The sequence below is a fragment of the Ammospiza nelsoni genome, chromosome 9, assembly GCF_027579445.1.
Source record: "Ammospiza nelsoni isolate bAmmNel1 chromosome 9, bAmmNel1.pri, whole genome shotgun sequence".
Classification (NCBI taxonomy): domain Eukaryota; kingdom Metazoa; phylum Chordata; class Aves; order Passeriformes; family Passerellidae; genus Ammospiza; species Ammospiza nelsoni.
In genome coordinates, this window is record NC_080641.1 from 16,286,542 (window position 1) to 16,358,630 (window position 72,089).

Below are 72,089 nucleotides of genomic sequence, written 5' to 3' on the forward strand. Positions count from 1 at the left end.
AATCATTTAACCTTTTCTTGTTTAAAGTTAACTTTGAACTTAGGACTGTATATTTTGTGTTCTGTAATACAGAAAATGCTGCTACAGGTAACCTATCAATCTGCAATGGTGCCTGTGCCAAGAAAAGAGACCTTGCAGCACAGAACACTCCAGTTAATGGTTACCAGGCCATAGAGTAATTGTTGTGAAGGAGACTTTCAGGTTTAAATACCAACATTCTTTTGCTTGTAAATCAACTGGAAGTGAGGGTCTTATGGGTCATTTGGATATTGGAAATCTGCCCTTTGAATTCAGCTGATAAACTTAGATGTTGCAAGTGTAAAGTACATAATTTGGTATAAGGAACTTGTAAATACTGTGTGTCTAAAATCATGATGTGCATCCCAAAGGCTTTTGGTTCCTGTAGAAATTTCTTAATCACCTCAGAAAGGAAGGTAAACTGTACCTTAGGTACAGTTGGCAAGGAAACTGCTCTAAAAGCTTCTCTCATTCTCCAAAGTTTCCCAGCTAGACTTGAACTTCAAAATTTAAGTGGTTGTAAATGAAGATTTTACTTCCAAATAGCTTATGAAACACACATGGAGGTGATGAGCTGATATGTTTGTCACACTTGTGTACTTAGGTAGCCATGTGTTTATAAAGGGTTGTGTCACATCTGTGGGAGACACTGCAGCTGTTCATAACTTTGACTGTAAAAATCTGCTGACCTGCTGGATTCCTTAACAGTTTCAAGTTATTGCTTAACCTTTCTGAAAGATTTTTTTTTTAAGTTTATAAAGTATATTTTTTCAGCAAACCTGAGTGTGTGATGTTAGAAAAGAAAGTGAAGAGATTGAAAGAATAAAACTGCTGAATGTCAAACTCACAAGGACCTACTGAAATTCAGGACAAAATCCAAATTCAGGTAATTTCTTAAGTTACCATCTGTTCTGTTCACAAGTATCTTTTATATACTATAAATATACCATACTGTAACAGCTTCCCAGCTGTGAAGAACCCATTTGCCTGACTATTCTTGTAATTCCCCCATAAAACTTTGGTTTTGAAGTTGGCCATCTGCCTAGATGCCAGTGGAATAGGCATTAATAAAATATAGTATAAAGGATAAATTAAAGCATCTGCAAAAATTAATATGAAAATGTTCTATTTGCATAGCAGGAAGTACAATAGCATGGAGAAACGGAGCAGTCTGAACTGGAAGTCATAATTTTGAGATATGGAGATAATGAAGGAGGCACTTGGGAGCTGGTCCAGCAAGTGCTTGCATTCATACAGTGTTCAACCATAAGCCTGTGAGTAACCCCTTTCTTGGCTTACTTGCACATAAACCCAACACTAAGTGTGTTATGTGACAGAAACCATTTTTACATCCTGCTACAGCTATAGAGTTATGGGAGATTGATTTTACTGCTGAGGATAAGCCCTAGCAGGTGCAGCTGGATTGGAAAGGTAAGGCTGTTTCCCTCTTTGTCAACACCATGCTCTGTGTGTGCTGGGGTGCAGCTCAGAGCTGTAACCATGCTGCCCCCAAAGCTCAGCCTGGGCTGCATCAGCTCCTCCTGGCAGAGAGGCCGAAGGGCAGGGTTCTGTAAGCACTGACCCAAGGGATGGATTTCCTGCAGGCTGAGAGGCTGCACAACATGAGTGTTCTATGCCTTTAGTACAGGCCGCAGGCAGGCTCCACTTGTTGCTGATGCTGATCCAGCAACAGGAGCCTGGCTTGGGCTAAGCATGCAGAACATTAGGGAGGTGATCTGTGCAAGTGCAAATTTTTTCATTAGAGAAAGGCTTCTTTGTAAGGAAGATGTACAGCACAAAGAGAGATTGTGGTGTATTTCTTCACCCTTAGAAGTTTTTTAGTCAACACTGGGGCTGGAAACTTCTAGAAATGTGTTCCAACTTTGAGACAATGCTTTTTCAGAACAAATCTCTCTCTCTAGCAGAGATCAGGACCAGGCACTTAGGAAAAAGCAAAACATGAGACATACATATTTGTTCTCAGTATTCTACTATAATCTGGCAACAATGGGATGGGCATTTCCCAAACAGAAGGTGTTGTCTTTGTATTTATTTAATAAGTGTGAAAAAGTTTGGTTGATGCACTTTTAGGTTTTCATTTTAACCTAGTAATTTTTTGAATTCTGAGATATAAGAGAATTGATCTTGTTTTAGGAAGGGTTTTGGTATTAAATGATAGGGTATTTTTAGGAGAAAAATCTGAAGAATTTAATTACATTTTTCTGGTGTACTCTATCAGCTCTGCCTTCCTGCTACTTTGTGGGTAGACAGGAAAAGGTGTTCAAATTCCTGTTTATTAGTCAGTCGCTTGAATTCTTCTACAGTGTCTTGGACCTGTGTGCTCAATCCCTTAAATTGTCTGGCTCAGGAAAAACAATCTTCACTTGATCAGCTACATGGTCTTTGCCTCAGTAACTGAAATAAAGCCAGGTTGGTTTTATATAATTTCTAGCATTAGAAATGAACAGCTCTGATTCAGCTTTTTCTGAGGCTTAGCTGGGGTTTTAAGGTTTGTAGCACGTTCCCTGAGCAGTGTTGCCAGCCCTGTATTGTTCATGTCCCCTCTGCTGTACTGTGTGCTTTTTAAACTGGGCACTGGTTCTAGGTTTGTCTCCAGCATGTCTGTTTCATTACATAATTTTAGAAATGTTCTGTGATTATTGCCTAATCACTTTGCACTCATTTCTTGATCTTCTGGAGGCAGGAATTAACCTTCTGTGGCATTTTTGATCTAGCTAGCCATGGAATCAGAATGGTTTCTGCTGCTGGTAACAGGCTTTGAATTTTGTGAAGTTTGCCTTCCTGGGGCAGCCCCCAGTCTGTGCCATAGCCAGCTTGGTGTCACTGTCTCCAGCAGGGATTTCCATGGGACAAACGGCGTGTCCCGTGCAGCAGCAGAGGCTCTGTGACAAGCACTGCAGTGCCTTGGGTGCACTTGGCTGGTGGCACCTTGCCAGGTCAGTGCCTGGGCAGCTGCACACCCCTCAGCACAGAGCTGGGGCCGGGCAGGGCACAGCAGCCCCTCTGCTGGGCTCTGCCAGCAGCTCATTTCACGTGGGGGCTGCTGCCAGGCCAGCCCCTGAAGCATCCTGCCCCAGAGCAGCACTGTGACACTGGGGGACAGGGCCCCGCTCATGCTTTGCTTTACTTGCTGGCTGCTCATCCTCAGACCTCTGGCTGTTCTTCTTATGAAGCTGTATGGGAAAAGTATCTCAAGGGTTTCTCGGTGTGTATCAAATCTAAAAAGAATACATCATGCCTCTAATTATGAGCTGAAAGTGTCTTTTCATTTGCTTTTATCTGTGCATTTTCTTACTGGCTCCTCATCCCTTGATAACAAACTAGGTCCCTCTGAGATGAACAGAATATTTCATGTAGAAAACATCAGTTGTGTATATTTAGTTCTAATTCTAAATATTCAGAACTTAATCAGTTCTTTACAAAAGGCATCTGGGAACCTGGTGAATACTCTGCTTACACATTCAGAATTAGAAGCCTGCCTTAGGTGCTATCACATATGTAGGTACATGTGTATATACGTATACACACACACACATTTATATTTTTAATCCTTCCCTTTTCAGCAGCCTGCTTATGTACTTGATATCATCATGGTGAAAGGTTCGTAGAGAAATCTTGATAAAGAGCAAGGGTGGGGACAGACAGTGGAAAAAAAGAAGAAAAACAACCCAAAACATTTAAAAAAACTGATCAAAGAAGCTGAAGACACATATGTAAACCAGAAAAGACCACTGTGAAAATAAGCTGGTTTCTATAATTTTTTATGCTATACCTTTAAAAATTATTAGGAGAGTACTCAGGTGTGTGCAGAGAGTCTTTTACCTCAGATAGCATAACTTTTACTATCATTGTATATTGCAGTGGCACTCGATTCCACTGCATTAGTTAAGGGTCTGTGAGGAGTATTTCTGTTATAAATCTGGAAGATAATATCTCTGTCTTCTCATATTGCATCATCCTGAAACCTGACAAGTTGTCAGTGGAGAGGCAATTATTTCTACCATAACATAGAGAATATAATATAAATTTTGAAGGTATGTAGAAAATATGAAATCCATGAAAATATATGGATTTAGGAGAAAGTGATGAGGTTGTTGGGATTCTTTGTTTTAGTTTACCCCAACTATAAAATTTGCATGTTGAAACTTTAAAAGTGATCCTTTCCTTGCTGATAGTTGACTAGGATGGTTAACTATGTTTTTCAGTTTTCAAGGGTGAGGGAGAGGGAATGACACATTAAGTTGAAACATTAAGAAAAATGTGAGAAAAAAACCCCAAACAAGCCAGTGGGGCTGGCCATAAGATACTGTTCTACCCTGTGAAAGAGAGCTAATATTATTTCCAGTTTGTTGTTGGGTTTGAGAGCAGCTGGTGCTGGAGGAAGAGGCTGTGTTTCCCAGCAGTGACTCAGTGGATCTCGGGAGCAGCAGGGAGAGCAGAACGGGTGTGAGCAGAGCCAGGAGCGGCTGGCAGGGCTGGGACACCAAGACTCCTTACAGGATGTAGCTCATTATTTTTGCCTTGCAAACTCCCCAAAAATGAACGTTTTGGAAGGGTAAGACAAAGACTAGGGAGCCAGGGGAGCAGAGATAATGTTTGGAGGGGCAAAAGGAAGCTGTGAACAAGAGTGAAGGTGCCCTTCAGCTTACCTGATAATATGCCAGCTTAGAGAAGCACAATGCATCATCAGTGAAATGTATAGAAGTGGTTGTATGAACAGCATAACCAACTGAGAGTAAGTGAACTGCAAATTCAAAATTCAGATTACCCTGTATTTTAGGATGCTTGTTTGTGTGAAGAAAGCCAAGTGGCCTTGGGAAAGGTAGTAACTTATAGTTCCTTATTGTGAATTAGCTTCAGCAATGCTGATTATTGAAAATGGATGAAACAGTTTTCATATTAAAAATCTTCAAGGTAAAAAAATTCTTTCTCTCTGCCTTGCTGTGAAATTGAATTTTAACCTTTCCTATCTGCTTCCATGAAAAATGGAGGAAATGAACCTGTATTATGGCCCAGCAGTGCACTTATTTGGAAAGATGTGGGAGTTTGATTCACATTACCATAGTGGAGGTATCTCATTTACTGGCTTGGAGCTACAGTGCTTTCTTCACAGACCTCTGCTGAGTGACTACACCTAATTCTTAGGAGATGGAAGAGCCAAGTTCCATTCTCTGCTCTATTATTCTTTTGTCTCTTCTATGGCCGTATACACCTTGCCTTAACTTTTGACTTGGTCTCAGAAGTCCTGTTGTAATGTTTTTGCTTAATGTTGGTCAATAAAACAGAAATTTGGATGAGAGTTGGAGACAGCAACTAAATTGTTCATGTCTTGTAAAACTGCAGAGGGTCCCACAGCTACTGACCAACATGGCAAGTAATTCCTAGTGTTCTAGTATTCTGGTTTTAATCAGAAATATTCTGTATACTTGCCCAATATATATTGCCATTTTTATAGTTTTCAGAGATACATTTACAATAGGTCAATCAGTATTTTTTTAGGACCCTAAATTGAAATTACAACTATAAACATACAATTTAGAGAATTATCAAAGGAATTTGTAAAATTTGTTTTCTTTCTTAAATCTGAAGAATTAAACAGAAACAAGAATTAGTAAGGAAAAAAGTCTTCATTATTTATGGATAGAACCTTTATTTCTCACAGTCAGATATGACCTACAATTTGCATCATTATACTGCTGAGATGAGTGAGCAGTGACAGCAGACACCACACGGTCTGTGCTGAGTGGAGGGGAAGCAGAAGCAGTTTTGGGCTGACAGATTGCAGAGATGATGTGGTGAGGTCAGGATCATCCCTGCTGCACTCGCTTTTCTATCTGTACTCATCTTGAAATCATGAAACCATTTTCTGTGGTTCCTCTACCTTGTTCCATCAGCATTATTTCCCCAAAGAAGGGTGGTCAGCTGCTGAACAGAATGAGGGGACAAAGTGTGCAGTCATGAAGTCACGTCTCAGAGAGGCCTCTGGGGTTTGGGGCACCTGGGGAAGATGCACAAGGATGTTCATCCAAGGAGGTGCAGACACATTCAGGGGGTGATGAATATGACAGCTGATACTTGTTTGCTTAACAGCTGGGACCTTCTTTGCTAGCTTCAGCACCAGTGGAGAAGTGTTTCATACATGTGCCATGTAGTATAAACACCAGATTGCCTCCCTGCCTGCCAAATTCCCAGGACATGGGTGCCTGAGAAGTTGTTCTGAGTGCACTGAGCAATCATGATGGCATTTGCCATGTTAGCATTTGTTCATGGGGCGTGAACACGCTGAAACAGGAGTCGTGCATTAACAGCTCAGGGTCACAGTGAGGTGGCCACTGTTAGCGTGATCTCACACCCTGCAGAAACTTACACTGATCTCAATAGCACTTAAAAGAGTGCCCCTCATAATTAATGAGGCTGTTAACCTCCTCCTTGGAGGATGGCTGAGGGCCTCAGACTCCTCCTCCTGACCCCAGCTAATAGGAAGGAAAGAGAAATAATTGCTAAAATTTGAATTTTATGGCTATTAAGAGTTTTTGTAGACTTGGCAGTTAAGCAGCTCATATCATGGTTTTGCTTCATGCTTCCCATTGATTAATTTCCTCCAATTCCCAGGTCAGTAGACTATGGCCACTGAGATCTTGTGCTGCATAAACTGTTTTTGATTGACATTCTTTGTAATTAGCTCTTTAACCCCAGCGGCCTTCCAAGATTACCTCTTGCCATTCCTGTATTAGTTCCCAAAAGCTTTGCTTTTGCACATCTTTTATGCCCTTTTCTCCAAGGTTAGTATTTGTCAGCATTTCCTAGTTTTGTAGAGAATTATTATGTATTATAGGCATTTACACTCTTAAAGGTAGAATTACCTCCCCTTTCACTTCAACATTGCTTTATACTCCTGGGCTACCTGGCAGTCCAAAAGAAGTCATTATCAGAATTAAGAGCTCATCCACAAATCCTTTTGTGTTTTCTCTTTTGTGAAACGCCTCTTGACAATAAAGTTGAGTTCATATCATAACTTGAGTTTAAAATTCAGCAGCCAAGTAGATGTTCCTAAAATTGAAATGGCTGTTGGAAAACATATCCTCTTCCTATAATTCTCAGCAGTGAAAATCTGAAAGTGAGAAAAGAGAAGAAGTGGGAAAGCTGGAACTCTATAGCAGTAGAAACAAAGGATGCACAGCAGAAGTTTGAACTCGTTCCATTTTGGTGTGCCAACACTTTTGATTTGAACAGTTAATTGCTCTTGTACCTTTAACTCTTTTTCAACTGTTGCTTTTAGGTGTCTATTACAATGGGGAAAATCCATTGCTTAGTATAAAAGGAGTGAGGGAAGTACTTTATGGCCTTTTATTACTGGTCTCTATACATCAACTGGTTCTATACATAAAAAAGTTATACCCGTTTCCTTGCTTAAAAACCTCTCTCACAGGGGTTTTTCAGTTAGGTTGAGCAGCAACTTCTAAAAAGTGACGATGTCCCTATAATATCTGCTTTCTAAACAAGACTCCTGCAGTATAGACATCAAGTTATTGACTTTGAGGGGAAGCTGGTAAGATGGGAAAATTTTCATTCTCTTGTTCTTGTATAGCTAAGAAACAAACAGAACAAAAACTAGATGTTGGTCAGAGATGTTATGTAAAAAATAAATCAGTAGTGCTCTAACTTACACCCAGTGAAATCATACAGTCTTGTCTTGAGATGCACAAAGTATTTCCACAGATTATTTTAGGTCCAGGAATCTTAATATATTTTCAGGCCAGATTTAAAGGTTTTGCACTGGGATGGTGATGGTGTATGAAAATGTGGCCCCAGGTATCAGACTTTATCCTATATTTATAATAACCTGGAGAAAAAAAAGTTACAGTAAAAATAAATCCCCTTATTTTTATGATATCAAACAGAAAAATCAGCAAACCCCCCCCCACCTGTTTAATATTGCCTTTTCCTGGATTTCTGTTTTATTGTAAGTAGCTTTTTGTAAATAGGCAGTATATCTAACAGTTTTCCATGGAGATGTCAGTGGCTGCATGTGTGACTGATCTGTAAGAGAAATCCATGTTTAGTGTTTGGTTGAACTCTTAGAGCTTGGTAAGTTGTCTTCAATTTGTGAACTTGTCTTCCATCTGTGTAGTGCATGGAGACAGACAGCAGCCTACGGAGCCAAATGGGAATTTCACTGCTGTGAGGAGTCCCTGACATGCTGGTTCTTGTGCTGCCTTGTTGGCAAGACTGTGAAGAAGATACATGACCAATGCAAGAAAAAACAGATTATGACATGCATTAGGCTTGAAGTGACATACTTTGCGTAAGTTCTGAGTGAGTTTAAAAAAAAAATCCCAAAATAGGAAGACATAACTGGCTGTTACATAGCTTCTTATGCTTTATGATGTACATTTAGCTCAGCTGAGGAGCAGGCATATAGCAGTGAAACTTCTCACTGTAGACCTAGTTTATCATCTCAGACTCTCCACAAAGGACAGCTTGGAAGTAGAGAAACATTTGTGCATATGTTTACAGGTCGCAGACTGCTTTCTGCTCAGGTATGTTTTACAGGAATGACGGCACAATTAACAGAATTGGTATGTTTTCCTTTTGGACATTTTCTGTTCTTAATTAAATGTGCTTCTTCAGCATATTTGTGATGTTTAGGGGTAGGCTTATAGAGGTTCTGAAGGCAGAAATACCCATTTTGTTGACTGTTTTTCTTTTACTAGTGTAATGGGTTGGTTTTGACATTATGGGAGAGAAGATATTACACAATTTGGTCCAAAAACTGATGCCAAATCTGAGGTTTGTGAAAGTTCTTTTCTGTGCATGCTTAGGAAAGCAGTGGGGAAAGAGGGCATGATGGGGGGATTACAAACCTGTGTGCACCCATTTTTATACCTTTTTAAAACAAGAAAAAGTCTTCTACTGCCTTGGAAAATCAAATTATTATACTGGGTTTGAACACATAAAGTGTCCGTTGCAGCATATAGAGGGATTACTTGTGAGCAGGGCACACCAGGTGACTAAGGAAAGCAAACCTGTGTAAGCTGACATAGATTCAGTTAACAATGGTTCATATTTTGAATGAAAAAATTTCAGAGGTCTACAGACTCCCTGGACTAGTGTGTTGCCTGGGAAACTGCACATCATAAATTAGGGTAAAGGGAAAAGGTGGTTATTAGATATGTATTTTTTATAATTATTGCTATGTTTTTTACAATAAACATCCAAGCCGGGCTGTGCAATGGAATTGATCAGCCTTTTAATGTTTGTACAGCACTGATAATAAGGTTGGGACATTTTTTTGTAAGCAGTGCATGGTTACAGAGGAGGCTAAATATTAAGCAAAAATAGTTCTTTTCCAAATCTATCAGCATATGTTTTGTAGATATAAAATCTCTTCCTCTTGTTATTGATGACTTGCTGTGCCTGCCTTCGATGCAGAATAGACTGCTGGAGGAATGGATGAATCCCTTCCTCTCAAACCTGGCATAATTGAAAAAGCCCAGAGAGAACAAGGATTGCTTGAACTCTTATGGCTCTAATAATTTTTTTATCCTGTAGATGTCCCCTCTTTTCTTAGCACTTGTACGTTTCAAGAGCATGAGCTTAAATTTTTATAAGGGGTATATAGAAAGATTTACTTAATATGTGAGAAAGCACAGAGCATCAACTTTTGAAATGGATAAAATAGAACACTTGGACTGGCCACTCCAGACTCTGAAGCTTGATTTGCATATATTTTCAAATGGGAGTATGAAATATTCCAAGAGCATAAGAACGCATAATTTTTTAACCTCATCTGAAAAGAAGAAGAAACTAAGATCATGCTAAAATGCTAAACAGCACCTCTGGCTTTGGTGAACTAATTCAACAAAACCAAATTGTTTTTGCAACCTCCATCTCCTTGAGAGACACCAAGAGGGACACAGTTTGCGTTGGGGAGAATGAAGAAAATTAAGATAAATGTTCATTTTACTTGAAACCAGATACTCGTAGAGACATGTTGAAAGCTCAAGTCAAAATGAGTTTCAGACAACTTCTTCCTTCTGCAAGTGCCTCATGAGGTAGTTCTTCCAAAATCTAAAGAACTGTAAGAATGTCTTTTACAAGAGCATCCATGCTGCTGTCTGGACAACAACTGGAGCAGGTGCTGCCAGTCTGGAAAGTGCTGAGCCTGGTCAGACCAGCTTTTCCTGTCTGCTCTCCCTTTCTTGGCTTTGGCACTCCGAGTTTCCTTGCATCAGGGGTAGATCCCTTAGTGGCCACACCTGCCTGCTTGGTTGTGATGTCCTGACTCCTGCTGAGCACTGACTTTGCTCTCTGCCCTCACAAGAGAGCTGCAGGTTGCCCAAAAGCTACTCTTTGGGTCTGATCTCTCCACATTTCTTTTTGCTGCGCTTTTGCTTTTAGAGGCAAAACAAACTCCTTAGCTCAAAAGGAATTGTCTTTAAAATTGAGTCTTGACATTTGGGTTGGAATGGCAGGGAGAGAAACTGCAATTTTTATATTACTGCATATGCAGCAGGAGTCCTAGACTCTTACTTCAACAAGAAGAAACTCACTGAAAAACGAATCCTTTCCTGGTAGTAAATTCATTATTTTCCTGAGGTTAAGCCATTCAGTAACTGTGGGCACTGATCTCTCTGTCAGGGTTTTCCAGATGTGGTCTTTCTCTAAGTGTCAAGCTACAATTGGAGAATGAATGCTTCAGTCCATAGTAAAGATTATTTTCCAAGTCAAATGAAATTGTGGAATTGTGGAGTTGACATTGGCATAGTCTCCAAACTGTCACACTTGTGTACAAAAATTAATAAAACAGGACACACTGCAGTCTTCTGGACTGGTAGAGTTTATTTTTAACTCTGTAACTGAGGTAAGGTATGGAAATTTGGAATTCATTGCCACTCAGCTTCCTCCTCAACTCTCTGGTGGTAAAGATCTACTTCTTTTGGTTGTCATTGTGCTATATTTACTTACATTCTCTATAGATCCTCTTTATTCATTATTTTTTTCTAAAACAAATTTTTTTCTTTTCCATTCAGGAAAATTATGTTGTAAAAATCACAAGACTCTATTTTGTTAGATAAGTGTTGAACCTGGACTGTTCCTTCTAGTTCTACCAGTGGCTTAGAGTGTTCTACCTGAGAACATTTAGTAATGTGACTAATCTGTTACATATAGTTTGTTCTGTCATGTTTTCTCTATGGACAAATTGTATAAACATTGAAGTGCTTTTCTGTGACAAGATGTTGCTTATGTTTGTGAAGGTTTGTTATTTAGGGGTGTGTTAGGAAAGGTGTCTTGGAGAAGAGAGCTGGCTTGCTTCCTTTGTTTTTCTGGAATTTCATTTCATTCCAGGGCTGCTATTATCCCCTGAGTAACTCATTGCTACCCCAGTAATTTTTATTACTGAGCATAGTTACTGACATGACCGAATACAGTTTTTTCTTATAGGGGTACTTTCAAAATGTGTTTAAAGATGATGGTCTAATGGGTATATTTATCATAAAATATGACAATTGGACAACTTTTGGATAGCTTGATATTTCTGTAGATCTTTGCTGTAACCACATCCACAATAGCTTTGGGACAATTGTAAGTTAAGTTACTTCATAGAAGTGACTTCAGCAAACTTGAGGTAGATCAGTGTAATCCTCTGAATATGTCAAAGCCATTAGTGAGAAGTTTCTTATGAAATTTGACTTCAGGTGCCATGTTTGGTTTTGAAATCTGGATTCTTCCTTTTGAGACAGTTATGTTACAAATTTTCCTCATTGATGATAACATATAAAACAAAACTGTTTCTTGCTTTTACAAAAAAAAAGTGCTTTAGAGATAAATGTGACTCAAGTATTGACAGTTTCATAAACCACAGGTTGTAGGCAGCCTTCTTGTTCACAGTATTATTACTTTTAAACATAAACTCGATTTATGATGAAGAAGCTTTAAAGCTTTGTTTTCTAATACCATGCTTTCTCTTAAGCCCTTGTTACTCTGCATCTCTGGGCTGGAATAGACATTATTCCAGCTTGTTTAATCTCTTTATATTGAACTACTAATTCTATCTAATGTTTATGATGGGGAAGACATCTCTAGGAAATTTTTTTCTCTGAAAAAACACAATATATTGTGTTTCTAAAGAATAAGATTCAAAGGCCTGAGGAAAAACACACCTCATAAATGATTACTAGAAGCGCAGGTAGAGCAGCCACAGTGCTGTGAGTTGGCCATGCTTTTGGGGAAATGAAAAATTTAACACGAAAATATGCTGAAGAACAATACAGGAATATCTTGTGCCTCCTAAATTCTGAATGAAAAAGGTAAACACCTTATTAAAAAATCCAGTATATCTATCAGCTAACTGAATTGCTTTCTGGAAACACATTAGTTCTAGGCTATGTAAGCAGCAGTTATTAGTGTTTGTAGTCAGTTTTATCCAAGAGATGTGTCCTCCAGCAGGTCTATACCAATAAAACTCTGCCTTAACTAGGTTTTACATTTTGCTTATACATGTCCTATCTGCTTGGAGTGTCTCAGCCCTTGTTCCTAAAATGATTATCAGAATGCCCTGTTTTTCACCTCTATTTTTTTGGAGTATCATGATTTATTCCTCACAGAAGCACGAGTTGAATCTACCTCAGTCTCAATCAGGGTCAAACATTGGCATGTACTTAACTGAAAGTATATTGTTATCTTGATTTAATTGTAGAAATAGAACAATGGAATAATGCATTCTATTCACTATTCTAAATAATTCAAGTGACTTTATTCAGATTCCTAAGAAGTGACTGTCAGTGTGGGATTTGGAATAGCAAGTATTGCTTTATGCTTAACAAAACATGGATAACTGACAGCCCTTTCAAATGGGGAATGGTTCATTTTGTGATGCAAAACAGATAGCTTGGGTGGGAATAATATTGTGTATCTATATGCAGGATTAAATCCCAGGCAGAAAGCACAGGCAGATGTAAAAAATCGTATTGCTAGTCTCCTTTTTTCCTGCAGTAAAACTGAATATTTCACAGCCCTCAGGAGAGTAAGGCAAGTGGCTGGTTAATGCATTGGCTGTGTTTGACGTACCTTATAACTATTTTTGAACTTTCAGCTCCCATTTTAAAACATAAGCAGATTGTTGCTGTGATTGAATAGCTTTCTCCAGTAAGAATCTTGTGATAGGAGATTTACATGTTAGAGAACAGTGTACCTTCAACATAGGTAAGCAATATTTTTGACATCATTGACAAGTAAAATGCTCAAGAGCTAGGTACTCTTCTTCAGCAAAGGCTGTCTTCATCCCTTTCATCATTCTAGGAAAGCCTTGGTTTCAGGGAGTTTGTTTTTTAATTAATTTATTTAAAGTAGTGTGTCACACACATTTTGAGTAGCTGAAATTTGCATTCTTAGAACTTGTGGTCCATGGAGCTAACTCTGGTAGCCAAAGCAATCAGATGGTGTTTAGGACCCTATTAGTCCAGCTTTTTGCTACTGCACTGTGTCACAGTGGTGAGTCCTTCACTATCTGTCACTTGCAAACCTGCCAGTATCTCAGTGCATGAAATGTCAGGAAAACATTTCTGGGGATGCTGCCAAAGGGAAGGGCTCTGTGTGCTTGGCCCTTTTCCCCCTGTCTGGATGGTGCTGTGTGGGATGGCTGCTGGAGATCAGCCCCAGGGACACACAAGCTCTGTGAGCTTGGCCCTTTCCCCCCTCTGCATGGTGTTGTCTGGGATTGTTGCTGGAGATCAGCCCCAGAGACACACAGGGCTTGGTGCCAGCCAGGATGGAGGCACACATTGAGGGCAGATGGGTGTGTAGCAGCTTTTGTCTGTCTTCCTTCTGGGCTGCCACGCTCATTACCCAACTGATCCAGCAACCACTTCACATATGAACCCTCAAAAGGACCTGTTAGACTGATAGCTTCAGTGAGCTCCCACTGACACTATACAGAAAATGCTTTTAAAAACATTTCAGAGCCCCAATGAGTTAAAAAGCAATTTATGCATTTCAAAACTTGCACTGAAGGGGAATATAATATTTTTATATTGTTCTGGTGAAAACGTATGCTTAAAGAAATGTTTCAACCTGAAACAGGCAGGAGGAGAGCAGGTGGCAGCTTTGGGTGTCTGGGCACAGCTCCTCTTGGTGGTGGGAGCTCTTTTGCTGGCAGGTGAAGGGGCTGCTGCCTTGAGCTGCCCCAGAGGTGCTCCTGGTTCACTGTGGTTGGTCACAGTCAGGTTTGCTTGGTTTAAAACGTAGTTGTTCAAAGCTACAGTCAAATAGAAACCCTTCAATCAACTGTTTTATTAGATTGCAAAAACCCAAAGTTCATAGAACCACAGAATAATTTATGATGGAAGGGTCTCTGGAGGTCACCTGATTCATTTTCCAGTCAAATTCGGAATACCGCCAAAGATGGATATTTCACAGTGCCTCAGGTCTTTTCCATTGCTTATCTTATTGTGAAATTTTATTTAAACCACAGCTGCATAACCACAAAAGTGCAACATTTCCCGTATTTACCCATTCTAGTGCCCTTCTTTGTCAGGCAGAGCAGGAAAGCTAATAGGGAGTAAAAAGGAGCCTTGAAATGCAACTGTAACCTGGACTCAGGAGGATATTAGAGTTTATATCAGTACAGATTATTTCTTATTTCATATAGCTCCCCAATAGGCTTTTGTATTTTCCTGTTTAAATCTCTGAAATTGAATCTCTAATATCTGCAGCAAGATTCCTAAATACTCCATGAAAAAAAAATAAAAATCCACTCTTTATTGGAAGGGAAAAAAGCAAGAATATTTTTGGGGAGGTCATATCTTGTACAAGAAAATATACAAAATCCTTTGAGGCTCTTGCTTGTGGGTGACTTTTTTTCTGTTTTGGCAGGTGGTCTTAACTTATTTTCCTATTTTTCTATTTAGTCCATAAGGAAAGCTCACGGTCACTGTGATCCTGGACATTCTGTGCTTAATAGGTAGTGTAAAAAATCCTGATGAGAATGTAGAGTAACACCTCTGTAATCACTCATACAAAGGATACCCTTGTGAACTGCATTTCTGTGAGGACACAAAATTCAAAGGGGAGTTTGAACTTGCTTTTTGTGTTCAGAGGAGGAAAACCGTGCTTCTTGCAAGTATCGAATCCTGTCCTCTCACTGAGCTGCTCCTCAACACTTTCTTGTTCAAGGGTTCTTCCTTCTTGCCCTGTCCACATTGTCTGGTCTGCCTCCTGTCCCTGCCTGCCTGCTTTGGGCAGCAGCAAGGAGCAGTCCCAGGCTGTGCCTGCGTTCCCCTGATGAAGCGCCGTGCTCAGAAGCCGGCATTTGTGCCGCAGGTTTACGATCACTGCATCGACCGGTGTCTCCATTTAAATGATTTATCTTTGCTCTTGGCTTGCTGTGAGCTTTTCCACGAACTGCAAGGAAAACTGATTTTATATATGTGTTTTTTTAGCAAGTTACTCAGCTTGTTACTCATGTTATCTGAAGGAAATGGTTTAAGAACTGGGAAGTAGCGTGGTGGGTACCAGGGTATGTGCAGGGCCTGGAGCTGTCCGAAAGGATTGTGTGGTGGGTGTGGCTGAAGACCTCACTCCCTCTGCCCTGTGGCACCAAAACCACACCTGGCTCTGAGATCTGTGAGCAGGCTGCTGAGAACTATTCTGTTGGGAAGGATCAGTTGCCGTAGGTTTTAGAAAGCATAGAGTTTGGAGTATTTAGAAGTCTGTCATTGAAACAAACCCCCAGGGAACAATCCATTTTTGGTATATCAAAATAAGTATATTTTGCTTATGTAATCAATCCAAGGATGATAAATACTTTGTCATCCATTCCAGGCAATTTACTTCATTGATTGGCATCAAATAGACATTGTATGGTCAATATAATTTTCATACCTCACCTTTAGCTGCAGTTTTGCCTACTTTTTTTAAATTTATCAAAAGCTATGGTTCAGTTTTCCTTTTTATTTGAACTCAGAAGCCTGATTTTGTTTTCTTCTCCTGATTAAAAAGTATGTTGTCAAGACTAACCTGGAGTTACGTAAATCAATAATGCTACACAGAAAAGGAGAACAAATTGTACCTCTCATTTGCATAATGGACAAGATCTAAAATGAATTCCTCAGGTTAATGAGTGTCCTCAGGGTTGTTTGTGAGAGTGTACAGCCTTCTGTGACACCAGTGTGTTACTGATTGAAAAGTACTGCTCAGAGTCAAAGAAAAGAAGTGAAAAAAATCAGGAGCAATCAGGTTGGGGGACTCCATACTAAGCTTTTAGCTTTAGTGCATTGATTTTTGGATGCCTGCATTGAGCTTCACTATAAGCTAAGGATACAAATTCAGATTTACCCTTCCTTTGAGGTTCAAACTCAGCCTAATCTCACCTGGGGTTTTGGCTAAAATGCAGCTGAGTCCCCAGGTTTCTGTCACACTGACATAAGGTTATCTTTGTCTTTCTCAGAAAGAGAACAGTGCTCCCCAGAGGGACAGGAACACGAACACCTTGTGCAGGGCTATACAGCTTGGTTAACTCAGAAAAGTCTGAATCTTAGATGAGACAATCACAGGGCCAAAAATTGCTAGAAGCAGGCAGTTACAACAGCATTAAAATGTCTCATATTTCCTATTCTGTTTCTGCTCCATTACCTTTATCCTCTTATTCCAGGCAGTTAGCCTCCTCTTGCTCCTATTAGCTTGCTGTGAAATGGTACCATGGCTGGAGGAGCACAGGATGCTGCCACAGGTGGCCATTCCTGCATGGAGAGGAAAAAGGATAGGAGGAACCTTGCTTTGGCTGGAGTGCTCTGCAAATGGAATTGCTTTTGGAAGCTTGCAGTGTGACTGCAGTTGGATGTACATTTACATAGATGGCAAGAAGGGATTCAAGGCAGAAGGGAGGGCCTATTACCTCCCCACCCAGTGTAACATTTTTATTTCAAACAGGAGGAAGCTGGTGCTACTCAAAGTTCAATTGAGGATAACCAAAACAAGTGTTTTGTTGTTGAGTGTTGTATTCTTACTGATAATGAACTGTAGTAAATGAATTTTACCTTAACTATGCACCATGGAAAGGTCATAAACTACTGGAGAAGGGCTTCTACAAAAATTAAATTACACATTAGTACAGTACATGTAATGTGAGAGAATTGACTGTACAGATCAACCACCGCACAATAACTCTTGCTTTTTTCCCTGTTTAATGTGTACCTTGAATATTGCACTATACGAGATGATCTCATTTAGAGGGTTGTTCTGAAGAAGGGAGAGTTCAATGGTCAAGTGAAGAAGGTGTTTTCCAATTTACAGTACAGTGACTTGTGGAGATTGGGGCCACTCTGGCTTCTTCGTGCTTTAGGACTCGAGCTGGAAAGGCACCTGTTTGCAGGAGGACTGCTGCAGCCTGGTCCCTGTCACTGGTGCCCTGACAGCACATCTCACCCATGCAGCAAGTCCCTGGGGGTTCAGAACCACACTGGCTTTTTCATCTGCTGAAACATTTCCTTGTTGGGAAATAGGACTTGCTGTACTGGGAGTCAGCAGGTGCATCGTGCTGGTTTATGGGGTCTACTCTGTTTTTCCGTACAGGCAGAATATTAGGAAAACGTGTTTTTTTCATATGTAAAGAATATTTGTTTATTGAATTTACTGAACACACACACCCAGAATTACATCTTTAGGTTTCTTTTATGATTTTTATATGGCCTTTTTTGCTGTGTAACACTTTTCTTCCAATTCTGTTGCATCTTGCATATACATATATGATGTATAAAGCTAAAAATTATGAAAAAATTCCCAGGGATTTGTAGATGTCTGAAAACTGAATCCTACTGTAGAAACTTAGTGAATTAAATTGCCCCAATGCCTGTGGTTTTGAGAATTTTGCCTTCTACATAGAGGAAAAAAAAAAGAAGACATTAAGTAAGGAGAATTGTGCAAGCTGAATCCAGCAGAGCTGCTGTGCTTTACCTATCATTCTTCAAAAGGTGTTTGATCCTTAGATAAAACATTTTTTAATACTTTCAAGATTTCAGCATAACATCTTTAAAGATTTTCTCTTTTTCTACAGTAAAAACCTAATAATAAGTCATAATTTTACTTAAGTGTTAAACTTCTTTCAATATCTGGAACTATTCACCCTAGGCATTCAATAACAACAGTGTAACACAGGAATCCTGAATCAGTAAGTAAGAGGATGAAATAAGGCTGGGGTAAATGAGTTGAAGGTTTAGAATAATTTCAGATTGATTTAACTCTCTGACTCTCTGCTAGCAACATGAAAAAGATAATCTTTTTATGTCATTGATAGGCAAATTTTGGGAAATGCTGAATGCAGGGCACAGAAAGTAATTAGAAAAAGAATTAAAAGATGAAAATGTTCTTTCAGATATAAAATCATGTTATTGGATAAACTAAGGTTCTGGAAGCCTTATTCTCTCTCTCTTTTAATCAGTTTGCAGGAAATGGAGCAAAGCAAAGCAAACAGAAAAGAGTGGCAGGGTGTTAATTGCAACCTGATAATTAAAGTGAAGCATAGTCAAGGAACAGATATCCTCCCAGCTTTCAGCATGAAAATGATGATGGGCAGCATCTCTGGACGCTCAGCACTGTTTAGATAACCCTGGGAAGCTGCAGCAGGGAGAGCCTCAGTGACACACAAGTCTGTGTCTGAGAGCACACATTATCAGGTGGGGAGTTTCATAAAACTGATTTTTTTAATTGATCTTTTTTTTTTCCATCTCTGCCTTGGTGTCTGGGCTGTTGATGGGTAGGAAATGGAAAGGATGAGCTCCTTTGGTGATAAAAAGTGTGGGCGAGCAGGCGGCGGTTGCAGGGTAATGGCAACAGGGCCTTGTGTCAGTCACAGATGAGTACTGAGAGATCAAATAGATTAAATGAAAATAAATGTAAGCTAATTGAATTCAGTGATATAGGAGAAGAAATCAGAGGAGTATAAAATTAGGCCTAAGATGGGCATTATTATTTCACTTTTTGTCAGCTCTCTTTTTGGCTTTCCAGAGTCAGTAGCTTTTTGAGTCAGAAGTGAAAACAAAACAACAATACACTCTGAAAGAAAATGAACTGTTTACCTGTTTTACAGGTTTTAGTTTTTTTCTTACAACAAAACAGTTTTGCAGAATATTTGCATTGTTTCAAAAAGATTATACTTTGACACCATCTTAGATTGAAGTTACTTGGATTTTCTCCATGTTTTTAGGTAAGATGACCTACAATTTGAGTTAAAAGTGTCTCTTTTTGAGTTAAAATGTTCAGAAGTGTGATGAACTGTGACAAAATAATTGTGATTCATTTTCTAGATTTCGTTGTGACTCACAGAGGTAGTGGTTAAACTCCTCTTCTCCTGGCACGACCTCCCCACTTCAAGCATGTTTTTTTATGGAAGAATATAAATTTGTGAACTCATGAGTTTATATCCAGTCAGCAAGATGGACCACTAAACTTGAGAACACTACAGAAAATACAATAGACATGAAAGCCTGAAGAGCATAATGGGGAGAAGGAAAGTTTTAAAATAATCAGAGCAAATTGAAAGCCAAGCAGTAAGTATGTGTTTTGTTTTTCTGGGCCTTATATTTGAGAGAAGAACTGTGAACTGGAAACAAAGGATGAAGGGTTTGATTTGAATATGAATGTCTGTCAGGGTCTTAGCAGCATGAAAAGGATAATTTTAGCTGCAGCTTTTGAATAAGGTGGTTGGGTACAAGCTGAGATGTAAGTAGGCTACACAGGCTATAGCTAAGATCAAGGATGAGGTAAGGAAAAACCACGAAAAACAGATAAAATTCACCTGTGTGCAAAAAAAGTCTTGCAGAAGCATGCATGACTTTCACTGATACCTGGTTTGTAAATTTTATTGGAATACCAAGGGTTTGGTTGGCAAACAGAGATTTCCCTCAGGCAGGCAGGCTATATTTTATGGTATCCATTTACAGGCACAGTACCTGAGGGGGTTTTTTGAGCATCTGAAACATAGGAGGGGTTATTAGGGTTGGGGTTCAGTTGAGACCTCGCACCAGATGAGGGAATTTGTGGTAAAGATGAACTTTACTATGTGGAGTCAGAGGTTATGGCAGGGTACCCAAGAGAAGGGGAAGATAGAGGCAACATTGTCTAGATTCAATGACAGGCTTAAAAGATTTTTTCACGCCTGAAAGCTTGTGCTGTAGAAGTAAAATATCAAAACAAATGCAATGATTAAAGAGCAAACCAAAACAATATGAATTGTCTAGCACTTTTTCCTCTTTTCTAACAAATTCTTTTTCAATTCCTTAGTGATGAATTTTTTTCAGAGGAAAATACCATACAATTAAAGTTTACTAGGCATAGATGAACATTGAAAAAGGCATGCACTGCAAAAGAATTCAATAATGTTTACAGCCAGCCCATTTGTCAGATAAAATACTTTTCTCTACTGCTTCAAAATTTTCTGTGAGAGGCACTTCACTTTTCTTGGTACATAGAAATGTTTATTATCTTTGATTTGAAAACAATCAAACAAAAGCCTTTTTCTTATTCGCATTCAGGTCTCACTTTCATCACAGGATATTTGAAAATCTGGCATTGGCTTTAGCAGAGGAAGGAATGAGCTCTTTTCAACTTCAGTTGGATCACTTGCAAGTTTCATGGTTGATATAGCTATTTCCAGGACCTGAGGCCTTGCTTTACAGGTAATGGAATACATAAGCTCCCACCATATGTCATAGAATGATTTTCATATTATTAATGAAGTAACCATGGATAATTGAGGTTTTTTTTGACTGATTAGACTCAGGTATTAAGCTGATCCAAAATGAGAGAGGCTAGGTTCATTTATACTGTAATGAAGTGAAATTAACATTTTTGATTTAGGACTGTATGCTGTGTATTTGAGAACATTCCCTGTAAATATCAGTGACCGTAAAGGGTTCTTTTTCTCACCTCTTCATTATTCCAGCCAATGTTGCTTATTTTTTCCATGCTCTTAGAAGCTGAATATATTCAGTGTTCCTCTACCTTGTAATATTACTTAATTGTCTATGATGCCATTCATTTATCACATGTTTATGATCTCATAAAATGGTTTAGGTTGGAAGGGACCATAAAGATCATCTGGTTTCAGTCTCCCTGCCATGGGCAGGGACATCTTCCACTAGACCAGGTTGTTCAGACCTACGTCCAACCTGGCCTTGAACACTGCCAGGGCTGGGAAAGCCACAGCTTCTCTGGGCAACTTGTTCCTGCCTCAACACCCTCACAATAAAGAATTTCTTCCTAATATCTACTATAAATCTGCCCTCTTTCAGTTTAAACCCATTTCCCCTGGTTCTATTAATACACATCCTTGTAAAAAGTCCCTGTATTCGGCACCCTCCAGGTACTGGAAGGTGATCTAAGGTCCCTTCTCTTCCCCAGACTGTTTTTGTAGGAGAGGTGCTCCAGCCCTCAGATCATCCCTGTGTTCTCCTCTGCACTTGCCTCAACAGGTCCATGTTCTTCTCTACCCTGGGGACACCAGAGCTGCCCACAGCACTGCAGGCTGGGTCTCACCAGAGCAGAGGGGCAGAGACCCCTCCCTGCCCTGCTTTGGGTGCAGCCCAAGGTGTGCAGTTGGCTCTCTGGGCTGCAAGCTCACATTGCTGGGTCATGCTCAGCATCTCAGCCCCAGGTTGTCCTCCCCAGGGAGAAATGTGAAATGTCCACTAATTCAAATACACCGAGGCAACAGATTGCATTCTTCAAGTTAGATGTACTAAGTGTAAAGTAAAATAGATGGGAAGATAATTTAGAATCAGCAGTCATAGTAGAATGTACTGCCAATGAATATGCTTGAAACTCAGTAGAACAGTGTTACATTTTCCCCCACTAAAAATAATGAGATCTGCTTTGAAATTTCTGGCTCAAATTAAATTTCAGTAAATAACCATGGAACAGAAAATGAGTCTAGCTTGCAACTTTCCTCCCCCATTGTTTTTCAAATGGCACAAATAAATTTTTCATTCAGAATTTTGGTAATTTTTAGGATCAGAAATTTGGAGAGCTTTCACTGATGAACAAATATGTGAACTATTTCAAAACCTGAAAATGTGTTTGTAAGTTCTGTAAATAGGAACAATTGAATGCTGAGCTCTAAGAAAAATCTGGCCAGGATTTTATGTGCCAATTATTCAAGAATCTTTCCCTTAAAGTGTAAAAATATAGCCTTATCAAAGCCAAAAAATTTGAAAATTATTGAGAATATTCTCCCCTCTCCTTCATATTTCTATCTTCCAGTCTGAGGCATCCAAAACCACAAGCAAGGCTAATCACCATTTCTTGAAATATTTTTACGTGGCATGTTGTGATGGGGCTACTGTCATGTCCTACAATCAACTAGCTGTGGAACTTCCAAAATCTCACCTCAACTCAAATGGTTATTAAAATATATTAAAAATTTTAAATTTAATATCAAAGCCTTGGAGAACCAGAGCTATCACATACAGATGCAGGTTAGAGGTTTCTTTATCCTTGAGGTGGCTACTAATTCCTGGTTTGCACTAGGAAGCAATTTATTTTTTTCTATTATTCTTATTAGAAGTCATTTAGCTAGGCAAAATATATTCATTCTTGTTCCTTAATATGGTCCTTCAGAAAGAGAAAATATGTCTGTTTTTTCATGATATTTTCAGTAGGAAGCATATTATGACTTTTATGCTGTGCATCAGGTATTGGTGGAGGAGAGATGGAGCTGAGGTGATGCTTGCTGTATGTCAGTAGCAGAAGTTCAGATTTCACTGATAAAGGAACTGTAGTGTCAGCTAAATGGGCTTAGAGCAAGTTGGTTCAGGTCAAATGCACTGTAACCATCAGCAGTCTGAATCCCAAAGAAAGGGGAAAGTAAAGCCTTAAAGTATCAGTAGTCTGTGGCTGAAGCACCTTTTCTCTAGTTTTAGTCTTTAACTGTAAGCACATGTATAGGAAACTGATGGATACAGAGGCTTCCCTGAACTTTATTATGGAATAGTGCAGGCTGAAGGAAAGCTTCTTCAAGTAGAAGAGAGGATTCTTCAAGTAGAACATGGCTCCTTTTTACTAGAAATTTTGCTGATTGAACACTGTTATTAGTTATACATGAATGAAACCTGAGAGTTAGTTTAATTTGGGGTTTTTCTAGATTTACATCATCACAGATAAAGAACAAACTGCATCCATTGTCCAACTTGTCCTTTAAACCTTTTTTTGCAAAGTTCAATAGACAGCTTTCTGTGTACATTAATTTTTGACTCTTGGAGAAAGTCTTGAACACTTGAAATTTCATTGGAAGAGTGTCTGTGTTTCTGATTCTGATGAAAGAACCAAACTCCTCCCATCCCTAAGGTTAAACAAGGATAGCTGAAAATAACTGCAAGGGCGTTAATTGTCCTTTGAGGATATACAGGGAGAGAGACTGAAAAAGAGCATTGAGAAATGGGAAGAATTAAGTTAGTTTCTGGAGTTGAACATATATTAAATATACTTGTATTTTGTTTTATTTCTTAAAACTTTTGGATTATCTATTTAATATGTTGGAACTACTGTATAACCACTTCTAGATTTTTTGGATAAAATGTGGTGAGGAAGAAATAATAAATACAAGGATTAAGGGATCTTTTAGGCAGAGGGAAGAGGTGAAATTAGAGCCACTTGCTTGATGTTAATTTGTTTCTATTGTTCTTCCTTTCAGAAAGTGCTTGTATGCAGACATCAGGACAGTAAGTCCCATATAAGTCAGATCTGGTTACAGTTCCTCATACTTGGCTTCAGTCTGTCAAATGTCCTTGACAGCTTTTAAAAACTTTAAATAATTGTGAAGGAAAATTGAACCATCAGCCATCAGTATGAAACAAGAATGCTTCATTTTTGCTGCCTCTTTGCCTATAGGTTTTGGAACCATGTTTTTTATGTGTGCTTTGTTTGACTTATGCAGATATTCAACTGACTAAGGAAAATCCATACCACAACCTAGAAAAAAGTTTTCCTATGACACTTTATTTTGCAATTGGCTTTCGTAGATTTTTGTTGCAGGAAGCTCCTCCATGCAGCCTAGTTTAGATATCACATGCTTGCCATGTTTAGACAGCAAGGTTTAAGTTATTACAGAGATGGGCAGTAGTGTAAATCTTCTGGCAGTGACCTGCTCTAGTATATTCTATATATACTATGTATATACACATTTGCATTGTAATAACTCCTTTATTAATATCTGGTGAAATAAAAATTAAATCAGCATGAGATCTGTTTAAAAAAAGAGTAAGATTACTTCCTTGAAGGATCTTTGATCACTATTTTAACAGCTAGAGATACTATGCAAGATGTGGCTAGTATGTGTGGGAACAAAGGATATATCATATCTTACTGAAATCTTCTCAGCTTTGGTAACTCCAAAACTGAACAGGAGCTTTGTGGCTGCATTGTTTGATGATATTTCCATAACATTTGTGGCTGTCCAACTTTGTTGTGAAATGAAAGCCAGGAAATCTGACTGAATGCATTGTTAACTTTCAAGAGCCTACATTTTACTTCTGCAAAAGCCCTGTGACATTTTGATCTGTAAAGGTCCTTGTCCTTAAACTGGGGCAGAAAGAGAGGGTCAGGAAAGAAACCTAAAATGATGACTGTAATTTAATGGAGAAGATGAGCAAGGTACTATTTGGTCTGCCAGAAGCTGAAATCAAACAAATTACTGTTTTAACATGTTGGGCATGATTTCATTCCATCATCATCAGCCAGATGGAAAACATGCTTACAAGCTTTGAGTGGCCAGTGACAGGATCAAAGGACACCGTGGTCACAGTATGGTTAGCTGGCAGAACAAGGGCACCTTAGATAACTAGTCATGCTACTAGTGCAGTGCATTAATTTGTGAAGAATTACATTGGAATTAATTATTATATTTTTAATTTTTTTTTTTTATATCTGGCATTTCTAGAATGCTGGTTTTAGTATTGTATATTGGGTTTGCTCTTTTCATTTCTGTATTTTAGAGTCACATTCTGCTGTGTAACTATTCAGATGGGTGGAACTACAGGCAGAGTTATTTGGCTTTTAATGCATAAAAAAAAGACTACCAGAAAACTTACTGAATTTATGGTGTGTTTCTCAACAATTAAATATTGAAGTAAAGAAGGAAATCATATGTTAAAATTATTGTAGTCTTTGTACTTATACATTTTTATGAAGAAGATGATTTGGTTTTTGATAGTATTTCAGAGATTCTGGTAATTATTTTGTGGTCTTTTCCAGCTGCTCTAATACCAAGCTCCTTTGCATTTTCCTCATTTCATAGGTGCTCTAGGGAATTCTCTGTTTCACAGCAAGCCTGTGCCTCCCTGGCTGTACTGTGGGAAGAAGCATGCACTACGATTTCTTTTGGAAAGTCCATGCATTTGATTGTGTAATGAGGTTGAGGTGTTCCTCACGATGCTTTTACAGTGTTATGCCCATGACCTGATGTGCCCTAGAAGCGAGGAAGAGGTAGTTAACTATTTATTAGCTCTCTCTATGTATGCAGCAAGAGATTACAAGCAGTCACCACATTATTGAAGCAGTCTCAGCTGATCATTCAAGCCTTTTATTTGTGCATTAAAGTAAGACTGGAACATTTGTAGTTATCCTTTCCTAGACATCCTCTTCAGGTCTCTTTCTTCTGGGAGAAAGAAGCAGTGTGGGTTTTGGCCCTTGGTTTAGACCTGTGATATTTCTGGCCAGTTTATCTCCCCTTTTCTTGTGGTGCTGTTTAAAAGCTGATTCAACCATTTTTTGCTACTGCTGTTTGTTTGCTTAACTAATCCTTTAATCCTATTCATAGCTTCTGTTAGAGGGTGAGGTTCTCATAATCCTTTTGGGCAAACTTGTTTTCCTTTTATTGTCTTGGCTGGTGTTCATTCAGGAATGGTTACTATATTTTGCCATAAATATAAGGCAATTTTTAAGGTAAGTACAGAGGCAATAATTGGAGAACTTTTGACTTTGAATTTTACTTTTCTGGTAGCAGGTATGAGCTCAACAAGTCATGCTGCATGGCTTTGTTGTTCCTGGTCCCATAACCACACACTTACATCTCCAGTTAAAGGAGGGTGGCATAAACCTTCTCATGAGGGCTTGGCAATCTCTTTGCAGACAGAAAGCAAAGTATTAGAGGATTTTAGAAGACTCCATGTTTACATATGACATTGCTATGTTTCTGCCAGAAGATGCAAATTAAGTAAAATTTCCCTGCTTTTTAGAAAATATAATATTTTCTCCAAGAGTGGCTGAATTAAGAATCTGAAGCTTTGCCTCCCTGCCTGACAAGCAGGAGGCCCTGAGCAATGTCATTTTCTGCCAAGAGGGAGGAAGTGGAGCTGACAGCAGCTCTCCTGACAGAAAGCTGCTGACTACCAGGACATGGGCTGTTGGTCTCTCTAAATGCAGTATTTCTTTTCCAGGGGATGCATTGTGAATTTCAAACTTTGCTCTTTTTCCTGTTTCTAGCATGCAGGCTGTTGGCAGTGTTATATTTATTGCAATTTTGTTGTCTTGGAAAAGAATTCAAAAATGTTTGCGTGCCTCAGTGGACCAGTGATAGAGTAATGATATGTAGCAGCAGTAAATGTTTTTTTTTCCTGCGCTGCAATCATGTTTCATAGGTGCCATGCTGGAACATGAGATCCAAAATGGAAAATGAGATGTTTGAATTCATCTTGGTAGTTCAGTTGTGGATATGCTGCTCTCCAGGGACGCAGCTCTTGAGTACAGTGGACAGAGCCCAGAGACAGCCTGGCATTTTTAGCATCACCTCTTTCCCAATGGAGTTTTTCTTTTGCCTGGAGAAACATCTTGGGCCATAACTGTGATTGTGGGTTGCATGGGCTTTGAGTGCTGGTGTGTGCCCCAGATTATGGACAGTTCATCTTCAGATGATCTGATAAAATGGTGTTGCAATAGTGCTGCACAAGTTGCAGACTTTTGAACTACTGATGGTCTGCAGATGCTCAATCAGCACAGAAACATGAGGTCCTTCAATATGGCCTGTATTCAGTTTGAGTTTTCTGGATGGCAATAGAGGAGGAAAATCCCCAGAGAAGCCAGGAAAATCTGTCTTGCCAAAAGCTATACACATGGAGAAACTCTTTGTACACATCTGGCACGGTGCATTTCCTGCATGTGAAACTTTTCTTGCTAGAGCAAGCAGCTAGTTGATGGAGACGTGTTTCTCCAACTGAACTTTAATGCCAGTTAAAACCAGCACTTGTTTATTAAAACTGTTACTTTTTCTAGACAATTTTTTGTCTGTCTATGGCATCAGAAGAATCAATGAATGATAGTAAATGTGTAAAGCTGGCAAATTATGAAAATTAAATAATGAAACATACTTTCCAAAAGCTATGAAGGATTATGATTTCAAACTATTTAAAGTGCTTGATTTTTAACATACTTTTTTCTAATATATTTCAATTTTTTTTAGCGTGGTCTCCCTTTTAAAAAGATCTCAAAACCTAGTGAATGTTGCCATAGCTATGTAAAAGTATTCCTCCTCAGAACATGAAAATCTTGAATGATACATTATGGTCAGCTAATAATTTTTTAAAATTTAATATATTGCCTTCTGAGATTTTTTAGTTTAAAAACTCCAGGCAATTTGATCAAAAAGGCCCCCCAAAATCTTGAATGATCTAGGTGCATTACTCCTGGCATAGAATAGAGTCTAAAACACTGATACATTACAAAACATTTCACACAAGTCTTCCCTGACTGTCCAAAAGCAGGAATTAATTCCCTTATGCAGACTGAGATCCCTAGGCACAAAAAATCCCATTGAACCAAGGAACTGAGGCTGAATTTTCCAAAAATGTGTAAAAGCTCCAGTTTTTTCACTTCTCTCATAGATCAAAGGGACTAATGGAGCGCAAATCTGCAATTTTTTTGAGTTGTGGAGTTGCAGTATTGTGAAACTATCCAAAAATGAAACTTCCCATTTTTGGGGAAGGAACAATTAATGTCCTTTGATTAGCTTACTCTGAGTGCTTTGTGAGAAGGCATGTACATATGGAACAGAGGAGACTTAAAAGTCTGTGGGGTTTGATCTCTGTCATCCTCAGCTAATGCTGAGGGGAGAACAGGTATAGTGGTATAAATTTTGTTGCTAACCCTCTAATCTTGTGTAAATATTAATTTGACCAGATTAAACCTATGATTTACTTTATCAGCAGGCAAAACCAGATCACATTCCAGGCTAGCCCTATTTTGTACCTGCTGCAGAGCTGGCATTGCAGGTGATGCATGGATTGAAGATGGGGTTGAGTTCTGTTCATCTATCAGGCTTAGTCCTCAACCTTGAATGTGTACAGCATGGTAATATTGCATGGCTTGTGACCCCTGCACTGGAATCCTGCTGAGCATGTGGCAAAGTGAGTGTCCCACAGTGTTACCCAGGAATAACACGCTGTCCTGGTCACTTTGGGTTCTGTTTTTCCAGGTTTGTGTTTCAAGTCATGGAGATAATTGGAAAACTGCAGCTGCACAGTATGGAGCGTGCTGTGTAAGCAGAGGTCTGAACACTGTCTGCAGAGACATCTAGATACCAGGGTGTGTGTAAGAAAAACTGCTTAATTATGGACACAATAGCAAACACATCTGCAGGGAAACACAGAATTCACTGCAAGGAGGTGTCACTGGGATGTAATCTACATACATTAATTGCTAGGTAATATTTTTACATTATGCAAATAGCTAAACAAAATACCAACATGCTATAGCCTCTTAACAAGGAGCTAAAGGCTAGGACACCTCATAAAAATTCTGACAAACACCATTTAAAAGCGATTATGCCTCTGTTCTATAATTTTTAACATCTTTTGTATTATTAGGAAAATTTCAAAGGAACTGCAGTTTTTGTTCTCTGATCTCTACTTTTCAGGAGCATGCATGTAGCTGTCTGCTTGGCTAATCTAAAATGCATGAGAGCTGTGATTATTCAGATAAGCTGATACATATGCTGACTTTCAAAACTTTGAGTGATAAGCTATTTGATTTTCTGTATTTTCCTTTTTCTTTTCAGTATTCTCCTCTGAAACACTAATCTTCACTACGCTTATATCCCAACCACAGACATTTTATGTGCTAGCAGACACAGCTCCTCTGGCACTAGGCAGCATTTCCACCAGTTTAAGCTTCTGGATGCCTCTCAAATATCACTCGAGCAACATATGGAAATCATACTACAACTAGTTATATTTTTTGGATATGATTTTTTAAAGAAAATTTGTTCTGTTTGAAACTTGGGGTGAGGGGAGATACGGAAAACAGATTATAATAAAAAAGACACTTCTGAAAAAAAACCTGTATGATCTGACTTCTAAGCTCCCCTATTCTAATTCAGCAACTACTTTTTTTACATGCAGCAAAGCCTTTTATTGGTTATTTCTTGTTCTTTAATGACTTCACTACAGGGTTGCATGGGTCGATAGGAATGCCTTCTCCAAAATCCATTAACATGGTTCTTGATTGAATGCAGTCCAGGCATGTTAATCACCATTATTCTTCAAGAATGTCTGACCTCTCAAGTTTTCTATATGTGAATTTCATGTCTGAGAATCAATGCACTCCTTATTGATACACAGGACTGAGTACCTTGCTGGAAATCATGGTATGCTTAGTTTAAAAATCTGCTATAGCAAATATGATAAAATTAAAGAGATTTCTTTAATGCTGTGAAAGACTTATAAACTGAAATCAAAATTATAGTATCATCTGTGCATTTCTTATCTAGATAGTACAATTCAAAGAAATTTGAATTATTTGTCTCTTCTTTTACTCCAACACATGCATATTAAAGAGAAACTTTTTTTGATGTGATTGCATCAGGAGAAAACATGTATCATGATTGATGCCAGTGGGGTTTGACAAATAGCAACTCTATAGAAATTATACAAAAATTTCCTTCCATATTTCCTCTCAACTGTTCTGCCACTTTGATGAAATGGTAATCTCTCTAATCCATTTCTCCAGCTAGAAAAGCTGTTTCAGAAACATACCCTTCCCTGCAGTTATTACCATGATGGAACATTTATTATCCAGCAAATGAGGCATCACACTCTCTGATAATTCTCCTAAAAAAAAATCTTGGGGATAGTTGCCTTCCATTGTGCATATCAATGATCAATTAAAATGTGAAAAAAAGAGTTGTATATTCTGCACAAGGCAGGATACAGACTGTTTTACTGATCAATATCCAGTGCAGAAATATATTAAATCTTGTGTGTACAAATTCCTGCCTTGTGCTGAGGGGTGGTTGGACACCCTACTCATCCCCTAAACCAGCAAGGCTGTAGAATGTGGAGTTGTGAATTATTGTTTTCACATACAAAAGCCCTGGTCAATTTTGCCTTGAAAAATATGTCTGTAGTGCACTAAATGATTGTGGCTTTTGGGCCTGTGTATTCCTGGGCTGTTAGGGAGGAGTGAGAAACACAGCTGTAAAAAAATGTGCTACCAAAAACCGATCAACCAAACAAAGAAACCCTTCCAAAATTTATCCCTGCAAAAATCACCAGTGAACCTTGCACAAAGCAAAGCTAGTCCCTGCTTAACTATTTGCTTTATTTTACAGAAAGGTAAATCACAAGGACTAAATTCACACAGGAGCTCTAAACCAACCATACTACTTTAATAATAATATTTTTTGTTCGGTCACTTATATTTTTGTTTACTCAGCTTAAAACATGCAAGTGAAGGTAAAGGTATTCACAAGAGTTAATTTTAATGTTAGGGGATTTTATGTATGAAAAAAAAGAAAAGTGTTTTTTACAAAATGGTCTAAGAGTAATGTCAGAAAATATTTGCTGAGTGATATAGGTTGTTTGTCTGTCTTCAATCACTTTTTATTTTATGTGTACACACATACATATATATGTGTGTACCTTTTATATGCAAATACATTGAAGTATAGAGCAGGTACTGTTTGTTAACTTTGACCAATTTCTTCATTGGTTTCTTTAAAGTATTCTGTGATTTTTGCCCTCTGCAAGTAGTTTCAGAAATGTTTTTGTGGCACTATGTAACCAAAAGCTCACTGAATTACTGTTCTGTCTAAGAGAGGTTTTCAAACACAGTTGAATATTACCTTGAAAATGCAATTTTTGAATAGTAATGATTCTTAAAAATCTTTTTTGTGGATTCTCTTCCTTCCTATGTCTGATCTTTAAAAATAAATTTCAATTATATGGCCCATTACAAAGCCATAATTGCATAATGAGAAAATTTAGGTTATTCATTTTTTAACATTTACTGTTGCATTTTCTTTTATTAAACTAAAACAAAATAGACTTTTTTTTGCTTTTTTCTGTAGCTGAAGCAGTAGGTGACATGATGCTGTTTGTGTTTTGCCCACTTGCAGGTTGCTGTTTGAACATTTGTGCACCACCTCTTCAGCCGCCACATTAGGAACCCCCCCGCATTTCATTCTTGCACACATGTAATGATTTTACAGAATTTGAAAGAATGTACCATGGATGGAAACAAGACATGTTCGTGAAGAAATGTTTTATTCAACAAAACTTGCCCAACTTGAGCATTTTCCAGGTAAAGGATCTGCCTTTTTTTTTCTTTCCTTTTTTTAATTGTTATTTGTTTGCTTAAACACTGTGGAGTAAGTGACCTAAGAAAAGCTGCTGAGTCAAAAATGCTTTCTCCTACAGTCATTTTTGAGAAGGGAACAATACCTAAAATAGTAACCTGCTTGGAATCAAACCTACCTGATAATGCCACGAATATGTGAATATTTTTTTCTTACATAGTAGAAAAAAAGTCCCAACCCAATGATCTCAAATCCAAATAGTTACCATAGTAACTCATGTTATGGTATATTATTTATGGACATATTGCAACATAGTATTCATAATGTGTTACTTTTTTCAGACCTTATGCTTCTGGTTGTTCAGGTAACATTTGCATAGCTGAGTGAAAATGCCAGATCTTTTCACTTGTAGCAAGCTAACATTTCTCTATACTATCAAAAAGTGCAGAATGATGTATTTTGAGGCCACTAGAAAAAAATCATAGGTTTTTAAAATTATATTTAGATAATCAGTGTAATAGAGCAAAGCTGTTCTTTGTGTGTAATAGATCAGTGATGCTAATTTCTTTTTTTATCACTGCCATGTTTTATGGGGTGAGGGGCAGGGGGGAAACACAACAAGTAGTAAATTCCTGATTTGCTGATGGAAGGGAATGACACTTCATTAGAAATTCAACTGAAACTGCTGAAAGGAAAGCAAACAGAAGCATCACATGACTGGCTCTACCATAGTTTTTCATAAATGCTTTTTAATAATGTTACTTGTAGGAGCAGAGAATATAAGAAAATAAAGATAGTGTAGAAAGTAATCTCACCCCTAAGGAGTTGCAGCTGGGTCAATTATCAAAGATTAGGAACAGGATTTTAACAGGCCACAGCTGTAACCAGTGAGAAGAAGATGCTGTAGAAGAGTGGGGTGGCTGGGTGAGAAGGGAATGGGAGTCAGCTGGCTGCTTTGTGAAGAAGAAAGAGTCAGTGCTCTGAGGAGCTACCCACGGGAAACACCAAGAAGGTATGGAACTTTTGTGATAAGGAGACAGCAGTATGGAGGCACTACAATATGATGACAACAGTTACTTATGATGTGAACACATACATTAGTCTCTAAAAGGTAGACTAATTTGTTAAGCTTGTGTTGATGAAATTTCAAAGTAATTTTATTTTTCCAGGATTATCTTCAGATATTTATATACTAAAATAAGTACCTATGATCTTGGTAAAAGTAATGTTCCCTTCCTTCTGCTTACATTTTGAGGCACAAAGAGCAGCTGGATACACTACTGCTAAGGAATAGTAATTAAACTTGGTCATCTGCCTTTGCCATTCCCAGCCAGGGCCCAGAGTAGGTGCTCTGTCTTTCTCTGCTCTCTTCCTTTTTATACAAATACTGTCTTTAAAAAAATCAATCTAGATATTGCTAAGAATGTCTGCAAAGGAATGCCATTGACTCCAAGGGAACAATGTGGGAATCTGCACATCCAGGTCACTCTGAAATGCTTTGTCTTTGAAGATGATCTCATGTGTGCACCAAATTGAATATTTGGATATAAATATTTAGACACTTGAGTTGATTAAGTTTACTTAACACCCAAGTATTTTTACTTGTTATCTAATTTCCATGCTATACAGAACAAATTTTTTGAAATTAGGTGTTCCTGCCAGCAAGTGCCACTCCTTCCCAGACAGGAGCTCAGCTATCAGTTGCTATTCCTTTTTCTGCTTGTCATTTTCATCATTTGGCACCTGTAACTATTTTGAACACAATTTATGTCATTTAGACAGGAAGTATGTGACACCCAAGTGCCACAAATCATGCATATGCATCATTGCTGGCACAAATTTACATCTGTAATTATCTATACTTGCAAACTGTCATTGTTATGAAGCCTTGTTGGGGACTGGCTGAAGAACATGACATACTTCACTCATCCTCTACACGCAAATTACGTCCTGTTCCATATTTTTTTTCTGTTTGAAAAGTTATTAAAATGTTTAAAAATCAAAATTAGTTAACAATTGACATGGATGAAAGAAGTATTCTGTGTGAGGAGTATTTTTCAGCTCCTCTCTGCACTGCATTTTATTTCAACTGTGAATGGACTTTTCAGAAAAGATAATAATATTTTATTGAGAACAGTCCTTTTCCATTATTACTCTGACTGTGCAATTATCCCACTAATGAGCAAAAAAAGGGTGTCCCCCTATATAGATTTATTTTTACCACCAATATTTACATGGATTCTGGTACATCCTGTTGGTAAATATTCTCATAATTCCTGGTTTGCATTGGAAAAGAAAGCAATAATCACTCTAGTATAAAGTGTCCAAATCTGGTGGTTGTGGTTGCACAGATCTGAGATTTTCCTGCTGTGCTTATTTTTTATAGGAAGACAGTAAGTTCACTCAGCGATAGGGAGGTATTTTTGTCCATTCACTGTCTGATTATTGATGCAGTTTCTCTGCTACAAACTCTGTTAATTTCTGTGAGAGAAGGGAAAACTACTTCATGTGTAATCCACAATTATTTTGTTAAATTGTCACTATGTAATAATTCAGTTGTAAAATACTTGTAAGTTGTAAGTATGGTCTCCTCACAATGGCAACATATTTTTTTCAATCAAAAATGCTGATTAAATAAATCCAGTTGGATTTGGATGTTGTTTATACCATTGGAACTGTGATCTGAGAGCTCATGAACATGTCACAGGCTTTCAGTCTAAGTATTTTGAAACACTCAACTAGGATCCTTGAAGGGAAATTTTTGTAGTGCCTCTCTGCTGTTTGTATCATTACTTTCTGTAGTGCTTGCTCTTCCTCCTCCAATTCCAGTCTTTGAAGTGCTGTGTCTCTGTAGCCAGCTGATAGAGTTCATAGTCATTTTGAGGTTGGGAGTATCTGCATTTATTTGGAATATATAGCTGGCAATGAAGACTCTTAACAGCCATTTCAGAGCTGTTTGAGAACTGGCTGTTGCCAACTGGTGTCGTTTTCTCATGTGCTGATGGGTGCTACTTATTTTTAACACCACTATTTTCTAAATGATAAGAGCAGAAGAAAGAGTTGGTGAGGGTAAACATCACTGTCTTTGAAATTTTGTATTAATAGAATATTAAATGTTAAGGAAGGAAAGGCTGAGGGAAGGATTAAAAGGGGCAAAAAAAGGAACAAATAAAATAATTGAGTTGAAAGGAAATTTAATTGCTCACTGGCTTATAATATCAGTGCTTCTCCTTCTCCAAAAAGAGAAAACATAAAATGAAACACTGGCTTTACAGTTGCATAAATGGAAATAAAGGCCATAAAGAAGACATAAATTAAATCAATATTTTAACTGTACCTAGGTATCTCTTTCCAGCTGACTTCTGACACCAGATGTTGGCCTGTGCATTCCCAAATCAGCCATCTGCCAAGACCTGTTTTTCAAGCTGGTTAACTTTTGTGTCTTTAAGCCATCGATAGGGCTACATTTTGAGAGGTAGAGTTTGGTTGGGGTTTTTTTGGTATAATAATTCTGTTTCTTGTAGTTACCAATGTTTCAGTCTGCATGCAAAATTGCTGAGTTTCACTGGCAGGAGTGTTTTTACTCCTCACCACAAGAGGAGTTCTAGCCCAATGGGAAATTGGAGAAGCCTTTGCAGAGTTTGTAGAGATCTTCCAAGTGACTCTTTGCAACTGTCGTTTTGTTGTGTTAAAAGAGCTCTCATGCAAAAAAAAAAAAGCTGCAGAAAATGTTTAAGAAAGCACATTAATTTTCAAATCAAACTTTGTAGAAATGCTTAGCAGCTGGTGTACAATCTGAAAAAGGTTTTCTTTTATTAGAAACAAAAAATGTTGGCATTCCCACTGCTGCCAGAAAAGGTTATGCCAATATGAAGCAAAGAGAAGGAAGGAAAGAAGATTAACAAGTTTTCCAGCTTTCCATTTCTACATAATAATGTGACTTGAAGAAAAATAAAACTAATGTTCATTATATAAAGGGAAATAGCTTTTGCATTTTGGTTTGTCTAGTTCCAAAACAGATTGGAAGATTTTTGCTCTTGTGAGGGAGCTTCTTGTTGTATTTTGGAAAATTGATCTGTTAATTGAAGTCAAGTAGCTGAATGCTGGCCTTTTTAGGTTTGGGAGAGCAGGACACAACAAACAAACCAAAACCCCTGACCTTGAAGGTTCAAAGTTTAACTTCCATTTTAATAATTTGTGTGGTTCTGCATTTGTGGTCATCCTGACATGTTTGGTAGATAAACACCAGTAGAGCTTCATTGACCTCAGCTTTGACACCTATGAAGCTGTTACAAGATCTAAAATTTGGAATTGCAACAGGAAGCATGCCAGTAAAAACTGTGCCTTTTAAAGTCTAAATATGCAGATATATGTTTGATTTCATTTTCTAATTTCTTATATAGCCTCATTTTCCTCTGAGTTAATCAATCTCATTAGCCTTGTCACACAGTTACTTATGTCAGCTGATTACAAACCACCACAAACACAAATAATGGAAAAAGTTCCACTATTCTTGGGGCTAATTTATAGTTACATAGGGAGCTTCTTTGTTTTCCCTTTGTTTCCCTACATACAAAGACATCCAGCCTTGCAGCCTGGGGATGCTAAACATGCTGCACTGCAAGGGCTAGGGGAGAGAGAAGAGGATGAGGGGGAGCTGTGAGCCTGACTGGCTTTATTCCAGGGAGACTGTGATCAGTAGTGGAGAGAAAGGAAGGACATCCTTCCTATAGGGTTGTCAGGCTCTTTCTGTGCTTTAGATCAGGTAGGATTACTCAAACTCCTGCTTAGTGTTATGTGGTCTCAGGACCCACAACTGAACCCTTAAGGTTCAATTTTATCTGCATGTCTTGTGAAGATTTACTTGAATTGCTACCTCTATTTTAATTTTGCTCCAGACCTGTTTTTTAGTTCCAGCTACCTTCCACTCTGTTGTCAATTACTTTGTAGTTAGATTTGGACCCAATCAGTTCAAATAGCAATGCCTTCACTTAGTCACTTAGATCCAATTTAGCTACCTAGAGAAGTGACTATTAACATTAATCACTTAACTAATCAGCACCTTTTCAGAATGACTGAGTAGAGACGGAAGATAGAATGTTTCTTCCTGAAGGCAGATGAGTTAGAATTTTTTGGCCAAGCAGATAAAATCCTAACATTACATTGTCTTCATTGGTTGCTCTGTTAAGTGAGATGGTAGATGAAATTCTGTGACCTTTTAAAAACGGGCAATTACAGTTGCTGAGAAATTAGCACACATGAAATCTGGGTAGAATTGCATAACTGAAGTTGTATGAATGATTTAACATTGATACTACCATTGCCCTGCACATACATTTAGCACAGATTAAATTTACTGTAGATATTGTAGGTTTTACAAATCTGCATCTTAATCTGAATGTCTTCTGTATTGTACTTTTAGTAGATAAAATGAAGTGTCAGGTTAAATAAAGCAGGAAAATATTTATTCTAAGCTGTTGATGACAGCATCAACAATGTATTAGGAGCCAGTCCCAGGAAGCACTGACTTCTGTCTCATCTACTTTAATGTGAATCTGAAATAAGCCATCTAAAGGTAAGGGATATGTTAATAGAGTTAAGTCAGTGTAAAATTGGCATGAAAAGAGGATGAAGATGTAATATTGAGCCATTGGTTCAGAACAAGATACAGACCCTGTTAAATGTAAAAATTCTCGTGACTGATGCATGGCATCTGTTTCCAGATGTAAGTTGCTCCTCTGGTCCTTTTTAAACCATCCATTGGGACATCCTTGTATTTTGTCTATCTCGAATATCTGTGTCAGGGAACTGAAAATATTTGGGTGCTATAAATTCACAAGAGCTGGTATTGGGAGTTATCCCAGGAGTTCTGAAAGATTGTTTAAACTTATCATGATGTTCTTAGTATGGGTAAGGATATTTCTTTAGTCAACTATGCCTGGTAACTTAATATGACTGCTCTATTTTCTTCTGCATGACGTGGCGTGGAAAAGTGTGAAATATTTCAGGTTGTGCTGCATGGATATAGAATGTCACAAAATTGGCAAATGCATATCAATATAGTATGACATGAATTATTAGAATTTTAATGCAAGAAAGCACAAACTTCTGCATATCCAACTTCATCATCTGTGCTGTTTGATCCTGGCTATCTCAAAATGACTCTGGATATATGCCTGGACAAGTCACAGAAGTTAAACCCCCATTGCAAGGCACTGCCTTCCTGAGGACCCTCCTGCTGCAGAATAGTCCCATGTACCTCCTCTGTACTTATGCCTGGCTGTAGGTTGTCCTCGCCTCTAGCTGCTAGCCCGGGGTTTGCAGGGAGGCTGAGACTGTTTGTACCCCCTGTAGCCCTGCAGGAAGGCTACAGGTGGAATCCACTTTCTTCACTTCACCTTCAAATGGCTCCTGTAGCTTCCCTGGAAGTGCAGCCCAAATTGAGATCTTAATATAGCACCTATGTGCAGTTGTTAAGAGGGCAGGGCTATATATCCAGGCTTCTGTTTGACATTTCTATAGCCTGATGTGAAATGTGCTGCTTGCTGTAATTGGCTGATAAGTGAGGAAGGTAGAAAGTGGTCTGGCTTGACTGCTACAAAACACTTCATGATTATGTTGCATAGCTCACCTCTTTGTTTCCTGTATCACTGCATCATGATTATGATTCTAATTAGTTTATTTTAATCACGATCAATACACCAAGGAGAAGCGTCAGACAGCTAATATGATTTATTACATATTCCAAGAGCATTTGTCTCATATTTGGCATTTCTGCTATCTGTCTCCAGAATGCCCCTGCCTGCTTGACAGCAGCCTGTCAGTGCTGCTATGATTGCTCTATGCAGTGACTTTAACTGCCAGCTTTTCCTGCAGCCTGGGAGAGTGATCGATCAGCACTACAATCACAGCTACACAGAATATTTTAACACTTGCCTATGGCCCTGCCAATTATGAAAAGATGGAGTATCAATGCACGTTGCAATCTGGTGCTGTAGCACTTCAGCATCAAACAGAAGACAAAAAGTAAACAGTGGTGACTGCCTTTATGAGTATCTTTCTCTTTTGAAGCTTTTTTTGCTTATAACTGATGTTTTACACATAGCTCTGGAAGAAGATCAAGAGCTGTCTTTGTAACATTAAGGATTCTTGGAGGTACTGTTAGTACTGAAGTAGTGGTAAAGAAATGCAGTGATGCTAAAGATTTTCATAAACTGTCTTTCAAACCTGTGAAAGCAAAGGTCAGGTGAGGTGGTGGGTTATTATTATTAATGAATATAGGAGCAAGGGGAGATATTAAGGTTTCCTTCAAAACATACAATATTTTACAGCTGAGTTTCAAGGCATCTTCTTTTCCTGAACCTCTAGTATGGGTGACTTGACCCTGGTTTTATTGATTAAACTTTTATTCTTCCCCAATGAATAATTTAAATTATGAGCTGTAGTCTGGCATGATTAGCAGGATCGTAGGAGAGATTTTAAAGTAATACACTGTATCACTGTATGCTTCTCCTCTTGCATTGGATTCCTCTGCATCACTGTGCTCTGGGCTGAAAACTTTATATGCAACTTAGTAACTTGATTACCAGTTCTCTTCGGTGACAGGCTTAATAACAGATTTTTACTCTTTGATACAGGAGGAGGGTTACAGAGCTGGTTTTGGTTCCCTGATTCTCCTGTCAGTCTCCAGCCTTGCTGAGTTTCTAATCTGCTCCCATAGTTCAGCTGACCTAACACAGGTGATTTAGCTGTGCTGCAGTAAAGCATCCCCTGACCACTACTCTTCCCTGAATGCAACATGTGTCAGTCCTGTTGGATGGGGAGAAAGGCATGGCCTGTTTGCCTCAAACACTATTGCAGTAAGTTGTGCTTTATCACAAGGAATTTTATATAGAGGGCATAGGAAAACTCAATAACATGTAAATTTGTAATTTCATAAAACTACGCAGCACAAAAGGCCAAGATTTGGACTGTGAAGAGTTATTTTAATGTTGCACATAATGGTCATTATACTCTCACTAATGTTTTCTATCGTCAGGTGCTCTTCCAGGTCCCACTGATATACCAGAGTATTAGTGTGTGAGACCTGAAAACAAGTGTGGCTCAATGTAGTGACTGCTTGAATATATTGTATAGAAGAGATGTGCAGGTGGCACTGAAAAACAATCTCAGATTGTAAATGGTATTCAGAGAGATGACTTTTAAAATGTTAAAGGAAAAAAAAAAGAATGACAGCAACAACAAAAGAAAAAACACAAAGCACTTCCCTTCTACTAAGCCAGAAACTGCAGCAAAACTTGGGAAAAGGGCCAAAAATAATTATACCAGTTCCCCAGGAAACAGGTATTCTTAATTACAGAGCTGTATTAGCTGGCTAATAATCCCCATGGTGAAGTTGTACACAGGAAATTGCCTGTTGCAGTTGCCAGGCTGCTGCTGCAAAGTCTGTTGTGCCCCTGCACCAAAGTGCCCAGAACCTCAATGCCTTGGGCTTTCACTTTAATATTTTTCAGATTCTCTGCTGCCTGGCATTTAACTCTGAAACTTCATATTAGGTATTAGTAGGTTCTCTTAAAGGGCTGTCAGTGAAAATCATATATCTTTCCCTGCAGAGAATCAAGGACAACTGTTACCCAAAAAGCATAAACGATGAAAAGAGAAGGGGGCAAGCCAGGGGGTTGAGATTTCATGGCCTGGAGCTGTAATTGGACAATTGAAAGCAATATGTAGATGAATAAAACTTACATAAGTGTAAAACCTTGTGACTGGGATTCATCTTGGATTCAAGCTGGGTGTAGCCCTGGGCAGGGTCTTGTGCTGCCCAGGATGTATCCCTTTAAGGCCTTTCAGTAAATCCCTATTTTGTCCATTTAGCTCTGTCCCAGATCAGCCTTTCTAGGCATCAGCCTCAGTTTACATGCTGTTGCCAAAACATTCCTTGGGGTCCTGAAAGCAGCCAGGGCTTCCCTGTCCCTTTCCATGTCCCCTTTTATAAAGTGCCTTGATGTGGCAGGGCTGACCTGCTGTTCTCAGGACAGGGACATCCCTGCGTGGTGCTCCCAGTCCCTGTGCAGATGTGGAGCAGGAAGTGGAGCTGCCAGGGGTTACAGGGCAATGGAGCACGTTTCTGCAGGTCATGGCATGTGTGCACAGGCACTCAGGCCGTGGAGCATGGAGCACAGCCTGCTGCCTCAGGTGTCCTTGGTTTCCCAGCCACAAGCAGGAGAAATAATTTCTTGGATGCTGAGTGTTGTTAGTAGAGGGAGCACTGCCATATCTTATTCTTTATTTCAAATGATGACTACATTTGGGTTGTTTATTTACATATGTATTACAGTCTCTGCCCTATTACAAATTCTGTATTTCTTAAATAGTTTATAGAATATATCCTTTAAACAAATTTTTGATTTTTTTACTAGACTGTTTTTCTAACGTAATAGAAGTACATATTTAATAAAAGTATATATTTAATGAAAATATAGTACTTTTTTCCTGCAAGCTGTTTAATGTATAGGCATATTTCACCCACTAGAACTTGTCACTTTCCATATGGATTCAGTCTTAACTCAATCTGAAACCACATTTTGTTAAATATTTTTTGGCATTTTTAAAATTAGTTGTTATGAAATAAAATCTGCCATAGCAGCAAACTCATTTCAAAGGACAGTTATGAGGGTAATGCAAATCCTAAAATGTTAGAATTGATCTGAAGATGGCATCAGACAATATGCTTCAATGAAGTCTTCCCTGGAAACATGACATGTTTTAAAGAGGAATTGTACCATACTAAAGTTAAGATAGGACAATCCTACCTCTGTCCATCTATAATTTTGGAGCCTAGAAAAACCAAAGGAATGGCATTTTCATGTCTGCTCACCTTCATATCACCTAGAGTATCACAGTATTCCATTTGCAGGGTTGTTACTTCGGAACAGATTTCAGAGAATGACATGCATCCATATTTTCATCAAATTGTTGGTCTAATATAAAATCAATTGTGATCTCGGAGGCTTTTATTTGTATTCACTGGAGGATTAGATACCCTTGCCAGGTATTCTGGTGTGTGTATGTGGGGAAGGGGATTATCCCTGAAGTGGGTCACAATCCCAGCTGCTGCTGGGCATGAGGAGTGCAGCACTGAGGAGCTCCAAGGTTGTGGTTTTCCAGGAGTGTTTTTCTGGCCACGTTGTTGCTGCTGATCCTTCAAAGAATGTTTAGCAGTGCCTGTCAGCTCAGTATTTCTACAAGTTGCTGTTTGCAGTACTAAGGTCTTATCATAAATCTGTTCTGATATCTCAGGTTTAGTGGCTTAAAACTTTCTGACAATCATCCTTCAGTAATTTTCATAGAAGAGTCTCCATCCTAAATTTCAGAGCAGGTTAATCCCACATCTGTGTTGTGCTGGATAAGTTTTACACAGCTATGAACTTGTAACAATGCACATGTTATTGTATTTTCCTATGCCTTGGCAGACCTATAGGGCAATTTATTAACCATCTAGGGAAATAGCAGGAGAAGTTCTTTCATTTGGCACCTGGAGGCTGTGAATTGGTGTTCATTTTTTTCAATGATCTGCAGTCACTGAGAAAATACTTAAAGAATAGAAAATAAAGTACCATGCAAAGATAAAAATGTGATTTATGGATTGAATTTGAACTTGTGATATTAGTTGTTATGTATCTATAGATTTTTTAAAAATCTTTTGTGTTATAATAGGCTATAATATATAAGTGCATTTGTACATTGAAGCTGTAAAAAAGAAATTGATCTCTTCTTAAAATGATTTGCTAGTATTTTAATATATCTACATTCATTTAGGCCATAGAAAAGACAAAGAAACAAATTCTGTGCTGCTCTTAAATTATTTTAGTATATGAAGCTGAAGATCCAAATGCAGCTCTCAAATGCAAGATGTTGGAAGATTTTACAAGGACCAACATGAAATTGGACATATAATTATAACTTCATCTCTAATCAACTCTATCTTTTTTCTTATGTATTTGATAATTTGAATGCAAAACAAAAAATTCTTGGATTATAGAAATGAAATTGAAATTAAGGCAGTTAAATTTAAAGGATGAGTGTTAATAACTAAAATAACTGCTTATTTTAAAGGAGGAAATTGTTTCTGGTGTAATGCTTAGATATATTTATGGTAAAGACAGCACTTCCTAATTTGAATGCTCAGTGCTAAAAACTGAGCAATGCATGTGGGTTCCTGTTGTGCCTGGAGACTTGTACCCCTTTCACTGCACTTGTGAACTTCTGCTGGTGTCATCTGGGTTTGATAATCCTTCTCCACTTTAGACAATGTTAATTTGCATTAATTTCTCTGCCTTTTTTTCCTTCATGTTCGTCACTTCCTGCAAGGAACAAGTAGATTTTTTGTGGATTTTGAGGTAGAAATGACAAATTTGCATTGTTCTGCATTTGAAGTGTAATTTTATATTGCTGTTTTACATTTTGTGGGGTTTTTTTTTTAGTATTAATTCCATTCAGAAAAGTTGTGGATCCAATACAAAGTTTGTTTCACCTGAAATCTGTCACCTAAGACTGTTTTCAGTCATCCTCAAATAGTAGATTAAAGGTCTGGAGTTAGTTTGGGCATTCTTTCTGGTTTTGTTTCATAGAATACAGGCCTTTTGTCTTGGCATAGTTGGCTGGTTTTTTTCTTTCCCCTGTAAAATAATAGAAAAGAATAACAGAATAGTTCTTCTGTGAATAATTATTGTATTTAGATGGAAATGTTCTCTGACGTAGTTTTTAGTATAAAGGATTTTTAACATTTTTAAAAGTCTAGCTTTTTAAATTAAAAAGTCAGGGTGTACTGAATGCTTTTTTAATAATGAAACCTTTTTTTTTTAAATCTAGGGAGAAAAGATATATCAATATTGTACCACTTTTTTGGGCCATGTGTGCATGGAAAGTGATTGCATCAGAAGTCAACCTGATTAAGTGATGAAAATAGAGGAGGGGGGGAGGGATCTTGTTTTATTGTTTCACTACAACAGTTTAATTTCCCAAGCTACTAAAAGGTGGGGGGTGGGCCTGGGTTCTAATGTAACTTTCTGTCTGTGATAACTTTGCACTTCAGTGTGAGAAAGGGATACATGTTCATGCATTGCTGGGGTGAGTTACTGAAACCCTTCTCTACATTCCCACCCGTTTGCTGTGGCTCCTGCAGGCTCAGAAGGCTGGCACGAGTTAGCGAGTCTCAGTTCTGAGGCACAGGAGACTGTAGATTTTAACTTTCTTGTAGGGCATTATTCATTTGGGAAAAGACTTTAAGGGATTATTCTTGTGGGAGTTTTCTGGCCAAATTGTTTCAGCAGGCTGGAGGCTTTTGCAAAACTGATGATGCCCTTTGGGAATGTTTCAGCATTGTTCGTATCTTGCCTTGAGAAATAAAGAGGACAAGCATAAGGGGAGACAGTGACTTCAGAGTTTTCTTCTGTGACTGTTAAACCTTCTGTGAACATTTCAGGAAGATTTGGACCCCAATCACAGAGTATCCCCTTCAAGAGCAATTGTGCAAATTTGCTTCATCGTCTGAGAGATTAGTTGCTAGGTCTGGTTCCCATGAGCTGTGCAACCCTACTGCACGAGACTCCTTCCTCTTCTTTGCTTTACTTCCCTTCCTGTAAAATCCAAATAGGAACAGCCTATATATATAAGATCAGTAAGGAAAGCTCTCACTCCTTAAATTAAGATTTGTAGTGCTCTGATAAAGGACAAGCCATTGTAATGTGCTGATATTTAAGTAAATGTAAAGAATATCATTAGAGGAAAACAGTAAATGTAGAATTGCAGAGTCAAGCATAAGCATCATCAAAATAGGAAACTGTGATTTGGGATTAGTGCGCTTGGAAGTCATGATCAATTTTTGTGGTCCTCTCTGTTGTTCTGCCTAAATATTTCTAAAGGGAATGGATGATGAGCTTAAGTATTTTTGAGTGTGTACCATAAAGAAAATGAGGAGGCCCGTGGCAGGGATTGTTGTCTTGGCCAATTATGTGAGAAAATGTTCATAATATGCTCCAGAAATCTCAGCAATATAATTCCTTGTTTTCCGTGTTGCTTAGGTATTGGTGGAGCTTTCTAAATATTAGCATATTTCCTGTCACACAGGGCTCAGTATTGTCTTTGGAAGAAAGAAAAGCTCTTATCTTTTCAATAGCATAAGCAGATTCATGTTTATCCAAATTCAGGATGTAGATGTTTTTTGTAATTAGATTTAAAGTGCACTCTTAGTGAATGATTTTTTTTTAGCTACAAATGCCCACAAGGAATTGTGCCTGAGTGGTATCATGTCTCATATCACTTTTGTGGAGCAAGGAAGACAGACCCACAAACAGCTATGGAGCCAGAAATGACTGTGGCCCCATGGTTTTTGAACCATCTTTAGCTGGTAGATAATTTTGATAACTGCTGCTAATAATAACTTTGGTAGGGTTGAAAGTCCTAAAATCAAATCTAAACAGAGTTCTTCCTTTCCACAGTTGCAAGTAAGAAAAATACTGAATGCATTACTAAATTCAAATGTTTTATTACCTTAAGTTGTATCCTCACAGTGGGGTAAATCAAATTTCATTACCGTTCAGAAATCTATGTGTAAGCTGCATGTGAACAAAGTGGTTAGCAATCATTCTCTTTATGGTAAGAGAGGGACACAGATAATTTGTATTCATGTTATCAAGACCATTTTCAGGGTTTTACTCAAAGCAGTAGCAAGGAGTGTGCCTGCTGCCTGTTGTGTAAAGCTCTAATATGCTTTCTTATGGTCACTTGTTTTGATTGAAGAGGAATTGCTAGAGCTGAGAGGACAAAATGAATGCTATTACAGGGAGTGTTACAGGCACAGAGACAAGAACAAAACTTAGTGAGCCTCAGGACGTGAGGGCTGCCTATTACCTCTGCAGAGTGCAGTGAGCATCCATGAGAGCCATTTATAAATGTGTGCCTGCGTGGGGCTCTGGTGGCACCCTCTGATGATGAGTTAATTGAACAGTGTCAGCCAGGGCACTCCTGGCCCTGGAAGAGACTGACGGGATGACGGCAGCAGTCACTACTTCATTACTTAGAAACAAAATCAGAGATTCTTCATTTTAAAGGCAGGAGCTGCCAAGCAGTTTAAGAGCAAACGATTTAATGTGTGGGGGAGGATGAGGTGAGGAGCTTTTATGTGTGAAGAGCTTCACTTAACCCTGTGGCAGCATTCCACTCTTGATCTGTCTGTGGCATTCTAGCAGACAGGCCAGCCCTACTGTTTTAATTCTGGTCTTTGATTCTCACCAGTCAAATCTATTTTAATTGTTTAACTAATTTCATTTTCCTCAAGTAAGTCTGTTTTGCCCATGACAGTAATTGGCAAGATATCTCCTTGTCTTTATCTTGACCCACAAGGTTTTTCATCTCATTTTCTCCCTGTCCTACCAAGAAGGGGGGGAGTGATAGAGAGATTGGGTGGCCATGTGGCAGCTGGAGAAGGTCAGCAGTCCATCCTTTACATTGGGGCTGCCTCAGTCATGCCAGTGCTGTTATTCAATGTTCCATTTTCTCAATTCCTTTACCAAGATCTGTGTGTGAGCATAAGGGGTAACAAATAGAACTGCCAGATGCTTTATTGCTTGAAAATTCTGCTTTCTTCAGTGATCATCTTATGAATGGGATTTATTTCCAGTGTTGGCTGTGTTTTTTTCCCTACTCTTTGCAACCCTGTCCCCCACACCGTCCACCAGAAAAAAAGAAATAAAAAATGTTAAGAAGTGTCACCGCTTTGTTCTCTAGGATGATTTGGGATTTCTGTCTCTATTTTCACTTGTAGATTGAGTCACTGACTAAGGAGTATTTTCCATAGTTACTGCTTCTCAGAGGAGGATTGTTGTCTAAGAAAAGTAAGAATCACACTTACTACAAGGTTCATAAGTAAATTTCACCCTCTCACACACATCCCTGAATTAGTGCCTTTTAGATAGAACTCAATATTTCTGATGTTACAGGTATTTAATCTCTTTGGTGACAACAGTTGGTCCTCTACAGGACATTTCAGTGAGCATACATGCTGGGAAGTGCTGGTAAGGTGAAGAACATCCTGTCAGGTGTGGAATGGGTACTGCCCCACCTGATACCTGGCTGCTCAGCCCCTCCATCTCAGATGTACCCGTACCCATGAGGGAAAAATGTCTCCCTGACAAATGTCTCTATCACAGAAGCCGGTTTATCTGTGAGGAAAGGTCTCAACAACAGGCTGGGATACAGGGAACAGGGCATGGGCAGCAGCCCACAGCCCCTCCTGAATGCCAGCAGGTGCAGACTGTCCCTATCTAGCCTGTCAGGGATCCCAGTTCTGTCTCTGTGCTCCTTTGAACTACTGTCAGCTTTTATTGTGTGTAAGCACAATAACTGGAAGAGAGGTCATAGTATACTTTAACATTTTTAATGAAAGAGAACATAGCATGTGCAGACTGTAGTCATGGCAGTAGATTTGGCACTGATGTCAATGTAAGTAAAAAACTGAGGACAAAGTGGTTTTAAGTGTTCAATGAAATAAACTGTAAGAAATTTTCAGAAGCAGTGTCCCATAATTCCAGTAAATAAATGGAAGGTCTGATTTCCAGACATCCTACGTCCCCGGTAGCAGAGATATTTTACATATTTTACTATTTATTTCACTGTTTTCACACATGCTAAATTCTTCTGAAAATACAGTTAAATGGTCTTTGGAGCAACCTCTATAATCTATAGATGGCGAAATAGGAAATTTCTAGACTGCAAGTTTGAAAATACTGCTATTACTATCATTTTCAGCAGTGGTGACTGTCAGTATTCAATCTTGGCTTCCTCCAGCTGGCCAATAATAGTTGAGTTTCTTATCAGCTTTTCCATTTTTATAACTTATTGGATTTGGATGTATGTTTAAGATTACATGTGAATTTTTCCATTTTACCTTGCATTCAAGAAGCCATGCAATTTTTGTTACTTGTCCAGTTTTTTAGGGATTGTTCATTGAATTAGACTTTAGGAAATTACAGCTCATGTAATGACAAAAGAATGGCATAATTCAAATCAGTAGCAGCATGAGAGATTTTGAAAAACAGTTTTAACTCCCAAATCTGGTGGTTGCTGCTGGTGATTTTTGCTTGCTGGTTCATTTATTTATTTAAGATTAGATTTAATTTTAGATTTGAGGCCCAGATCCAAATGATTCCTTCCTTAGCAGCCCCAAAACGTTTAGTCTGAAGAGGGTGAGGTATAATAAGAACAAACTTCTAGTGCTATTTGCTTAGATTGCATTTCTGTCATCTGCCACTTACCAGATTTTGTATCGGAATTTACACTGTCTAATTTAATTTAATGAGTGGTTTTGGTGAGGCCTGGAAGAGAGGAGTTATCCAAGTTTCTTTAAGAAACTCATGCACTATTTCTCCCTCTGCTTCCTTTGCTTTTTATAGGAAATAATTTCAAATACTTAATGTCTTGCTATGTGAATGTCTTTCCAGACCTTGGATTATTTTTGGAGCTTCTTCAGTCTTTTAATAACCTTTCTTAGATAAAATGAGTGGAACAGTGTTTGAAGAAACAAAATCAGTGATGTATGAAGAGATATGCATGTTTTCATATTACATTCTGTCCTACCCTTGATTTCTTTACCTGTTGAGAGAAACTCTCACTGAGCTGACCACAATGATAATTCCATCCCTTTCTAGTAGTGTTTTTGTGATAAGAGAATTGTAATTTGTGTAACATAGATTTAAATTTTTCTCCCAATTTGCATTTCTGGACTTGCAGCTTTCACTTCCATTTCCATTGTGTAGTCTCTTCCTGGAAAATGAAGGCTCTATGATATTTCTCAAGATTACAGAGATGAAGTCAAAACACTTTGTAGACATTAGGTCAGGCAGGAGAGCTGGCCAGATTGCAGAGTTTCCAGCCAGCCCTTTCATCAGCAGCACTGACAGACTAACGAGTTGCTGTGCAGCTCCTCCCAGATTTTCAGGCTGTTTTGATCCTCTGAACGTTTCCTTTCAGAGACTCAGTGTTGCAAGTTCCACACCCCCAGGATGCCCAGGTTGTCTGTCCCAGCTCAGGCTGAGCTGACAGCTCCTTTAGGGACCTGCACCTCATGTTGCCGTACAGGAGTGTGGCTGACACTGCCCACCAACACTTCACCTTACAGCATGTCCAGCAAGCAATGCTCCAGCACCAGGAACTCACTCCTCTTTCCTCAGCCATCTCCACAGTAAACTGCTGACAGCTTTCTGAAAGATACTTTGAAGTAAAAGAAATCAGACATTTCAAAGTGATAAACAACTGGCCCTTTGAGAAAAGCAGGTCTTCAGCATCACTGTTGCACACATCTTCAGCTGGAGGGAGGATGTGCCAAATGGACATGCTGTCATTGGCTGCTTTGGGTCCAGGGTAAAAAACTATTGTCAGGAAGTTTAAATCAATGCTTGTGATGCTCTTGGTAGTTTTGTAAGGAAATTTCTTTTTTCTTGGTTAATGAAAACTGGCTTTCTCATTAAGCCAGTTTCACAGGTTTCTTGGAAGCTTCAGTCTAGAAGCTCACATGGTTCTGTTTCATGTTGTGTTTCATGCCCTGAGAAATATAAAGTTACAGTTTTATTTGTTGTACCTTTCTTGTTTGTGATATGCCAGTTACTTTGTTTCTCTTAATCAGCCTTGTTCACTAGGCTCACATGTAAAACTTTCTTTCATATGTCAATATTGACATGTATATATCACACTTAATTCCATAATTGTATGGATTATTTGCACAATTTTTAAAAACTAGAACACAGTATTCATTGCTTCCCAGTCACAGCTTGCTATAGGTGTTTATTGAATTTTGAAGTTACTCTGCCCATATGAGGAGATGATGAAGGAACATCTTGCTTTTAATGAAAAAGAGAATTGCACAAAAGATTTTGGAAGGCAAAGGACTGCTGAATCTCTTGAGACATAATTCACAGGATAGGGCTCTCAACAGAATGACAGTGAGGAAAAGGTTGGCTTAGGGTATGAGTAATATTTGAGAGCCTTATGGGAATAAATGAAAAAATCTTTAAATACTTGTGAATAAATATTCTCAGGGGTTTCTTGTTATTGCAAAGGTATTTTATGTATTTTTTTTTGTGTAAAAGCCTGTGATATTTCTGAAAAACAGCCATTGAGGGAGGGAACGTGATGGGGAGTAATGTACAAAAAAAAAGAGCAACTGGATCAGTGTCTGATTTCTCTCTTGCTAAGGCAGGAAGGTATCGTAGAAATGCACCAGTCCCAGCAGAATTGTAAAAATATGTCCAAAATAGTCAAATATTCCTCAGAGTTATTTGATGCTTATCTTGAATCCTAGAACTATAGACTCTATGTAGAATTTGTAGTTTTCAAATGACTGGGATAATGTGGAAAGTTATGTACATTTTTGAGGAAAATACTGGCATTCTTGGTGGCATTTTGATCCCAGGAATGGAATTATTTATTTAAGGAAATTATTTTTGGCCTCCTTTCTCTTTGCTTTGACTTTTTGCTGTCAAGTTACAAAATTCAGCATGGTACATCATGCAGGCAGCAATGGTTGATATAACAATGAAGAAACCTATTCAATATATTTAATTGGGTGCCAATTCAAGGAAACCAGAGAAAATTGCTGTACAACTGCTGTGTAAGCTGGCTGGTTCTAAACAAGCTTTAGGTGAATGTAATTAACATCACTGCCATGTTTTTTGTGATTGATTATTTTATAAGGCTGTGAACTAGAAAAATAAAAATAAAAGAAACATTCTACTTTATTTCATATTACCTCAAAAATCAGGTCCAACAGTTTACAAGTCAAATAGGTGTATGACTAGGCCTTATTATCCTCCACACATCTCATATTTTGATTGATTTGACTTTTTGGAGATAAATGTCTTGTGTCACATGTATAGCAAAAAGCATAACACAATATAATGCAATTTCATCAAGGATCTTTTGTAATTGCTTATCACACATAGCAGTGCATGATAGATAGAAACAATAAAAATAAATGAAAAATATTCAAGCAAGCAATGTTAGTTTCTGAAATGTTGATTTTTTTTTTTTTTCCAATATGTCCAGGTCTGAACACTCAGGAAACATCAATCTCTTCAGGAATGCATTAGGAACTGTGGGATAGAATTGATAAAGAGCTTACTTTCCACAGATTTCAAATCAATAGTGGGGACTTTATGGAAGGCAACTGCTGGCTGCTGCATGTGGTGTAAGGTACACGTCTGAGTGCCTGGAGCAAGGTCATCATATTTATCAAGTCAATTCTTTTCATTTTGGTTGTTTTGTTGAGACAGTGTTAGGAGAGCATTTCAAAGCATCTCTTTAAATTAGTGAGACTACATTATCTGAAAATGGTATAGTTTAAGAATCAGTAAGTTATAAAAACTAATTTAAAGAAATTTATCAGAATAGTTTATAAGAATTTAGAGATTTTGTTTCAGAACCAAACTCCAACTGTACTGCTGAATAGCTGTTTGATATGTGCTCGGATGTGGTTGGACTGCAGTAAGCCTTCATTCATTTGCAAAACTAAAGCTATACAAATATAATTTTAAAATGTGCCTGTTATCCCTTTGTAACCTGGGCTTCCTAGTAGCAGTGGTTCACAAAATACTGTTCCGTACAGATGAACAACCAGCCCCCCACTTTCTGCAGTCTGTGGTAACAGAGACCCTCAAATAAACTGAATTGGTTTTGGTTACTATACTTTCATCTCATCTTGTCCCACCTAGTGCTTGCCTTTCCCTTTAGAACCACGAAATACCTGGGAGAATCTTAAAATGGAGAAACAGGTGCTGAAAACTGAAGTGGCTTTTCACACTCCTGTGAAGCTCTGTCCCTTATCACTGTACCATGAAGGCTGCAAAGCACCTTCAGCCATCTCTAGTCCACCACCCTGCACAAAGCAGGTCCAAGCTTTGTCCAGGCAGGCTTCTGCCAGATAGGAGCTGCTCTGCCTACGAGATGTGTTCCCAGAATGTGCCATCCTCTTTGTGAAAATGTTTGCTTCTAAATCAAGATTTCCTGTGTTGTACCTGATTTCTGTTGTCAGTCATCCTAGTCATGTGTATTTCTGTTCTTCTGTGGCCCTTGACTGTATTGAGGCAATTAATTCTCTTACTATCTCCTCCTTTGCTGTCATTTAGCTCAGCTTTGGAGTCTTCCATTAGCAATAAGAAAAATGTATTTTGTCTTTAAAAACTATTAGTACCTCCAGCACTTGAAACATATTCGTTGTACTGACAGATATTTAATATCACACGCCATTCAAAATGGCAAAGCTGTTACCAATTCTGATTCCAAGATGCAGGGTAATATTTAACAAATTTTCAGTGTAAGTGACAACTCCAGACAATATTCTATATGGCAGCCTAATATACAGACCCCTTGTGACTGTTTGTAGCAATACATTTTTTTATAGTTTTTTGGCAATTTTATTTTACTCCTTTTTCTAGCATTGTAAGATATCTGGCTTTCTGTCATGTTAAGGTTTACTTAATGTTGTCTATTCATGGGGCATGTGAATTTCTAATTTGGTGATCTTCTCTATGGCTTCCAATTCCTGTAGACATTCTCAGCGCTAATATGTGGTGTTCCTAAATCAGTGACTAGAGGGAACCATGTTTACCTGGCCCCTTTCCTTGTGCCTTATATCCTGGGGCATAAGGGCTCAGGGATGTAATTTGACATCTGTTTATAATTTTGGTTATAAATACAAGAGAGCTTGTTATGTTCTCTCAGGCCTCCAAGTTTTCTGTAAGTAAGGATAAGTGCAAAGTGATGGGTGTTCCACTAGGATTGCCAACTGCTAGATCTTAACAGAACCACAGCTAAGGTCGTAACTAATTCATATTAGCTACAGCTTCATTCAGCTGAGGATTTGTGCTCATGGACAATATTTTTAATTGGTTGCTGAATGACTTGTGGGAAAGTCCCATTTTCTTCCATTTCTGGTGCAATGTAGTTATTCTCTAACCAAAAAAGCACAGGCTCCTTTATTCCTTTGGAGACTCTGCTTGTTCAAGGCTGGTGACAGCTTTTCATCTTTGGGATTTTGCTGTTTGGATTTTTAAAAATTGTTTGCTTGCTTTGTGAATCATGTATTTGAAACATGGGATCATTTTGATTGTATAAAGTTAAATAAAATGGACTGTTTAGAACCCTAGCACCTAGATTCTCCTTTTGGTTTTTTTTGACCATTTGCATTCTGTGAGCAGATCTGGTTTTTCTTTTTTTTTTTTTTTTCTCTGCTGTTTCCATTGCTCTTGTGAATTCTGCTGCTTTGGGCCATGTTAAATTTGCTTTTGCCAGGAATCATCTTTGGAATCTCTCATTATTAACAGGGCATTCATTCTCTCAGTATGTCCTCTAGGACATTTCTAAATGGGCAATATTCTGTTAGTCTGTTAGGCTGTCACATACACAGTTGTAGTATTGTCATATTGCTTTTTCCTATAATGAAATATTTTTACAATGTGTTTGGTTTGATATGTTACTCTTTCACAATTATTTGTACATCTTCTGAGGTTTTATCTCCTGCTTTCTGAGACTGCTACAAACTACTTAAGACAGAGTAAGTTTAACCCTTTATATATTTAGGAGAGTTATGTGTTTTCTGTAATCTTGTATGTGAAAAAAATTGGCCCAGGTTTTCTATATATTGCTGCCCTTTCCTGCATTGAACTGTTCATTTTTCCTACAAATTATCATTCTTTTTTTTTTTTTGGTTTTGTTAGTATTTATATTAAAGAAACCTTTAGTTTAAAAAAGCAAGCTGTACTTACATCAATGAAAAAACTCTTGCTCTATTTCAGCAATATGAAAACACAATAGAGGAAAAACCACTGTGTAATTAAACAGTAAAGAGATGAAAATGCAGAATTGCTACATCATGTCTTGCTTTTAGTTCATTTCCTGAGATGCTATCTGTTAACTATCTGGAATAGTTTATTCTGGGCACCACAGGGTTGTTGTCCAGTGTGCTTTTGAAGGATGTATGCTTAAAATAATTTTTTAAATGATCATTTTCCATCATTAATTGTAATTTGAAAGAGTAAACATATAATTGATTTGGTTTTGAAATTATTGCTCTTGTAGATAATTTGATAGTTTGTGTGGATTTTATATGTCTTTTTTTTCAGCATAAGCCAGAAACTTGCCCTGTAGGAATTGTATGTCTATTTTCTCTTCTGGAAAAGCCATTTAGGTAAATTTCAGCTTTTTTGAAGCAGTTGATGTTCTCTTTGCACGCTGAGTACCACACATCACATTGCTTGAAGCTATGAATGTCCATAGTTTTATTTTATAGGGCAGTATCGGGCATGAGCTGTGGGATATGCTGCATTTAGGTCTGCCAACACATAGGCTCTAGAGCAGATAAACCATTAGCAAAGCCCCCAGCCTGGTGGCCAAATGCAGCCTCATGAGTGACAGCAGATGAGATGATTCAAATGTGACCTGTACAGTTTACAAATTCTGACAACTCTTACTCTAGACAGCAGCTAAAGCCCAAGAGTGCCTAAAGGAACTTTGTGCAATAAGAACTTTTTTAGATGCAAAACTTAATATATGGTTTCCTTGTTCATCAAAAATTAATTATAAAATATTCATTTTCTGTAAGGGTGTGACTCAGGAGTCTGTCCAGATGTCCTGGTTCTGGCCAGGACAAGGTTAATTTTTTTCAGTTGCCAGGAGGGGGCACGGCTGGGACACTGAGATTATTCTATACCACCTCATGGAATTGCTGGGGGCTGAAGGAAAGGGATTTCCTTCCAGGGAAAAGGGGCTCCTGCCAGTCAAGAAGAAGTGGCAGTTGGAGCAGTCTGGTCTTGGTTTATTGTCAGGGCCTTTATGTGTAAATTGTTTTCCTTTCTTATACCTTTTGTATTAGTATTGTGCTGTTACTGTTCATTTTCTTATCTCATTGCTCTTTCCAGTAAATCACCCTTACCTCAACCCATGATCTTTGCCTTTTGCGCCTCCATTTGGAGTGGGGTGGGACGGGAAGCAGTTGCCTGGCTTTATTGTGAGACTAAATTGGAAAATACCATTTCTAAACCATGACACCAGGTTGAACTGTCTTCTCTGAATGTCCAAGGGGAGACTGAAATCCTGGCTTTGGCCAGAAATCACCCAATTTCTGATGTGTCACCTTCCCAATAGATCAAACCCTTTCATTATCAACATCTCTTCTGGTTCCCAGTCTCTCTTCTGTCTCATTTCTCTCTCCACCTTACATTTTGACTTTTAAAAAATTATTCCTAATTAATAAGTAGGGCTTTTTAACTATTGCAAGTTTAGCCTATTTTAATGATTTTTTTCTGAGTTTAGTCATGCTTTGTGTCATCAACTTCCACACATGGCCCTTCAAATGGCAGACAGGAAAAAACATCCCCAGACTTTATAAAATTATATGTAAGTACCTTAACAGTACTTAACCTCTTTTTATACAAATTGCTTTTTACATTAATTTCCAGTATTTATAGACATCCATAATTTTATTTGCATTAGGGTTAAAGAGAAAAGAGATTCTGAAAATTATGCAAATTGAGGGGTACTTCAGATCTGGAAAATATAACCTGATTTTGAACTCCAGAGAAGCACAACAGAGCCACTACATCTGGTTTCAGGTAAGCACATACCTGAAGAGCAAAGTGATTTTGGTAGTTGCCTGAGACCTTTTTTTTAGAGCCTAATGCAGTCAGGCACCCAACTATTGTTGCATTTCCAAAGAAATGAAGTTCCTGTATCCCGTAGTCATCTTTCATAATTCTAACCTATTTTGGGCATACCTTTTATCTAGTCATAGGAAATATATACTCTCCAAATATGAAAGGAAATAATTCCTTTATTATTTATTAGAAAGAAATATTTAACTATTTAAATGCTTAAACTGAAAAAGAGCCAATCTAAGCCAAAGCCAGCCTATCATTTAGACCCTTGTATGGGGAAAACCATTTCAAGTTATTTATATTTTATATTTCTCTACTCAGCAGGTTTTGAGGGCTGAATGTTTTGGTGATTTACATGCAATAAACCTGGGCTCTTTTCCAGGCTCTCCCAAAGGCGATTTTAGTGACCTTCGGCAAGTTAATGGCAAATAAATAATGGGATTGAACCTAATTTCCTTTACAAAGGAAAGCACTGTGGCTAGAAGTATAAATGTTTATATACTCATCTGAGATATTGCAGTAAAAGAGTCCTGTGAACCACAAACCAGCATTATTTATTGGAGTGGCTAAGATTGAATGATGAAAATGCTAACACTATCTACTCAATCTGCATGCTTGTTAGTGTATCATAAACACAACACTTCCCATCAAATGCACTCTTCCTGATGTGAATCAAACGTTTTTATTACAGTGCTCTGCACTATTCATCAGTCTGACTCCCTGGCCTTAACTGCCAAATACAAAATGCTTGCTGATTTTCAGGAATGTCACCACACAGCCATGTGGTTTTGGTTAGAGTAATGGGCTATCAGCAAAACACATACAAAAAATAATTACAAACACTTAAAGCTGAATTCTGAATGTTTGCACCAGCAATACAATTCAGGTACCTGCTTCTGCAATCAGTGGGCATGGCCTAGTTCTATACACAGTTTTTTTTTCATTCATAGTTAGAAATGGACCAAAATGCTCATAGAGAATCCCTATGTGACACTGCTAGTTTCACTCTCAGACGTGGGATGATCTGTTGCACTTTCAGATTTTATCCTCCCCTGTACACGACACCTGTGTTTTCTTGTTTTCTCTGTTTAACATGCTGAACACTTGGGGTAGGCAATCCATGCCAATACAGGAAGCAATATACATTATTGCTAACAATGTATATGTCAACAAGAAATTGCATTCTAAATCTTGGATTCTTGGATCTGTAAACCCTATTGAAGACAATCAGTCCAGATGGCAAATATTTTTTGTATTAAAGCTCAAGATAGGCAGTTTGCAAGTTTTAGAACAGAGACCAAGACTCCTTGACAATCTGGAAAAAAACCCCATTCTCTTGAAGGATTGTATCAGAAAACAAAACTCTTTAGTTCATTGGCTTGGTTACTGTCACTTTTGGTTAATTAATCCCTGTGTCAGTGCCACACTCTCTTAAGGGGTTATGTCCAGTGCGGAACACCAAGTGTTGAACAATCAGTGTTCTTCACCTTGTGAAAAATCTCAAAAAGTGTGTTATGTGTGGGAGGTGCAAAAAGTCAAGGTTTGAAATACAGAAGCAGCTGTAAATATTACACTTTCCTAGGTGTTTTGTGATGATAGGAAACCTGATATACTGTGAGATTGTTGTCTAAAAGGTTACAGTATTGTAGAAGGTCTATTTATGTTTATTGCAAACACATTTAATTGGGTACACAGAAAAAAATTGGAGATGTTGAACAAATGTGAGAATTGTTGTGCATTTTGTGCTCTAATTGAAGAAAAATTGTACCGATGAGATCATTGCATTGTTTTTGAAGGAATTTCTCTTTTGTATGAAATTATGATTCTTGTGATGACAGAGACATTTGATTCTCCTTTGGAACTAACCTTGTGTAAAATGAGAAGGATAATCTTTTGCTCTTGGTAGAAAGCAAGACCTCGATAAGACATAAATAATTTTAGAATTTCCCAGTGACTGTGAGCAAATTACTGATGCTCCCTGAGGCTGTTTTACTCGACTAGTAGAAAAATACTAAGTTTTCTATCTCTACTCTTGCAAAGTTCATCTGTTGAAAAAGCTTTTTATTATTATTGTTGCAGTAAAAAGGGATTGTATCCGCTGTTGGAGGGTGTGCTGCAACAAGGAGGGAAGTAAGCAAAGGAATGTCTAGAAAAAAATGGATAAGGTTTCATTTAGATGCTTTCAATCCCATGTTTTCACATTTCCTTATATTTCTTCCCCAACTTGAGCCACAAGTATGTACAAAAATTCCTTGGTGAAGGATTTTATTTAATAATTCAGGGACACAGAGAAGAGACATTGTACCCCACAAGCTGTTTGGCTCCAAAGCTGACCTATAACCACACTGCTGGCACCGACACTGCTGCTAACAAAAGGAAATGCCACAGAAGCTTTGGGGTTTTTAAAAGAGCCAGTTCTGGAGAAAAGACAAAACCATCTAAATATTTCAGTTAAACTTAATCATACTTTTTTTTTTTCTGTTTAACAGCTCCACCTTGAGATTTTCACATTTTAATGGTCAGCTTTTAAAACTTGGGATATAACTATCCTTTAACTCATGTGTGCTGAAATGTCCTTTATTCCCCATTAAGAAGTCTGGGTAATACTGGTAGAGAAACATAGATGAACACAATCAAAAATCTGTATTTATATTTTTGTTCCAGTTCTTTCCTTTAGTAATTTTTAGGTGGTCTCTCTATGTATGGCTCTATGATTCATTCTTGTTTGAAAAACACCCAGAATTTCAAACTTGATTTGACTTGGTCTCTCTCTATGTTTTTTGGTTTTTTTTTTGACAATATAGTTTAAAGGAATAAGTCTGGAAATACTGACATTACTTTTGTTTCAGTTTGGTACTATGCAAGAAACAATTCTCAGTAAGAGGACTTCCAGTCTGAGAAATGGGCTTTATAACATCTGTTTTGTACAGCAGGCTATGTGGGTTAACTAATGAACTCTGAAAAAATTATTACTGAGTTTTTGAATAAAAGTTCTATCTGTACAATAACTGCAGAAATGTTAGAAAACTGCAGTTTTAAATCCCAGACTGAGGATTGACAAAAAACCCAAAACCTAAAAGAAGACCAACTTAGCATTTCAAACATCCTCGGAAATGTGAGGGCACAGAATGACCTGGAGGATGCCTGATTTTTAGAGGAAAACTGGTGATTAATTTGTATAGCATCAAAGTATCTCTTGGTAGGTATGAAAACTGGTATTTCCATATAAGTTTGGGGAAAAGTAAAAATAATTCAGTTCCTCTAAAGTGACAAAGGAATAAAATCAAGGACACCCATAGCAATACTTTAGTTGTTTTTATTCTTACAGTGGTGCAAACAGAAACTGTTGAGCCATTTGCAGTCTGTGCTCATGTGTGTCATTTCCCAAGAGAACAGACACCTGAAGGGTTTGATTTTAAAACACCATTTAGATGAGAATTATCTGTTGGTTTAAGGTTGTAGCTTTTGGTCTTAGTTTTCTCCTTAGGGGAAACAGAACATTGGTGACCAGTGAAAAAGCTCTGTTCTTCCTTGCAGAGAAGAGCTGCTCTGCCTATGCTGTGGGGTCAATAGCTTGACTGTGTTTGTTTTATTATATATATTTTTATTTAATCACTGCACTAGTTTTTTATCTTTTATTGGTTCTTTTCCAGACAGTGCTTTGGAGCTGCTTATTAGCTCTATCCCTGTAATCCTAGATTTTTGCTGCTAAACTGTTAAATGGAAATTTAGCTTTAAGACTTGTGGGAATGTATGTTGGCTATGACTGTGTTATCTGTGCAGCTGGCTATATGATTCTTTATCCTAGTGGGGAATTGTGAGTTGAGCAAGGTGGATTAGGGGAGCTGTTGGACAGCAAGTGTTGCTCACAGCATGCAAAGTGAGCATTTTATTTTAAATGCAGTTCTGATGGCAACTGGGTGCATCTGATGGCAGCACAACACACAGCAAAGGCAGCATACAGCAGACACTGGGTATCTGCCTGGTGGATGTGATGAGCTCATCTGTGGATTTCTTAATTTACTGTTAATTTTTCTATCTCTCAATTGAGATTCTGCCATAAACATTCTTTATTCGCTTTACATTTTAGTTCAGATTGCAAGTGAAAATAATCCCACTACCTTTTAATGTAATGAAAAAGGAACTAATTGTTAAAAATTATAGTGACACACTGAATAGATGAATTCCACTGGGAAAAAGGAAGAAGTATTCCCTCAGGGTCTTTGTCATGGGAAGCCTTTAAAAGGAAAAAAGGAAAATGCATGTAAGAAAAAAGTAGATCTGAGTGATTTTGCAGGTGGCTTTGCCAAGTGCTAATGGGAGACTATGGCAGGAATCTTTTCAAAGGACATGGAGAAGCAAATCTGTGCTTCTTGTGGTGTTAGTCTTCATACTGTGGTGCTGATTAGCCAGGGTCACTTGAGTAGGACGGCCAGGAATAGTTCTCTTCTTGGACATGAGGGTCCATCTTCACCAGAGCTCTGTAACTCTGCATGAATTTGAGTCCTCTTTGGCTCGGTGCTAAAGAGAAATGTGTTGGCACCAAACCCACCACCACAACTCAGTGGGGCAGGAAGTGTTGCTGCTGTTGAGAACTTTGAAGTGAACGAGTGAGGAAGAGCCAGAGCTACCAGTCAACATACAGAATTCAGGTAGCATTGTTACCATTGGCTGTGTTTGAGCTGGTCTTTGATGTAGTTGAGCATTTTCAGCTCCAAGAGTTAAGTTGGTTAAGCAATACATATTTTTTATTTATGCTTTTTTTGTCTCTCCCAATATAAAGGCAACTGTTGAAAGGTAGATACCTAGAAAACCTAAGATCTCCTGCTAAGGAGGTTTAAGTTGTGCAGTAATGCACGTGACTATAGGAACTGCTGAGAAAGCTGAATACTACCAGTGTGATATGGGCTGGTGCAGGACAAATCTCTCTTGTCTGAATTCTGTGTTATTGTGGGTACACGGCCATTGATACCTGAGTTAGGTGCTTTAAAACTGGCTCAGGTGTGTCAGTGGTATTGCAGTTTCTGCAAAGTTTTGGTCTAGCCTGGAAGTGAATAGAAAAGGGATCTTGTATGGTACAGAAGTGCTGGTTCCAAAGCTGCAAATGTTCTTCTTTCCTCTTCGTGTTACCTCTGATATTACTGGTTTAATATGGAGAAAGGGTTTTATTGTAAAGCACCCTAGGACACTCTTAAGCTAAGGTGTTTCCAGTGGGATATTACTTGCATTAGATATTGGAGAATATCCTTGATGGAAGAGTAGTTTTTTGATACTTTATTCCTCATGATTCTCTTATTGCACCAAATCTGAGCATAAACATTCTGGGAGAAATGTACTGCAAATATTTGTATTTATTAATGCAAATCAAAATCACACAGCTAAATCCCCATGCACTGGACTAAATATTTACTCTTCTGTGTAGATTTTAAGTGTATTCAAGGACAGAAAAACCATTCTCCATGTTCATAAATAGTAAAAGATGCCATTCAAGAATTATGGACATTTTCTCATTATTGTGTGGGAGAGTTGGAAGCTACTATAAAATATAAGAGTGGGTTCTAAAATGTAAATATTGTGTGTCTTGAAATATTTTGCTGATCATGATATAATGCCTTTAATTGCTTGGCTATCAATTAGTTTAGCAAACCTCTAGAAAGCCCCTTATACACAATTCCACATATTAAAAACCATTCAGCTTCTTAGAACAACCCCTTCTAAAAGAATTAACTGTCTAGTGAGCTCAAATGTACAAAAATGTAGGATATCAAATGGACTTAAATAAAGTAAATGTACTTATTCTTCCTTGGCCCCATCCTAATACACAGTCCCAGCCAGTCACACTTTGCCTGAGGCTGCTCAGCTATTCCAGTTTAGACCGTAGGAAATTGCTTGGGAGAAGAACCCAATGACAGGCTTACATGGCTCGTAGATTGACTCTAGTTCTGGCTTCCAGAATGGTGCAGGAAGGCCCATACCTTTCATCATGTCCAAGTGTCTGTCCTTTATGAAATGGTGTGAGGAGAAGTCTCTGCACCAGCCCAGGGGCTGCAGCCTGAGCTGTGAGCACATCAGCAGGGCCAGCTTAGGCTCCCTGTGCCCCACAGGGCAGAGAGGGACCTGATCATCCACCAGGAGCTGGGACACCAGCTACCCCTACCCAGCAAGTCACCCCTGCACCCCAAAGGAGGGCTTCCCATATGGATAGAGCCTGTACAGCAATTTCTTTCCCTTTGGTGCTGTTTTGTGTGTGACAGTGGGAAAACCTCTTCAACTTTGCCCAGAGTGAGACTTTAATTCCCTCTGTCATAGCCTGTCCTGCCTGCTCTTGAGGGGCCAAATCAGTGCTATTGTGTTTAAAGATAAATGGCAGAGCTTTGCATACACCTGTGCTGGCAAATGTGTCTGCGGCAGCTTCAGAAAAAGTGACATAAGGACAAGTAATGACAGGACTGGAGTAGATTAAATGTGGAATACCTTGCTGAGCTGCAGCTCACCAAGACCAAAACCCTGCCTGTGATTTAGTAAGCCAGGAAAATAACTTATAGTTTAGACTTGTTTTTCTCTTCTTTTTGAGACCCAGGAAGGCTAATACTTTTATAATAACTGTTTATAGAATGTCTGACTTCATGATCCTGACCTAAGCACTAAACAGGAGACCACTACAGGAAATTTATGCCTCAAACCAGCATACTATCTCCAGCTATTATTGAATTGTAGCACTACAATATAGCTCCTAATAAAGCTTGTAACAGTGGTGAGTTCTTTGCAGCTCTTTCTCTTTAAAATCTCCCGATACACTTTTAAATCAATTTCTAACAGGGAAACATTTTTTTCCCAGGGCAGTAAATAAAACGTTAATGGAGAGAAGACTCCTGCCCCACTGTGCCCAAGCAATCCAAGAATTTCAATAGATCAGGGCTCCCTCTCTTCCCCTTTGAGGGAAAGGATGGCTGGGGATATACTCAGTGGTGGCCTTGTCTGGGCTAGATGACCCAGACTGGGAGTGCAAACAAATATTTATAACTCTCAGAAGTGCCCTTACACTCCATCCTGCCATGACTAGTAGAGCTCTATTTTGTGCCACTGGCTGAAGTTTTTTTTTCAGTAAAAACATAACAGAAAAGATTATATGATTAACAAGTATTTAATTTTATGGCTTTACATGGGATTTTTTTCCTTTAATAGCAAACTGGTAACTCGCTTAAATCAAACCAGTAGTGAGAAAACCTGGGAAGAGAAAGAAAATTCAGAATAATCTTCAATTTCTCTGTTTTGGTACTATCTTTTAAATAAGCAACAGTTTAATATCTGTATCTGTATGTCTTTATCTGAAGCAACAGATAAAAAGAAATAAGAACAAAAACCTCATATGGCATCTGTACATCTGCAGTAACATTGAGCTAGTTTGTTAATAATGAGAGTAGCTTGAAGGGTTTGGAGAGGTAAATTGTATTGCTAGGTAAGTGAAAAGTGATGGTTTCTTTTTTCATGACCTGACTTGCTCTGAATCAGGGAAAACCTCTGATCTGTTTTAACAAGATAGACTACAGATGTAATCTAAATAAGCTACATTTCTTATTTGTATAAGGTTCTCTCTCTGTAAGAAATTGAAGGGCCATATTTCTCCTGTATTATTATGTAGTAGTTGCTTACCAGGATCGTAATTTTTTCTAATGTTAAAGAAAAAAAATGAAGAAATTAAAGTTAGGCATGTTTATTAAAGGGAAGAGGTTGCTCAGTGTAGATTAAATTTTTAGGGGATTTTGATGTCAGCTTTTAAGAGTGTGCACAGATAATAATTCTGAACCTTACAGTTCAGTTAGGACTGATTGGTAGAGAGCATATTCTACCTCCAATGCAGTATCCTAAAAATTAAGTTGCTGCCAAACTTTGCAAACTCCCATTGCAAATCATGAAGCCGTTAAGCTTTCTCATAACTGATTTATTTTCCACATTTGAAAAATGCCCCTGTCTCAAAAAATGGATGAATTACTTTCCTAAAACTATTTTTTAAATGACGTTCAGAGGGAGAATTTAATCTCAAGTATTTAAAGTGTAGCATAATGAGAGCAACTGCAAGCTAGTTACATTGAGAAGTGCTTTCTTATATTAACTATGAGTATTTTTGTGGGCTCTATCTATATTGAAAATGACATAAATAAAAGAGTAAATGCCATTCTCTTTTTTCTTTTTTGTTACTTTTAAAATGCTCCTTCAAATAGGATTAATTTAAGTTGTTTCTATTTGAAAACTGGGCTATCATACTGGTGATTCAATGGATAAATGTCTGTTTAAAAAGATTAGTTTTACTCTGGGACTTCAGTGAAGACTCTGGGCCGTGGTGCTCTGCTGTAGTATAGTATATTTCACAGCTGTGGGCTTTGATGGAGAGCAGCCTGCCCTCTGCTCCACACAATGCCTCTCAGGGGAATGTTCCCTGTAGTACTTTAGATGACAACCACTTCCAGAAAGTGTAATGGATGACAAAAGAAACCACAAGATAGTTTGACCCATGCCAGTTTGAAGGCTTTAAAATTACTGACCTTACTCTAAACTTACAGTTGGTTTTTTATTTTTACTCCTCTATGTGGAAAATGGAATACAGGTGTGCTGTGATCAGTGGCAGAAAGGCTTGCAGCAGGCAGGATGCCCTGGAGATTCTGTGTAGGCAGTTTCTTGTACAAAGTGTCTTGGTGAAGACAGAAATGTAGATCACTGCCATGGAGCTGTTGCCACGTGAGAGATCATGTGCTGGAGAATTGGTTCTGGTTTTGGGTGGTTATAGTTTCCCTGTTACCATCTGGACAGCCAAGAGTGACAAGTGTGAAGTGATCCCCTGCACTTTTGTACATGAAGCTGGCTTTAAGCTTGCTGATCTGGGCCACGTTGTGCTGTCACAAGAGCACTCAATGAAAGCCAGCCTCTGCTGGGCCCTGGCCTGTGCTGCCACGGCTGTGCTGCCAGTGCCCCCTCAACAAGCAGCTCTGACAAACCTGCTGTGCGAAGTCTGTTCCAGACACAGAAACAACTGCAGTGCTCACATCTTCCGGCATTCCCTCAGTGCAGGAGATGTAGGCAGAATTATGTGAGATACATCTACCTTGCAGCAGTTCTGAGAGAATTTGCTGACCTAGAGGTAAAATATGCTTACCTGGTTTTGTATGAAAATACCATTGGAAAACTAGCATTTCACTCATGCATAAAATTGTTATTAAAAAAGTAGAGAAGCCAGACATTGTGATGTAGATAGATAGCTGCCCATCTCAACTGGATATATGAAATTTATTGTTTTCTGATTCTAAAGTGCCAACCTCAAGAGCCAAGGGCTATCAAGAAAACAGTATTAATGAAGTTTATCAGTTTCTGCAAAACTTTCCTGTAATACCCTCTACTGGCATTGTATAGCTTTTCATAGTTTGACAGTTGTAATTCATTTTGGGGCTGCACCACTCAGAATCAATGAGGTTATTCCAAATTTCTGCTGATAAAAACTTTATACCCACCTCATGCTGATACGTGCCTTTGTTGTATAGTGTGCAGAGAGGTAGATGTATATACACTTATTTAGTTTATTTATCTTTAAACTTACAGTGCATATAGCTTAAGATCTAGTATTTTAATACTTCAATACTCCTAAAATGTCCATAACTATAAAGGTAAATGGCCTATGAAATGATATACTTAGCATCTGTAAAGGAATAATGTGTTTAGAGACCCAATGAAATAAATCTGTCAACATAAGAACTACTTTGGAGAATAGGATTTCCATGAAGTTATTTTCTTCTACAGAATGTTAGGAAAGCTGATTCAGTTAGACAAAAAGAGATTAGAGAGACAAGTATATACACTATACACGCAGGAGACCCCCCTATATATATAGGTGGTAGCCAAATAAGCATTTCAATTACTTGAATTAAAAAAACACAGTGAAAAAAATTCATTTGGCCAAGGCAGCCAATATTTGGTGTAATCAAAATTACCAACAATGTTCACAGAGCAATGAAATAATTTGAGTTTACTGAGTGTCTAAATATGGAGGAAGTACAAATGTATCTTTGAAAGTGAAAAAAAAATTCCAAGTAAGTTTCCACAATTAAGTTCTTTCATTTTCTTTTGTGCTAGCTTTTATTGCTAAGTTCAAAGTTCTTTCAAAGCCTTTAAAATGCAGGAATTGGAGGGGAAAGTAACATGTTTATACTCATTCCATCCAGTATTTTGTTAGTAATTGCAAAAGTGGCAGTATCTGATATCAGTGAGAAAGAAAGCCTTAGAGTAATTTCAATAGCAATGTAGCAAACAGCAGCAAGACTAAAGTGCATATGCTGTAATATATACAGCAAGTCAGCTAGCTCTTAAATGTGCACACATCACTTCTGCCTGAGCTAGTCTCTGAAAAGCAAAGTCTGAAACTGGGGAGACAGTCTAGAAAGGTAACCTGTAATTCTATTCTGGTTTTAAAATTTCCTCTGGCAACAGTAACTGAGCACCTTTCGAGACAGGGCAGACTATGCAGGCAACTGCCTTAATCCTGAGGGGTCACTCCTGTGTCAGTGTCTTGCATTTTTGGGAACACTAAGCTCTAACTTTACAAGAATTTCAGCAAAATAATTAAGCAGTAAGAAATTCCATGACATTAAATATTATTCCTGTATATAATACTAAACGTCTTTGAAAAAAACCCAAGTAGATGAAGTATTTTATTATTTGAATCAGAGCAATTGACCTCCTGTGTATTTATTTTGATGCTTTCTATGTATAAGATAGCCTAGTGACATGTCATCCATTTTGGGCCAGTCAATACACATTCTCTTCTTTCAGGATTAATATTTCGGAATTAAATATCAGCTCCAGTTCAATAGTATATTTAATCCCAAATATGAACTTACCCTCAGAGAGTGAGAATAGAGGGAAAGGTCAGATGATATCATCAGTTGCTAAGAACAGCTACAGGGTTTGAGAAGCAGGCTGAGGAGAAGGGAATGTTTCTTGGTCAGGAGCCAGAAATCTGCACTGTGGTGAAAAATTTTTCAAGTTGTAAGTACAGTATTTCCATTTGGTAAGGATCTTTGAGGATTGCACCATCCAGCTTTCAGGGATTAAAAGCAACAGCAGCCTCAAGAATCTTGTTTGCCCACATTTTTAATTGCTAGAAATGCTAGCTTTAGGCCTCAAAGCAATGAGACCTATAGAGACACAATCAAATAGTTAATTAAGATGTGTTTGCTCTCATCCTTCATTTAGAGAATGAAAATATTCTGATGGGATATATTCTTGAATGGTGTGGCTATCATTATGTTATCTGAAATTATGTCATAAGATTTGATATTTCAAGTCTAGTCAGATACCTTTCAGGGTTTTTCAATACAAAAGCAGTTTAGCCCTCAATGTATCTTATAAAGTGAATTCGTTGAGATGATGTGTTGAAGATTAAAGAACTAAGTCTAGCAATTATTGCAGTCATAAAACAAGCAAGGTAATAAACTGAGAAACATTTTATAGAATGATTTAGCACCTTTGGTAGTCAATGGGAAGAAACAAATGAGATGGGTCCTAATGGACTTTCCTTGGAAATCAAGGAAGTCAGAGTTAGGAAATCAGTGTGAACAAGGCACAGCACACTTAACCCCCTTGCCATGTCTGTAATGCAATGCAGATGCTGTGCAGGCGTTTCTGAGGTAGCAGTGCAAAGTGTGAGCTGTGTGTGAGCACATCCCAGCGTCTGAGAGGAGCAGCCCATGGAGGGATGAGCTGCCAGTGCCAGTTTTGCTGACGGAGGCAGGGCACTGCAGGATGGGGCTCTGTACAGGGCTCTCTCTGCACTCCAGCTCTGGGGCCAGAGCAGCTTGGACATCCCCACACAGCTCTCCAGCCTGCAATGACAGCTATTCCCATGGCTTCCAAGCTTTATGCAAACTTCCAAAGAGTAAAACATACTATATATTCTCAGTGTTTATTCATTTCGCATAGTAGCTTTCAGTTCTCTCCCTGCCATTCCTATTGGCAGATCTTTTTAAAATTGTAACCTGCTCAATTGCCAACTTTCATTATAATCCCAAATTTACAAATAAAAGAAAATGACTGCTTAAAAAAATAATCAAAGCATTTGGCTGACTATAGAGATGTGTTATTACGGATCTCTTTGCTGTGAAATTGCTTGTCTTTTCTTTCCAAATGCTAGTCTCATTTTCATAATAATGATTTTAGCTTTGCCTTCCTTTTTTAAAACAGCATTAAATTAAAAAATGAGTATGTTCCAGTGGTCAAATCTGTTGGTGGCAAAACATGCTTAATTCTTAATGGGTGTATAACCTTGTTAAAGGCTGAGTGAAAGCTAAATGATGTCCTCACAAAGAGAAAAATAATGCCGCTTGTTCCTGGCATAAATACGGGGAGGGGAAAGGGGAGAAGTGTGAGCTATAAACAAATCTGTGCAATGGAGTCAAGCTTGGTGTCCAGCTGGAAAATTGTCCTGTGTACAGAAATGGCTGTGGGAATAGTGACTGATAAAAGTGAGTGATTGGCACAAGAGAGGCCGCTCTGGGGACCCTTGAAAAAGCAGTTTTTTCCTATAGTCTGCGCTCCTCTCTAGCCTTGGCTGAGGAAATAAATCAATGCGCACTTCCTAAAGCGTATAACCATGGTTTTTCTAAATGGAAATGCAGCCTTTGAATACCCCTGTGCACAGGAGGGAGAAGCTTTTTCTTGCTAGTGAGTTACACACAGCTAAAGATTTGGAATTTGGCATGCAGAAACCTGATTCTCAGGTGCTGGAAGATAAACTTCCACTGCAACAATGTAGATTTACATAAGGTGACAACCAGTACTTTAACTTCAGCAGCAACACAAAGCAGTAATTGATATTTTAAAAAAATACAATTATAAGTAATCATATTAATTTCAGATTTCCTATCTGTAGTTAATGCAAGTACATAAAATAGCACTGAGCTAAAAGTATTTATTTCCCAGAGACTTCAAAATGAGCTTAGCTGTGATGAGATTGGTTACTTTTTTCAATGAAAAAAAGAAATAATTGGGGGAAATTTTAAATTAATATTTTTAATTAACATTCCTGTCTTTACAGAATAAAAGTGTTAAAAATTGAGTATGTGGACACCGAAACAAGTAGCCTTAACTTTTAAATATGAAGTCAAAGATGAGTGATTTACAAATGAATTCTAGATATGGGTTTTCTTTTCAATGATTAATCTGTTGTTTGGGGATTTAGATGGTCATTAGTGGAAAAACCCTGTATTGCTCATACACCTGTGGTCCTTGTGGAGGAGGCCAGGTAGCACTTTCCATCCAGGCAGGGAATGGGCCCCAGGGAGTTGCCCCGGGCGGGGCAGAGGGATGGGCAGGGCTGCTGGTCCCCCTGCAGAGCTGCTCTGGGCCCTCCTGTGACCACAGCTCCAATTGTGCCCTGGAGCCCGCCATGGGCGGCACCTCACCCGCTCCCAGGGGAGTGTGTCATGGGCAGGACACAGGGCAATTAATAATTACTACACAGAACTAAACTTCCTAAGTCATGTTTGGGTTTTCTTTTTCTTTTTTTTTTCTTTTTTTTTGGCAGACTATTGCCAAATATCGGAAGCTCAGTGTTTAAAGGGACAGTCCAGTACTTAAGGAAATAATCAGTGTAATCAAATGCAATCATTGCTGTAGCAACAACTTCTTCCAGATCAGTGGAGAAAATGCTTGTTTCAAACTTGGGTCTGTAACTTGTAAGTAGACTTTATTTATTTTCTGGTTTATTTCCTCTTCAATGTTCTCAATCACCACAATGAAGCTTCTAAAGAGCACTTGTAAAGAGCACAGTGCAACAATTGGTGAAGCAAGTGGGTTCAACAATCCATATATTGACACAGTGAATTCAATAGAAAACTAATTAATAATAATAATAAAAATAATAATAAGATAGCACTTTGCCCGCTATGGCTTCTTTCATCGAAGAAGTTCAAAGAGCTTTGCAAATATTAATTAAGCTTCAGAACACCCTGATAAGCATCTCTTTTTTCTCATTTTCTCCCTGTAACTTATATTAATGTCTGGATTACAATGAATCAGAACTAAAAATCAAGAAAGACTGAAAGGTAAAAAATCCCCTTAGTACTGTTTTAAGATTACCCACAGATGTGAAGCATGGGTGTAACCAACTGCTGCATCTGGTGCTCTGCAGAATAATCTGTGCACCTGCCCTGCACTCTCATTTGTGTGAAGTGTTTCTTTGCTCTACAGTGTGTGCAGCCATCTGATCAGGTTTTTTTATCAACATGTAATCCTTTCCTAATCAGTAAACTGCACTGTTCTTACTACTACATTTACAGTCTAACACACAGATTTAGGCAGAGAGATTTTTTTTCTTATTTTAAGAAAGTATTCCCTAAAGCTTAATAAAGAGTTCATATATTCTAGTGTGCAGAAGGCTGGTCTAGGATCTTGAGATCTAATCCTATTTGCAAATGGCTTGAATTGTAGCTTTGGAAAAATATTTTAATCTCATTACTTCAATTTCCTGCTTTGGAGAAGAGATAAATAGTATTTGTTTATATTTGGGGTTTCTAGAAGGATTATTTAAATGTTGTTTTCAAGACAGTGTGGCTCAGTGCATTGTCTCAGAACAGGAACAAGGCAATTATCTGTTTATTGAGGCATTTATTATTCCCTAATTTTATGAGCTTGGCTTGGCTGATCTGGGGCATTCTACAGGGGGACAAGATTTGGGTGAGATTTTTTTTCTACAGCCTTATCAGCAGTTTCCACTTCCTGGTCTCACTTTATTCACCTATTAGAATGCAATAATCTTAATTATTTTCCAGGGCAAAGTCAAATCTTCTCCAGCTTTTAGCAGGTGCACAGTGTCATTCCCAACTGCTGTTTTCTTTGGTTCTTGGAATACCATTTCCTATTCCCTATTGCACCTCACAATCCCTTTGTATTTTTGGGCCCCACACCATTCTTCAGTTGAATAACTGCTGCACCTGATCATCCCCACAGCTTTTCACATGCAAGAGTGAGCTGGTATCATCTCTGAGTCTGATCTGCTGCAAGGAAGAATGGCTGAACTCAAATTATTCACAGAAAACTGTTTCTTCTGGTTTGTGCTGTTATTTCAGACAGCCAAATGATTTCTGCTCAAGTAGAGACAGCAGTGTGGGGCCACTGCAAAGCTGTGTGTGCTTGCTCAGGGCTCTGTGAAAGTCACTGCCTTGGCAAACGGGCTCTGCAGCCTCCCTCCCATTCGTCCTCATCTTCTGACTTTTACACAGAATTTCATTTGCAGGCTGATCTTGAAGCTCTTAAACTGCAGCTCTCTTGGACTGGGATGTGGATGTGAGAGAGGTGAGGCGAGGTGAAGTGACCTTTAGGTAGCCTGTTTCTCTGCCAAACACTTCTCACTCGTGGAAAGCGGTGGCGCAGGTTCTGACGCAGGTGTTTGCAGCAGCTCTCGTCAAGGAGTCGGGGTGTAAAGATATTTGTGCTGGTTCTCTTGAGGGCAATTTTAGAGAGACCTGGTATTGCTTAATTCTAATGAACTGTATGCAAATATTTGATTAGTCACCACAGAATAAAATTGTAGATGGTCTTTTTAAACGCAGGAAAACATTTGAAGATATTTTCCTAGCTGTTCACAAGGGGAGAATGTTCAGGTGCACTTCCAGTGCCTGAGTGTGTACTCTTAGCCCCCTAACGTGTCTGACTTCTAAGGGAAGTGAGGAGTCTGACTGTGAGAAATGAAGTTTAATAAGTTCTGTACTACTGAATGCCCAAGGTGCTTGGGTGCTTACCACCTGGGAGTAACTCTCTCTGTTTCACCCAGGGCACATAAATTGTGTCCTGATAATATCTCTCTTTCCAGTAATACTTGGAGACATTGGGCTCCCTGACAGTGCTCGTAACTGTACAGAAATTGGTTGTTTAGAAGACATGGTCTAAACAGAACTTTTGGATCTAATTCTCTGTGTTATGCTAGCAAGGGAGTGGTGTAAGGAAAATATGAACTGAAATCTATTCTGGTTACTATCAAGGACAAAAAAATGGCAGATAAAAGCAGTCAGAATCAGTCTTGAAGTATTAAGATTATTAAGGTAAATGTTTTGTGTTTCATTAGGTCCACTAATTAAGACTAATTATCTTTTCAGATGGAAATTTGCATTTGCTGAGATTGCTCATTTTTACAAAATTAGGTACCTTAGTAATTCTCTCCGAGTTTGTGGCCCAGATGTGTGATGCTAGGAATTTAATCATATGTGCATGCATTTTAAATTGTATTTCCCAAAAAGTGTATAACAAACAGTTCCAACAATTATGCACTGCTACATGGGTTCAAAGAGCAAATTTACAATTGTTCACTCTGTTCACTCAGAACTTGCATACTTCTTTGTAAAGTTGTGAACTAAAAATCTCGTACGAGGACTGCATTCTCTTGAAACAGCTCTTACAGCTCTTGAAATCTGGAAAGTTTTTTAAAGAATCTTTTGAATTCCAACGATAAGGTAAGGAAAATATTCTTCATCAATTTATTTTACCATTAAAAAAAAATCCTAGTTAGCTGTTGCAGACTGTTGCCTCTTACACAGAGATCAATATTATAACACAAACACCATGTCAGAAGTGGCACATTTAGCATATCCTATAAGATATTTATTTATAGCACATAGATAAAATTTGCTGGTTTGACTGAAGCACCTTAGTAGAGCCACCTTGCAGCAGTTCCTTCAGGTTCCATCACCGTGCTATTACTGTGGATTAATTAGCCTTTCCCAACAGAATGGTGGTGTTAGAATATGAATGAA

General features: G+C 38.3%; 2 long non-coding RNA genes across 2 annotated transcripts; both read left to right on the top strand.

Annotated features, from left to right (window-relative positions):
* Window positions 1-1,153: 1,153 nt before the first annotated feature.
* On the top strand, window positions 1,154-18,704 carry LOC132077074 (uncharacterized). The gene is made up of 3 exons (XR_009418994.1): window positions 1,154-1,292; window positions 1,381-1,449; window positions 18,476-18,704. It is a non-coding gene; the product is annotated as an uncharacterized LOC132077074 (long non-coding RNA).
* A 646-nt stretch (window positions 18,705-19,350) lies between these two features.
* Window positions 19,351-52,721, top strand: LOC132077073 (uncharacterized). Its single transcript, XR_009418993.1, has 4 exons — window positions 19,351-19,583; window positions 20,568-20,711; window positions 31,415-31,599; window positions 50,693-52,721. It is a non-coding gene; the product is annotated as an uncharacterized LOC132077073 (long non-coding RNA).
* The last annotated feature ends 19,368 nt before the right edge of the window (window positions 52,722-72,089 follow it).